The sequence below is a fragment of the Lepidochelys kempii genome, chromosome 7 (genome assembly GCF_965140285.1).
Source record: "Lepidochelys kempii isolate rLepKem1 chromosome 7, rLepKem1.hap1, whole genome shotgun sequence".
NCBI classification, from domain to species: Eukaryota; Metazoa; Chordata; order Testudines; family Cheloniidae; genus Lepidochelys; species Lepidochelys kempii.
In genome coordinates, this window is record NC_136386.1 from 78131672 (window position 1) to 78203760 (window position 72089).

The 72089-nt window shown below is 42.8% G+C and overlaps 2 protein-coding genes and 2 long non-coding RNA genes across 10 annotated transcripts in view; 1 reads left to right on the top strand and 3 right to left on the bottom strand.

The window, feature by feature from the left end:
• Positions 1-2492, bottom strand: part of LOC140914780 (uncharacterized) — a 5926-nt gene extending 3434 nt beyond the window's left edge. The window contains exon 1 of the long non-coding RNA XR_012159990.1: positions 2422-2492. This is a non-coding gene — a long non-coding RNA (uncharacterized LOC140914780). The remainder of the gene's footprint in view (positions 1-2421) is intronic.
• A 23441-nt stretch (positions 2493-25933) lies between these two features.
• LOC140914779 (uncharacterized) lies at positions 25934-50201 on the bottom strand. 7 transcript variants are annotated; one of them, XR_012159987.2, is made up of 7 exons: positions 49188-50200; positions 47325-47469; positions 46236-46368; positions 45820-45955; positions 37395-37531; positions 29605-29714; positions 25934-26596 (listed from the first exon to the last, which is right to left on the bottom strand). It is a non-coding gene; the product is annotated as an uncharacterized LOC140914779 (long non-coding RNA). The 7 variants fall into 7 exon arrangements; XR_012159989.1 differs by having other exon boundaries at positions 45820-46364; positions 49188-50201; XR_012159988.2 differs by having other exon boundaries at positions 25934-26602; positions 45820-46368.
• ADO (2-aminoethanethiol dioxygenase) lies at positions 49373-53271 on the top strand. Its single transcript, XM_073353431.1, has 2 exons — positions 49373-51170; positions 52769-53271. The coding sequence occupies exon 1, from the start codon at positions 49457-49459 to the stop codon at positions 50177-50179; it is 723 nt and encodes a 240-aa protein (XP_073209532.1). The 5' UTR covers positions 49373-49456; the 3' UTR covers positions 50180-51170; positions 52769-53271.
• Positions 53272-56292: 3021 nt separating this feature from the next.
• Positions 56293-59624, bottom strand: EGR2 (early growth response 2). The gene is made up of 2 exons (XM_073354920.1): positions 59244-59624; positions 56293-58658 (listed from the first exon to the last, which is right to left on the bottom strand). Exons 1-2 carry the CDS (start codon positions 59419-59421, stop codon positions 57460-57462), a joined length of 1377 nt encoding a protein of 458 aa, XP_073211021.1. The 5' UTR covers positions 59422-59624; the 3' UTR covers positions 56293-57459.
• Positions 59625-72089: the final 12465 nt, after the last annotated feature.

Genomic DNA, 72089 nt, shown 5'->3' on the forward strand with positions numbered 1-72089 from the left:
TCTTTTTCCGTTCACCAATTGCCTATGAACAGAGCATGATTTTCTTGAATGCATTTGTTATTTAAAATTGTTTGCTAAATAATCTTCACAAATATAATTAACGACCTGTTTACAAACAGTTCATTGATAACAGAAATTTCAGCTGATTTCAGTAAAAACGTGTAGATCACATGGCCTGTTTCTGATTCCCCAGTTCATGAGCATAACTCTTAGAATCAGGTTTCTGCAAATAATTTTCACAAATATTCTGCCGTATTCACTTAAAATGAGTATATCTGTCTGATGTGTAACATTTTAGCCTTCCAAGGTGTGTCTCTCTGGAAATTATTAGAATAAAGTTCTATGTAGCTAAATGAAAAGTTCCCAAAAATTTTGTTTTACAGGCGTTGCATGTTTTGTTTCAACAGTTTCTGTCAAAATAAAATGTTTCAACATACCTAAATCCATATGTTTCATTCCAGGGTATTGAGCCAAATCAGTATGTTCTATCTGGAGTCAGTCCCACATTCTACCTATGGTGCCATCATGCCTCATGAGAATTGTAGTTCAGGTGTCACATGCCTTTATTTCTTCCTAAGGGTTGGGCTCCCTGGCCAGTCTTCATCTCCCATGATGCACTGTAGCCATGTGACTCCCATAATGCATTACATCGGTTGTTCAGAGGGGAAGCCGCACTGTATCATGGGAAATGGAGCCCAGAGAAGGAGCCTGGCTCGTAGGAGAGAACAAAAGCACGAAGTACCCGCACAGCAACTACCATGAAGCACTGTGGTAGCTCAGGCAGATGCAGTTTAATATCCAGCTAACTCAAAACAAAATATTTCAGTTCAGTTCAACAAACCAAAATGTTTCAATTTGGGTCAAACTAACCTGAAACTAAATATTTTAGATTTTTCTGATGAATAATAATAATAAAAATATTCAGCAAGATTGAAACTTTCCTTTGGAAAATTTTGATTTTGTGGAAACTTACTTACTTACTTTTTTGTAGGAACAGAAAATTCCCAAACAACTCTAGTACATATGACCATTATGACAGAATAATTCAGTGTTCTACCTTTTTGCTATGAATGCAAAAACATGGGTGCAGAAGAAATAGAAAATATATCTTAGTATTACAATGAGTTCTAGAAAGAACGGATGTCACAAAACTTGATAGTTTTCAGTAAACCATCTGCTACAAGCATCTTACTTTTTTAAAAAGCCTATATAATATAGTTAATTTAACAAAATAAATCTGTTGTCCTAACATATTACAGAGAGAGATCAAAATACTGATATGAACTTCACACATATTGCTTAAGCGATCCAGTAGCTTTATGCCTACTTCATAGAACATAACGGAAGGAAACCTAATGTAAAATCATCATATGCAAGCAAATACTTTGCTGATAATTTCATGATTTGCACATGATGGGAAGTGAGAACTAATCATGAGAACTAGAAGAATGCTCTGCTGAGCCAATTGGATGGCACCAAGTCACACTGACATTAGTCAACTGCTACAGCATTTGAGGAGAAGGAAGCAAGACTACTGGGCATCCATTCGTGAGGCTGTAACAGGAATGAGTGGTGTGTACCATTTCCCACTTCTCACTAAAATCATCATCCCACGAAGTAACTCAAGCTCCTATTTTTTGCTCTGGTTACAAGAGAAGTGTGGTTAATATTCTTGTGCATTCTGTGAAAGACAAAGTTCTATAGTTTGCTTGCTTGATCCTCCCTCTTCACAGGGTCAATTAAGAGGAAGAAAAGGAGTGACCAGGAAATGATATTCAGAGAGCTAAAAAGTTTAATAATATAGCATGATCTCACTATCTACCACAGTTTACAGTGGGCAGAGTAACTATGATATTTCTTTCAAGTGAGAAAGATTGCAACAAGAAAACGATCATAAAATATGACCCATATTCATGACAGTGATAGTGAGAAGGGCGGGAAACATCTGAAATGCCATCTATTTAAAGCTGTCTCCTTGTACGTCTCCCTAAATGCCATAAACTACCTTTTTTAACTTGACATAACCATGCAAACCTTTCAATTCTGGATCTCTAGCTGCCTATTTAGACACCAAATTAGAAACCATCTGATTTTCTATTTGCTGAGCATCCATAGCTCCCACTGAATTCATTAGGGGGGAGATTTCCAGACCTAACTGTAAGTTAAGTGCCTAGTTCCCATTAAGAGCCTGTTAGCCCTACCCACATAGCAGGATAACAAAGTGGAAGGGAGAATGCTAATGGAGGACCACTACTTTTTCCATGAACAGAGGATATCCTCCATAGTTTGAGCCTCTGAGGCCACCTTCTCCATGAAAGACTCCTCCCCCAATTTTCATACAAATAGCAGCACCCCAAAATTTGAAACAGAGACATTCTTGCAAAAAATAATTCTCTATACTATTGCCACCCTTTCACCCACCTGCACATATGCTTGGCCAGATTCATTGAAGCTGGTGAGGTAAAGTGAGAATCCGGCTCAAAGAGCAGATCTCTTCAACCCAAAATACCGCTCCCATGAAGAACAGTTCCCTGCCAATTCTGAGACCCTAAATGAAATCAATGGAGTTATGACACATCTTATATCAACCAAGGATCTACACCTCTGAGTTCTCCCAGAAAGAGAAGTTCCATTTGTTTAAAGAACCAAATTTTACACACCCCCAAAAATAGTTTCCCTATATCTGACAGAAAAGTATCTCCCTTTTGAGACACCCAGCCTCCCATTTCCTCTACTAGTCATCAGCCTCCTGCTGCAGTCTTTGGGTACAGAACAAGTTAGCACTCCTTAGTTCACTGTGCTGATGGAGTCTCCCTCTCCTGCATTAAGAGTCTCATCCTCCTCTTCAAAGGAAAGAATTTAGATTTAACAAAAAATTTATTTTGAATGAATAAGAAAACAATTTGGATTCCATTTCCCAACTACAGCATTAAGATTGTAAGAAAGAAAATATCCTGTGACCAAATTATTGCCTTCTGTGGAAAATCCCACAGAATCAGAAGGAGTTAATCAAAAGGTGTGTGTTCAACCACTGATAGATCTTACATGGTTAGGAGCCCCAAATGTGGGCTCTGTATGGTCACTCCCCTCCCTTTCTTCCACAAATTTGGTATCATTTCTATGTCATTACTGCACCCTTTCTCTCCTCCACACCATGGAGGAAGCATAGCGCTCATGGTTTTTATTTTTTAAAAGGATTTTCTTGAGTCTCAGTAGAAGAACACAAAGAAAGGAATGCTGAAGATCAAATAAATGTACCCAAGAGCATAATGATCACTCGATCTGACTTATCACACAGCACAGCTAACATGTTCTGTGGGCAGGGTTTATTCATAGCAAGAAAATCAGAAATAGCAAAGAAGTTTGAAACAAATTTTATCACTATTCAGATGAACGGGAGGGTACAAAATCCATTTGTCACAAAGATTAATGTTGTTTCTTTACATTTGCCATCTTGCCTCTGGTTGTGCTTGTGCCCCGCAGAAACAGCTTTGACCAAAGTTCCGAATATGTGGAGCTAATTAAATTATAATGAAATATATAAAGTGAGCACAGTGGATGTTAACTTTTTGTACCTGAAAATGAGCTTCAGATGCATTCATATATCTGGAAGGATTATAATGTAAAACAGGCCCCTTTAAAAACTGAGAGGTCTTCTGAGCATTTTGTGTAATTATACAGCATTGCAGTTAGCCTTAAATCATCCGTAGAGCAGGAATCAGATTATTAATTTGAAGGACAGCTATATAAACTAGTTAAAGTGTGCTTGAATTTTGATAAATCAGATAATTTAAAGACGATAACATTTTGATAGAAGTACAAGGAGCAGACCCACATAGAATAATAATTAGGTAATAATAATAATTGCAGCCAACGGGGAGTTGATAAACCCTACCCTTCAGTCTACAGCTGAGTTGAAGATCCTTTCATTCTTTTCAAAAGATGCCACCTTTAACTTCCTGAGGCTGCTTTCAAATCTCTGACTAGAAACTACTTGGCCTGAACAGGAGATGACACAGATCTTGAGAAAAAGCATCCCACACATGGCTCAAAGGGCAATGTTCACACTCTGCTACTGATGCTTATCTACACTAAGTCCACTTTACACCATTCTGGCTGACTTCCAAGCAGATGACCTGTGCCTCTAACAATCTCAGGGGAGCGGCTGGTTTCAGAGGTGGAACCTCCCGCAATTCCCTTCAGGGACACAAAGAGCCACCAGTGAAAGAATTCCAAGAAACTGTGCAAATCCAAATACCCCTGCCACTCTACAGAAGTAGCCCACTGAGGGGCACGAAAGGGCCTTTTATGTCCTTTATGGGATGAGTGGGTTACTTCATTGTTAGCCTTAACTACTAAAGCAGGTAACCACTAATGATGAGAGACAGAATAAACCTCAGCCAGCTACTGAAACTGTCCACTACTGCTGGCTCTGTGTGAGGTATGAAAGACATATTGTCCTTAAGTTATGGCCACATGCTTGACTCATCAATTATTCTCCTTCAGAAAGAATTCTAACTATTCTCTTAAAAATATGCTTTGACCAGATTAAACACAAACCTTTTAAATATTGATTCCTCTTAGTAAAGTGAAATAAAGATCTGATTAGGCTTGTAACTGTACTGTGACTTGTGCCAAAATAGGCCATGAGTGAAGGTTTTTAGTTCCAGTCACAGCTGAGTGCATCAGACAGTTAGGGTTTGGAATTTACCCTTCAACTTCACTCCAGCTATCTAAGTTCAGGAAAATATCACTATCTGTACAGAGTGAAAAAGGGAATCAATTACTTTTAAAATTGTGTCACATATGTGAGATATGCTGATCGTTTATTATTAGTATAGGTGGAGCTGGTTAGAGGCACCTATAGTTAAGACTGCCTGACACTTCCCATTATATGATCCTGTTTTCAGTTGCTTACAGATTTGCTAAACTTTAACTGCTTGGCCTGAATTTTATGTGTGTAGTGCACTAGCATACACAGGCTTCAGCCAGGAGAAGGACCCCATCATGCCAGTCGCTGCACAATCTCACACCAGTAGGAGGACTCAGTTTCTACCCTAAAAATATTACAATCAAAGACAAAAAGTACCATAGGAGAAGTGAATAAAATATGTTTATTACAATTCTATTACCAACTTATTTTTTAACATGGCCCAAATTTTACCTGACACCTTTTAAGTAGCAGGAAATGTAACAAAGAAGTAAGGCTTTGAATCTGATGTCATCTTTCCAGTGGAACACTTCTTTTGAAAATATACCCCCATATTTTAAAGTGAACCAAACCATAGTACTGAACCCCAGCTATTTCATATCCTGTACATGTAATATTAGGAGGGCAGGGAAGCAAAAACATTAGTATATTTGATGCCTATATATATATATATGGTTATGGATAGAATAAGTCAAAGTTTAACCACACAGCCTGGACAGTGAAACTAGCTAAGTGGATGTTGATTCCTTTTTGTATTTTATTTGTTTCTAAACTTAGTAAACAGGGGATTTTTTGATTGCATTAAAAAGGAAATCAAGCAAATACAATACTACATTTTCTGTAGAACAGGGAAGCATAAGAATTGCTCAAGATACCATAGAACAGTGTTTTTCAAAGTTCGGGTCATGAGCCAGTACTGGGTTGTGGCATGTAAGGCACTGGGTCACCTTGCTCAGCACCCAGAAACCCTCGCGGCTCTGGTCAGCACCGCCGACTGGGACATTAAAAGTCCCGTCAGCGGTGCTGCCCAGCTAAGGCAGGCTAGAGCCTACCCGTTCCAACAAAGCGCTGTGCCCTGGAAGTGGCCAGCAGGGAGCCTGGCTTCTAGGCAGGGGGGCCGAGGGTCTCCGTGCGCTGCCCCCACCCTGAGCCCTGACCCCCTCCCATACCCTAACTCCCTGCCCCAGCCCTGAGCTCTCCAAACCCACAGCCCCTCCTGCACCCCAAATTCCTCATCCCAGGCCCCACCCCAGAGCCTGCACCCCCAACCCAGAGCCCAGACCCCCTCCCGCACCCCACCCCCTGCTCCAGCCCAGGGCCCCCTTCCACACCCTGAACCCTCATTCCCAGCCCCACCCCACAGCCCTCACCCCCCGCACCCTAACCCTCTGCCCCAGCCCTGAGCCCCTCCCACACCCAAAACCCCTCATCCCCAGCTCCATTGGGTCGCGGACATCAACAATTTTCTTCAATTGGGTCCCCAGAAAAAAAGTTTGAAAGCCACTGCCATAGAACATGCTAAAGCAACCTTGTGCCCACAAATCAGGTAACTAGGGTTTCAGCCTCTTTAAAAATCAGGATCTATATTATTGTATTCAAGATAATAATTTTACAGTAAGAGAATAGAAATGAGTTTATCATTTATAACATAACTTTATAATTTTACAACTCCTTCTCTTTCAGCAACTTAAATCTGCATTTTACTAATGCCCTGCTAATAAAGAATAGCCCAACTAAACAAAAGCAATGTACAGTAGCAATAGTGTATTCCATTTGTCCTTCTCCTCAGAAATATATGTGGACATTTTATATACCAAGTTCTAAATACATGAGGAATCTTGCTATATCAAAGTACACAGTGTCTCAGCATAGTTTGTACATTTAGTAATTATGTCTGTCTGGTTGGCCTGCACTAATCTAATAAAAGAGAATCAAACTGCAAATTGATGGGCAAGGACCGTGGTTTTTACACTTAAGCCAGAGTTCATGAAAGGAGATTTCCTTATCACTGAAATGCAGGGATGGCTGGTTACAATTTTGGTGCTTCCAGTCAGATAGTAAATAAAATATTATTTAAATGGCACAATCCAGACAATTCTCACTGTACAACTCTCTAAAAACTGTATCACTGCCACAAAGTTTCCATGTTTGCTATTTAGACTGAACTTCAATATTAATGCTGTGTATAGAATTCTATGGTTACTTAATAGAACCATAGAAACACAGCCACAGACTAAATAACATTCCTCATCTTACAACAAGTTCATTAAACATGTAACAAGTATTAGCACTATCTTGGCACATTCAGATGAGAATACAATCCTTCATATGCTTCTTAGTCATATAAAGTATTGTCATTTCTGTATACAACATTACTCTAATGAATAGAAAGAGATACTAATAGGACCTCTATTATGTCATTCATAACAACTTCAGTAAATAATAAAAGATGAACACATGCAAGTCAGCAGGGCTCATATGGGATATTTTAGATATTAGATCTGTGTACCGGTCAAGACTGTGGTCTCAGAAGCACATGCATTTCTCACCAAGTTCTAAGAAAGGGGAAGAAGTTTTATAAATACAAGCATAGATACACTAGTTTACTGTTAAGAGCCAGGGGACTAGGCAGTGCAATACATTAACACAGTACTTACTGTAGAATAATTAAGTGCAATAGAACCTGCCTTAGGGTACAGGTGACATGAGTTTTGTGATCTCACTGTAAACCTTCCTGGACATTTACCCAATTTAAAAAAAAAACTCATGGTCCTGAAGTAAAGCCCTTTGGGCTGAATTCCCTCAATTAAAGCAAAAGGCCAAATTCAAACCTGGTACAAGTGGGCGCATCTCCATTTCAGTCAAGATGAATTGACCGACAACAGAACTGAATTTCCCAGTGAGAAGTGTATGTGTGTAGTATTTGAATTCAGACTGACTACGCTAAAGGAACATACTTGCTTAATACACTATCCTACTTAGTTGCCTTATTTAGGATTTGAGGGGTGGAGAGTTATTCAGTTTTTTTGTAATCTTTAATGTAGAGATTCTGGTGACTCTTGTCAGTTTCCATTGATTAATTACATGATTGTAACTTTGTTAAAAGATGAATACATATTAATCACACACACTAAATTAAGAAAAAATTTCTTCCTCTTTTTTTCTGCAGAGAATATTACAAAACCTTTTATATTTTTAGAATGAGACTGGTCCAGAACATAATTACTGAAACCTCAGGCGAAGAGTTCATTTCCTTCTCCTTCTCATGCTGGAAAGGAAACTTTCTATGAGTTTACTGTAATGGTGCATGTTTGTCTGTATCAGAAGCAGATTGACCTTCTGCAGCCACAAGATGAAATACAAGCAGCCCACTCAGTCACTAGTTCACTATTAGGAAATTACATGGGAGGAAAGACACAACAAAAAATTCACAGGGGAAAAAAAAACATCAGAAGTGGTGGGAGTGAGTGTGCATGCTTTATTGTGAAGTTAGAAAGGAAGGAAATGCACCCGTACCAATAGATTAAACAAAATTTATTTTCAGACTATGTGCCAGAACCTCAGCTAGTGTAAATCAGAATAGTTCTTCTGACTTCTCTCTATATATGCATATATACAAACAGAAGTTAAGACTCACATTTCCAGAAGCAACCGCTCATTTTGAGTGCCCAGTCTGAGATACAGACTGAATCTGGCATCAAACCATGGAGGCACCCAAAATGAGCGGACGCTTTCAAAAAGATAGAGCCAAAGGTTATTTTAACACGGTCTCTTGAGGAAAAAACCTTGCATGTATGTGTGGGAGGAACAGATACCTGGGAAGGAGTGGTAGAGGGTGGTTACGCACGTCATAGCTTCTATAAGCAGAGTTCATTGCACACACCAGGAGCTCCTTGAATTCCTTGAAGCTCCCTGTGTATCAGCTTCCTCTATTTCAGGAACTCCCTGTAACTCCCCAACCACCTCTCCCACACATGCCAGGGTCTCTGTGTCCCCCATGTCCTCCTCCCCCATACCAATATTCTCCATTCTCCCCCTTTCAGGGCCAGGACTCTGTGTTTCCCTCCATTCCTCTTATAGTCACCCCATGCCAGGGGCTCTGTGTGTTCCCCCATTTCCTCCTCTGTCACATGCTAAGGGTCTCTGTGTCCGCCATGTCTACCTTCCCCACACCATTCCTTTCCAATCTCCTCCCCCAAGCCAGGGGCTCTCTATGCCTCCGCATTTTCCCCTTACCTCGTTCCCCCATTCTCCCCCAATACCAGGGCCTCTGTGTGCCACCCTCCCCCCACCATTCCTCTATGCTTCTCTCACAGTTATTATTTCTTTTCTTTCTGCCTGGAAGATAAGTCATTCAGTGTGTCCATATGTTAAACTCAACTAGGAAGATGGGCAAGCTCAGATGGGGGATATTATTGTGCTGGAAGGTGTTAATGGCTGCCATCAACTGGTGCTTTGATCTATGGACAATTCCATACCTGGCTGAAGTTGCTGGATCTGCTAACCAGTTACCATGATCTCCGTGTGTTCTAACTTCCTGCTGGCTCTTGGCTTTCCAGTTTTCACCAACATTAGGTGGGGCCTGGCCATTGATACCTAGAACATTACTGGAAATTTTGGAATTGGTTGGATGAAGTGTTCAAAAGTTACCGCGTGACATCCAAACAGAGAAATGCCACCAAGCTGAGGGTGGCTCCTCAGTACATGTGGGTGGGATACCAGCCTATCATGCCCTTTGGTAGCAGGCTGAGGAAGCAGCTACAGTGAATAGATGCCTCCATGGCCCCCAAGTGTGCATAGCCTCCAGCATGTATGCTGCAAGTATGCTGCAATCGTCAGCTTGCACTTTGGAAGGGGCATGCTATTCCTATTTGCAGCAGCACCAAGGAGGATTCAATTCAGCAAAGCACTTCTGCACATGCCTAACTTTGATGAGAACTCCCATTTATTTCAGTGGAACTTACGTGCCTAAAGTTAAGCACATGCTTACGTGCTTTGCTAAATTGGGCCTTAACGCCTATAGAGGAAGTCCCTCAGCCACCTGAGACATCCTGCTGTGTAAAGCAGGCTGCCTCTGAGGCTCACTGTACTATCCTCAGCACCACCACCTGCTTCCCCTACATTTGTGCCCCTCCAACTCATAAGGACCAGTATTTTGCCATTAATATTTTGATTACAGGTAGTATTCTTTTCAGGCAGTCAGTACAATAATATCTCATGTGTAACTGATTTGGGCTCACCTCAACAATCATGAACTAAAGCAGCCTGGAGTGGCTCTTTGAAGAAATCCTTGACTTTGCAAGATGGGAAGAGAAACACAGTTAGTCTTAGAAATTTAAACCTGGCTCAGTGAGGGAAGTAGAGAAGTGTGAAAACGTTTATCCTAGGGTACAAACAGGTGGGGACCAGCCACAATGAATAATTATCAAATACAAACAGTATTCTACTCTCTCCTTATCTGCTCCAGCAGGTAAAAGAACTGTAAATGGCAGGAAATAGTTTGCTAGCAATACAGGGTGGAAGAAATTATTCAAATTTCAGACCAGAGATCCTGGCATCAACCATATAAGGCTATTTTATCCTCTATCTTTCTGTACTATTCTTATTGACATCAATGAGAGTTCCGATCACAGAATGAAGATAGAGCATGGCCGAGTATTTAAGAACATAAGAATGGCCATACTAGGTCAGACCAATGGTCCATCTAGGCCAGTATCCTGTCTGCCGACAGTGGCCAGTGCCAGATGCTTCCAAGGGAATGAACAGAATAGAGCAAGTGATCCATCCCCAGCCATCCAGTCCCAGCATCTGGCAGTCGGAAGCTTCAGAACACCCAAAGCATGGGGTTGGCATCCCTGATCATCCTGGCTAAGAGCCATTGATGGACCTATCCTCCATGAACTTATCCAATGATTTTTTTAACCCAGTTATACTTTTGACCTTCACAACATCCTCTGGCAAGAAGTTCCACAGGTTGGTTGTGCATTGTGTGAAGGACTTTCTTTTGTTTTAAATCTACTGCCTATTAATTTCAGTGACCCCTGATTCTTGTGTTATGTGATAAGGTAAATAACACTTCCTTATTCACTTTCTCCATGCCAATCATGATTTTATAGACCTCTAAAATGTCCCCCTTTCGTTTTCTCTTTTCCAAGCTGAACAGTCCCAATCTTTTTAATCGCTCCTCATATGGAAGCTGTTCCTTAATTATTTTTGTTGCCTTTCTCTGTACCTTTTCCATTTCTAATATATCTTTTTGGAGATGGGATGACCAGAACTGCATGCAGTATTCAAGGTGTGGGCGTACCAGGGATTTATATAGTGGTATTATGATACTTATTGTCTTATTATGTATCCTTTTCCTAATGGGTCTTAAAGTTCTGTTAGCTTATTTGACTGCTGTTGCACGTTGAGTGGATGTTTTCAGAGAACCATCCATGATGACCCCCAGTAACTTTAAAAGCTAAGCAAAAAAACTATAAACAATTTTCTACATTCCATTTTTAATGAATTAGCTTACCCCATCTTGTTTCCCTTTTCATTTACACTATCTATAAACATTTGTGCAATTTAGATGAAGCAGCATGAATGTTTGCAGAAAGCAAATTTCAAAGTTACACACTTGAGTTTTCAGGAAACTGTAGATTTGCTCATAAGTATTTGTTCTGGAAGTGACTGCGCTTTCATACAATCAGGAAACAGAAACAATACCATATTACTTATATGACCATTCAAAACTAACCAAACACAGTGTGAGTACTGATTGCTTGCAGCAAATAGTTCACAATCAATCCACAGAATTTAAAAAAAATAGTTGATTACTTTTGAGTAAGTAAATGTTGGGAAATTGTGATCTGTTCACAGATATTCTACTAGCAGAAAGAGAGGCTAGATTCAATGGATAAATTATTCATGTAATGTGAATTATTCACTCAGCTCAAATAATTACTCTTTTCTTTTCGTCTCACCCTATCAGCAAGGACAGAGAGGCTATATATGAAGGAATAAATCTTGTAGAATTCTGAGGAAGCAGTTTGCTAAGGGTGTAGGTTTTGGAGAAAATAAACAATTGATTATTGTTTGTTTAGTCTGAGATAACTGAAAAGTCCCTTAGAAGCTGCTTGTAAAAAGTAAGCTGATCCCATGTAATCTGGCACAGTAGTGAGAATCATATGCTACTATTAAGTGGATTTTTCAGAGAAACTAAATAGATACCAGTGTTTTATAACTAGTCAAGTTGGGACAAGAGAATGAGAGTGAAGTGTGTACATTTTACAGGAATCTGGATTAAGCTGAACAACTAGGGCCTGATTCTCATGTATAGCAAAACACCTTTACACCACTCAGACAGTGCAAATGGAAACTTAAAGTGGGTGTAAAAGTAATTTCTCCTGCTATGTAAACTCTCAAATCCAATATAATGCACAGTATTTAGTTTACTGAGATGTTGTGACAGTTTGGGGAATATGTCTATGTAAATTGACCATTTCTTTTTTGCTTTATGAATACTATTTATGTTTGCAGCTTTCAGTGTGGATTAGACGTTCCATATTATGGCAGGAACAGACCATGTCTGTGAATCTGAAACAGCTCCATCATCTTTCAGTGAATCCCCTGTGAGAACAATGGGTTTGCTAAAAAGAAGGATCAGGCTAAAGGAGCTGGTTCTACCAGTTTCCTTCCGGGGGACTGGGACTTTAGCCATTTGACAAGAGCTTTGAAGCCAGTTAGTAAGTCACCTGACAGAGGGGTCTGAAACCAGGGTCTGCTCCAGTCTCGCTTTCTCACTGGCTGAACATTGCCAGGAAGCAGAAGAACTGCAGGAAGAAGAGGGATGGAAGGCCTACCCACTTCACACACAAAATTGGGCCTAAGGACTCAGAGAAGAGGTAAGCATAGGCTCAAGAGGAGACCAAATAGGTGTTTGTTGGTTTTATATAGATCTGCGTATCTCTACTGTCTAAGAATAACATGTGTGTGAGTGAGAGAGAGAGAGAGTGTGTGTTCCTTACTTTATCTGCTACATGTCTCTGAAGAGTTATGCTATACACAGGGGTGCTCATGAGAACAGCTCTTGAGTAGTGTGCATAAGCTATAGGGGGAGACTTGGGAGATCAGCACTGATCTTGGGGCCTAGGCAGCTAGAGCCTGGGATACTCCATTGAAAGAAGGGGTTGCCAGACAAGGAGAGTGCACCGCAGGAGTGTACCTAATAGGCCAGACTCAGAGACAGTGTCTGGAAGCTGCTCAGACCCAGTGGGCTTGCACTTGTATGTGGGATCCAAAGGTTGGGTCCAATACAGCAGGCTGGCGACCATCCACAAGGGGGACTCAGCCAAGGCTGGAACAAACATAATTTTAACTCTTCTTGTCTTCAGTGCTGTAGTTCTTGTGTGGGTTTCTGGACTTTTTGATTTCTTATCAAGACTTATTCAGATTCTTATTTCATTTTTGTAACAAAGAAACAACAAATCCCACCAAACAGTGGGGCATTACAAATTATTAAGCCAACTACAGTGCCCCAATCTACCAAAAGAACATCCAGTCCTGGGTAACCAAGGGATACACAGAATTACTTTTTGATGACCAGCAAACCAGGAATAAACAAAAAGTTGATTCTCTAATGACTAAAAAGTCAATATCATTATAACCATTTTCACAGAAGGACTGAATCTCCAATAGATATGATTCAACACTCAGCTATGAAAGGAATAATAGGAATAATTGTCAGCATGGAGAGAGCCCATCTTGAAGAATTCAAGTGCCAAATAAAAAGCGCAGCAAGGCAAATGACAAAAGACAAAAAATGTCTTCCTCTGAAATCATACCCTATCTATTATCTATAGTCAAGTAACTTGAAATAAATCTAAACAAGCTACTTATGCAGTCACAGGTATGTTGTCCCACAGAACATTTCAGACAGGGTATATTTCTCAAACAGAAATCAGACTACTCATTAAACCTCAAAGTAAATTCCACATAAATATACAACTACAGTCTGAAAGCATGCAAACATTCTTTCTTAGCTTCAGTCAAAAATCTGTAATTTGTCCAGCAAGATTCCTCTAACAGCTCTATTTCATTTTTTAAGAATGTAAGAATGGCCATACTGGGTCAGACCAATTGTCCATGTAGCCCAGTATCCTGTCTTCCAATAGTGACTGCTGCCAGATGCTTCAGAAGGAATAAACAGAACAGGGAAATTTAATGAGTGATCCACCTCCTGTCTTTCAGCCCCAGCTTCTAGCAATCAGAAGTTTAGGGACATCCGGAGCATGGGTTTGCATCCCTGACTATTGATGGACCTACCCTCCATGAATTATCAAATTCTTTTTTTAACCCAGTTATACTTTTGGCTTTCACATCCCCTGCCAACGAGTTAACAGGTTGACCATGCATTGTGTGAACAAGTACTTTCTTATGTTTGTTTAAAACATGATGCCTATTAATATCATTGGTTGACCCCTCGTTCTTGTGCTCTGTGAAGCGGTAAATAACACTTCCTTATTCATTTTCTCCACACCATTCATAAATTTATAGACTTCCGTCATATCTCTCCTCAGTCACCTCTTTTCCAAGCTGAACAGTCCCAATCTTTTTAATCTCTTCTCATCTGGATGCCCTTCCATACACCTAATCATTTTTGTTGCCCTACTCTGTACTTTTTCCTATTCTAATTTTTTTTTTTTTAGATGAGATGACCAGAACTGCACCCAGGATTCAAGTTGGTAGGCATACTGTAGATTTATGTAATGGCATTATGATATTTTCTGTCTTATTATCTATCCCTTTCCTAATGGTTCCTAATAGCTTTTTTTGACTGCTGCTGCACATTGAGTGGAAGTTTTCAGAGAACTGTCTCTTTCTTGAGTGGTAACAGCTAAATTAGACCCCCATCGTTTTGTATGTATAGTTGGGATTATGTTTTTCAATGTGCATTACTTTGCATTTATCAACACTGAATTTAATTTTGTTGCCCAGTCACCTAGTTTTGTAAGATCCCTTTGTAGCTCTTTGCAGTCTACTTTGGACTTACCTATCTTGAGTAATTTTGTATCATCTGCAGACTTTGCCACCTCACTGTTTACCCTGTTTTCCAGATCATGTATGAATATGTTGAACAGCACCGGGCCCTTTACTGAGCCTTGGGGGAACCTACTCTGTCTACTGTGAAAACTGACCATTTATTCCCACCCTTTGTTTTCTGTCTTTTAACCAGTCATTGATCCATGAAAGGACCTTCCCTCTTACCCCATGACTCCTTACTTTGCTTAAGGTGCGGGACCCTATCAAAGGCTTACTGAAAGTCCAAATACACTATACCCATTGGATCACCCTTCTCCACATTTGTTGATTCCCCCTCAAAGAATTCTAATCGATTGGTGAGGCATGATTTCCCTTTACAAAAGCCATGTTGATTCTTCCCCAACATCTCATGTTCACCTACGTGTCTGATCATTTTTTTCTTTACTATATTTTCAACCAATTTGCCTACATACTGGAATTAGGCTTCCAGGCTTGTAATTGCCAGGATCACCTCTGGAGCTTTTTTTAAAAATCAGCATCACAATAACTATTCACCAGTCATCTGATACAGAGGCTGATTTAAACAATAGGTTACATACCACAGTAGTAGTTCTGCAATTTCATATTTGAGTTCCTTCAGAACTCTTGGGTGAATATCATCAGGTCCTGGTGACTTGCTACTGTTTAATCTATCAGTTTGTTCCAAAACCTCCTCTACTGACATCTCAATCAGAAAGTTCCTTAGATTTGTCACCTAAAAAGAATGGCTCAGGTGTGGGAATCTGTGATATTCCCAGAAATGAGAATGTGAGGGAATTTAAGAAACATGGAATATTGTTCTTTGAGACAACTAACCAGTAAAAACGGCACAATTATATTCCTTAAGCTTCTACACATCAAGAAGGCCTATAAACATTTTTTTTAAATAATTAAAAAACAAAACCAGAAAACAAGCTTGGATATGATCCACACAGTCCACGCTGGCTGAATCATCATGAGGTAAAACCACCAGGTCTACAGATGAAGAGCCCAGAACTATCTGGTGTCTAAAAGAAAAATTATATACCACTAATTTGGTTTTGACTTTTGCTGGTAAATTCCCCAACACATGAAACATGGGCAATATCTACGTATTAATTTTGTGCATCAACTTTTTTCTCCTGATCTATCTCGAAGCACATCTAGTCTATTTCACTTTCATCATGGCATTTTCCTTCTGGAGGGTGTAATAAGAGATCTTTTGACGTTCTAGTCAAGAATCAGTGTGTTGAGAAAGGTGAGGAGCAGTGATGCTGGCACCTCCCTTCACAAACCTGCACCTTCTCTTACCCCCTCCAGACCATGTACATTAGTTATTCAGCATGCCCAGTTTCCATCAAGAGCTTCCTTCAGTAGTCTCCGAGTTGCTTTTTGCTGTGTGATTACTTCAGGGGAGCTATACCAGCTGAGAATATAGCCCACTGTTCTTGTATAAACAAGTACAACAAGCAGATCATCCAGCAGTGGCACACAGTCATTTCAAAAGAGGCTGGGAATTTCTTTGATATGATTGTTAAGATTTATCTGAACAAATGGTAATGAAATTTAGTAAAATACATTTGTATTCTGCTTATGAACCGTAGCAAGCTTCAGAAGCCAAACTTTTTCGTATGCTCGTGGCTTGTAGGAAAGGTAATAACTGCTATTGGCAAGATCTGGTTTTGCATAATTTTTTGCCATGATAATTTTCAAACTATGGTACACTCACCCAAGCAAACAATCTTCTAGGAATGTAATCCTTTCTTTTACTAAATTAATCATTATATATACACCAATTATTTGCTATATTACTGTCAACTATCATAGGAAGATTTTCTGCTGACCCTTGCACTCAGCAGATCTCTATGTCTGCTACGGTTCATACTAATGCTTGACGATACAACTGAGAGCCTTAATAAATGGAGTGTAACTCTTTTGCAGATAAACTGTAAAGTAAAACTACCGGAGGAAAGGCCGGATGGTCCCATGATTAGAGTGCTAGGATGGGACTCAGGACACCCAGGTTCAGTTCCCTGCTCTGCCACAGATTTCCTGTGTGACCCTAGGCAAGTCATTTAGTCTCTCTATGCCTCAGTTTCCTATCTCTAAAATGAAACTTCCTTACCTCACAGGGGCATTCTGAGATTAAAGAATAAGTTAGCCAGACACTATGGTGATAGGGGCCATATAAGGACTGTAGATTCTCCCAGCTCCATTGTAATTACCTATTATAGACAACAAATTGTTAGTGTTCAATAAATATATCTATTCCATATGGGGTGGGGGGAGAACGGATGACGCAGATCATAGGACAACACTCTTTCCATTCCACTAGTAGCTCAGGAGAATGTTAAACAGCAGCTTCTAAAGTTCGACATTTTAAAATCAGCAAGTCCAGATAACTTGCATCAAAGAATTTTAGAATAGCTGGCTGAGAAGCTCACTGGACTGTTAATGTTGATTTTCAATAAGCCTTGGAACACAAGGGAAGTTCCAGAAGACTGGAAGAAAGCTAATGTTATGCCAATATTTTAAAAGAGTAAACAAAATAACCCGGGTAATTACAGGCCTCCCAGTCTGACATCAATACTCAGCAAGATAATGGAGCAGCTGATAAGGGTTTCGATTAATAAAGAATTAAAGAAGGGTAATATAATTAATGCCAATCAACATGGGTTAGTGGAAAACAGATCCTGTCATACTAACTTTTTTCCCATGAGATTATACGTTTGGTTGATAATGGTAAAAGTGTTTCTGCAGTATACTTAGATTTCTGACAGGCATTTGACTTGGTAGCCGCATGACATTTTGATTTAAAGAATTTGCAAGATATAAAATTAACAAAGCAAATATTAAATGGATTAAAAGACGGCTAATAGGTCTCAAAAAGTAACTGTAAACAGGAATTCACCGTTGAATGAGTGTGCTTCTAATGAGATCCCACAGGGACCAGTTCTTGGCCCTACATCATTTGACATTTTTATCAATGTCCTGGAAATCATCTCTGATAAAGTTTGCGGATGACACAAAGATCAGGAGAGTGATACATAAAAAAGAGGACAGAGCAACCTAGTACAGCGCAACCTGGATCGCCTGTTAAGCTGGTGCAAGCGAACAATATGCATTTTAATACATCAGTGTAAATGTGTACATATAGGAACACAGAATACAGGTCATACTTACACAGTGGGGACGCTGTCCTGGGAAGTAGTGACTCTGAAAAAGATTTGGGGGTCAGGGTGGATAATCAGCCGAGCATGACCTCCCAGTCCGACACTGTGACCAAAAGGGCTAATGTCATCCTTGAATGTGTAAACAGAGGAATCTCAAGTAGGAGTAGAGGGGTTATTTTATCTCTGTATTTGGCACCGGTGCAACTCCTGCTGAAATACTGTGTCCAGTTCTGGTGCCCACTATTCAAGAAGGATATTGATAAATTGGAGAGAGTTCAGAGAACAGCATGAGAATGATTAAAGGATCAGAAAACGTGATTTACAGATAAACTCTAGAAGTTAATCTATTTATCTTAACAAAGAGAAGATTAAGAGTCTATAAATCACAGTCTGTACATACCTACATGGAGAACAAATATTTAATAATGAGCTCTTCAATCTAGCAGAGAAAGATATAACGTGCTCCAACGGCTGGAAGATGAATCTAGACAAATTCAGGCTGGAAATAAGACATAGACTTTTAACAGTGAAAGTAATTAACCATTGGAACAACTTACCAAGCGTGGTGGTGGATTCTTCATCACTGACAAATTTTTAAATCACAATTGGCTGTTTTTTCTAAAAAATAAGGTCAAAGAATTATTTTGGGGAAATTCTTTGGCCTGTGTTATGCAGAAGGTCAAACTAGATGACCACAATGGTTCTTTGGGCCTTGGACTCCATAAAACTCAACATGTTTGACTCCTAAGGTGGATGTCACATTGAAGACTACTCACAAATACAATTTCTTCATAAATCATCTATCTGAATTAAGTTCAGCTTTATAAACACGAACTTTAAAGGCCTCATTTATTATGGAAACCTAATTTTCAGGATATTCTTTCAAAACCCTAATCAGTTATCTATTGCATTAGCTGACAATGGGGCAATAGTGTTTTATCTTAACACTGAGCAGTACAAACTGAGCAGGCCTTTTAAAGCACTGTAACATGTGCCAGTGTTGCCTGCTCCAAGAAAAGGCTAGGAAATCACACAGGTCTGTCTTGTGCACTTCTCAAGAACTCGGAGCCTTTGGGCTGTCATAGAATCATAGAATCTCAGGGTTGGAAGGGACCCCTGAAGGTCATCTAGTCCAACCCCCTGCTCAAAGCAGGACCAATTCCCAGTTAAATCATCCCAGCCAGGGCTTTGTCAAGCCTGACCTTAAAAACCTCTAAGGAAGGAGATTCTACCACCTCCCTAGGTAACGCGTTCCAGTGTTTCACCACCCTCATAGTGAAAAAGTTTTTCCTAATATCCAACCTGAACCTCCCCCACTGCAACTTGAGACCATTACTCCTTGTTCTGTCATCTGCTACCATTGAGAACAGTCTAGAGCCATCCTCTTTGGAACCCCCTTTCAGGTAGTTGAAAGCAGCTATCAAATCCCCCCTCATTCTTCTCTTCTGCAGGCTAAACAATCCCAGCTCCCTCAGCCTCTCCTCATAAGTCATGTGTTCTAGACCCCTAATCATTTTTCAGAGTAACAGCCATGTTAGTCTGTATTCGCAAAAAGAAAAGGAGTACTTGTGGCACCTTAGAGACTAACCAATTTATTTGAGCATGAGCTTTCGTGAGCTACAGCTCACTTCATCGGATGCATACCGTGGAAACTGCAGCAGACTTTATATACACACAGAGAATATGAAACAATACCTCCTCCCAGCCCACTGTCCTGCTGGTAATAGCTTATCTACAGTGATCATCAGGTTGGGCCATTTCCAGTACAAATCCAGGTTTTCTCACCCTCCACCCCCCCACACAAATTCACTCTCCTGCTGGTGATAGCCCATCCAAAGTGACAACTCTTTACACAATGTGCATGATAATCAAGTTGGGCCATTTCCTGCACAAATCCAGGTTCTCTCACCCCCTCCCAAAAACCACACACACAGGAGAGTGAGTTTGTGTGTGTGGTTTTTGGGAGGGGGGTGAGGGGGTGAGAGAACCTGGATTTGTACTGGAAATGGCCCAACCAAATGCCATTGGCCTTCTTGGCAACAAGGGCACACTGCTGACTCATATCCAGCTTCTCGTCCACTGTCACCCCTAGGTCCTTTTCCGCAGAACTGCTGCCTAGCCATTCGGTCCCTAGTCTGTAGCGGTGCATTGGATTCTTCCATCCTAAGTGCAGGACCCTGCACTTATCCTTATTGAACCTCATCAGATTTCTTTTGGCCCAATCCTCCAATTTGTCTAGGTCATCAGATTTCTTTTGGCCCTGTCAGCTTCAATGGGATTGCCTGAACTGCATATCAGGACAGAATCTGGCCTTAACTGTTTAGTTACATTTATCTTTAGCCAGGAACCAACTTTTCGTAGGGGTTTTAATCCTTAGGAGGATGCAGACACTGCATGTCTCTAACTAGCTGAACTGTCATTGTCTCCGTTTAAAAAAGTATAAAAATCACATCCCCTTTATGTTCCCTATTAAGCTCACCTATGTCAACTATTCTGTAAGACAGAGGTGGGCAAACTACGACCCGTGGGCCACGTCCGGCCCGCGGGACCGTCCTGCCCGGCCCCTGAGGCAGGGGAGGCTGTCCCCTGGGAGACTGTCCCCACTCCCCCGCAGCCACTCCGCTGCACAGCACAGTGCTCTGGGCAGCGGGGCTGCAGAGCCTGGCCTGACCCATGCTCTGTGCTGCAGGGGGCAGCTGCCTGTCCTGGTGCAGCCGCGCTGCCAGCCACTGGCGCTCCAGGCAGCGCAATAAGGGGGCAGGGAGCAGTGGGGGGTTGGATAGAGGGCAGGGGAGTTTGGGGGATGGTCAGCGGCGTGTATAGGGGTTGGGGCAGTCAGAGGGCAGGGAACGGGGGTTGAATGGTGGCCTGGGGGGGCAGTCAGGAAGGAAAGGAAGGGTTGGATGGGATGGCGGGGGTGGTCAGGGGACAGGGAGCGGGGGGAGTGGATGGGGCAGAGGGTTCCAGGGGGCGCAGTCAGGAAGGAGAGGGGGGGCTGAATGGATTGGTGGGGGGCAGTTAGGGGCAGGGGCAGTTAGGGGCTAGGGGTCAGTCAGGGAGAATCATAGAATATCAGAGTTGGAAGGGACCTCAGGAGGTCATCTAGTCCAACCCCCTGCTCAAAGCAGGACCGATCCCCAATTAAATCATCCCAGCCAGAGCTTTGTCAAGTCTGACCTTAAAAACTTCTAAGGAAGGAGATTCCACCACCTCCCTAGGTAACGCATTCCAGTGTTTCACCACCCTCCTAGTGAAAAAGGTTTTCCTAACATCCAACCAAAATCTCCCCCTCTGCAACTTGAGACCATTACTCCTCGTTCTGTCATCAGCTACCACTGAGAACAGTCTAGAGCCATCCTCTTTGGAACCCCCTTTCAGGTAGTTGAAAGCAGCCATCAAATCCCCCCTCATTCTTCTCTTCCGTAGACTAAATATCCCCAGTTTCCTCAGCCTCTCCTCCTAAGTCATGTGTTCCACTCCCCTAATCATTTTTGTTGCCCTCCGCTGGACTCTTTCCAATTTTTCCACATCCTTCTTGTAGTGTGGGGCCCAAAACTGGACACAGAACTCCAGATGAGGCCTCACCAGTGTCGAATAGAGGGGAATGATCACGTCCCTCGATCTGCTGGCAATGCCCCTACTTATACATCCCAAAATGCCATTGGCCTTCTTGGCAACAAGGGCACACTGTTGACTCATATCCAGCTTCTCGTCCACTGTAACCCCTAGGTCCTTTTCTGCAGAACTGCTGCCGAGCCATTCGGTCCCTAGTCTGTAGCGGTGCATGGGATTCTTCTGTCCTAAGTGCAGGACTCTGCACTTGTCCTTGTTGAACCTCATCAGATTTCTTTTGGCCCAATCCTCCAAATTGTCTAGGTCCCTCTGTATCCTATCTGGTCAACTTTCTATCCACCTTATAGTCCATTCATCCAGCCCATACTTCTTTAACTTGCTGGCAAGAATACTGTGGGAGACTGTGTCAAAAGCTTTGCTAAAGTCAAGGAACAACACGTCCACTGCTTTTCCTTCATCCACAGAGCCAGTTATCTCGTCATAGAAGGCAATTAGAAGGGGTGGTTGGATGGGACAGGAGTACCGGGTGGGCAGTCAGGAAGGAGGGGGGAGTTAGATGGGGCGGTGGGGGACAGTTAGGAGCAAGGGCTCCGGGGGTGGTCAGAGGACCGAGAGCGGGGGGGGATGGGGCAGTGGTCCCCGGGGGGCTTTCAGGGAACAGGGGGGGGTTGGATGGGGCAGGAGTCCTGGGGGGTGCTGTCAGAGGGCAAGAAGTGGGAGGGGGTCAGATAGGGGGCAGGGGCCACGTCATGCCTGGCTGTTTGCTGGCCACAGCCAGCAAGTTAAAGAAGTATGGGCTGGATGAATGGACTATAAGGTGGATAGAAAGTTGGCTAGATTGTCGGGTTCAATGGGTAGTGATCAATGGCTCCAGGTCTAGTTGGCAGCCGGTGTCAAGTGGAGTGCCCCAAGGGTCGGTTTTGTTCAATATCTTCATAAATGATCTGGAGGATGGTGTGGATTGCACCCTCAGCAAGTTTGCAGATGACACTAAACTGGGAGGAGAGGTAAATACGCTGGAGGGTAGGGATAGGATACAGAGGGACCTAGCAAATTAGAGGATTGGGCCAAAAGAAATCTGATGAGGTTCAACAAGGACAAGTGCAGAGTCCTGCACTTAGGACAGAAGAATCCCATGCACTGCTACAGACTAGGGGCCGAATGGCTTGGCAGCAGTTCTGCAGAGAAGGGGTTACAGTGGACGAGAAGTTGGATATGAGTCAACAGTGTGCCGTTGTTGCCAAGAAGGCCAAGAGCATTTTGGGATGTATAAGTAGGGGCACTGCCAGCAGATCGAGGGATGTGATCGTTCCCCTCTATTCCACATTGGTGAGGCCTCATCTGGAGTTCTGTGTCCAGTTTTGGGCCCCACACTACAAGAAGGATGTGGAAAAATTGGAAAGAGTCCAGCGGAGGGCAACAAAAATGATTAGGGGACTGGAACACACAACTTATGAGGAGAGGCTGAGGGAACAGGGATTGTTTAGTCTGTGGAGGAGAAGAATGAGGGGGGATTTGATAGCTGCTTTCAACTACCTGAAAGGGGGTTCCAAAGAGGATGGCTCTAGACTGTTCTCAGTGGTAGCTGATGACAGGACAAGGAGTAATGGTCTCAAATTGCAGTGGGGGAGGTTTAGGTTGGATGTTAGGAAAACCTAGGAGGGTGGTGAAACACTGGAATGCGTTACCTAGGGAGGTGGTGGAATCTCCTTCCTTAAAAGTTTTAGTTGGGGATTGGTCCTGCTATGAGCAGGGGGTTGGACTAGATGACCTCCTGAAGTCCCTTCGAACCCTGATATTCTATGATTCTAACCAGCCCTCCATACAATTTCAGAAACCCGATGTGACCCTCAGGCCAAAATGTTTGCCCACCCCCGCTGTAAGACAAAATCATCCCTTAATTGTCCCTATGAAGCTTCCTCCACCCAATGTTCTAAATCAGTCCTTGCTACCTCCCCCTCTTTTGTACTCCGTCTAGGCAAGGTGGCCCTGACACAACCTCCTAAAAAATCCCTGACCAACCATGTTGATTTCTCTCCTTCCACATATGAGAAAAACAAAGTTACTATATTGTCAGCTCTACGTGACCTAACTTCACTTCTTGTAAGTATTACTTCAACTATTTGCAGACCAGTTAGCTCCCAACAGCTGTTTGTTCCGCTGCCACTTCTCAAAACCTCACCCTAAACCTGCCTTTGCTGCTAGATAGGAGGCAGCCAATATGCCAAAGCTATCATCAGCTCAGTATTAACACGCACTGCTGCTTTATCTGATTTGTAAAGTATAGGGACAGCGTCTGGTTACAAATCAGAAATTCTTCTTTTAAAAAACAATTCCCTTACACGGCCTTGCAGCAACAACATTTGTTATTCTCCTTCAGCCACAGACTATGTGATGCTTTCTCTGCACCACTTCTCCTTATGACCTCTTTGCCCATCGTATTCCTTTTGGTTTCCACTTCTCTCAATTCTAAGGCCAAAAATTAAGTCAGTTTGACTACGTTGCTGCGGGAGTGAAAAATCCACACCCAAGAGCAGTGTAGTTAACCCAACCTAACCCTAGTGCAGGCAGCAGTAGGTCAAGACTGAAGGGCTACAATAGGGCAGCTGTGATGCTGTAGCAGTGTAAGTGTAGACATACCCTAAGTGCTGCTTGCATCTCTAGTAGGACTGAGTAAGACAATCTAGGTGAACTCCTGCATTCTAACCACTTCCCACCCAGGCTTCTTAGAGTCCCAGATGTTTGCTCTTTAGAAGAAAGTTTACTGAACCCATCTTACTCAGCACTAGAGATTGAAACCCTGTCTAGGGAGAAGCATTTTACAGGCTGTAAATTGTATATCTGAGATGAAAAAGTCTGTTCTGAGCCTCCTGCTGTCAGTTACCAATCCTGCCAAAGAGACATGTATGATGTGAGCAGTATGGGACCCCAGCAAACCTATCATCACCTTCTTTATGTTTAACAGACATACAAAGAACTTTCACGAAGTTAAACCTTTCCTTCTAAAGCACCTTGAGAACCGATTTTAAGACTTATTTGGGGCACTCATACTGCCAGTGTCACAAACATAACTTTCCAGTCCAAGTTCCAGATGCACACTTGTAATTAAACTTTTGTTTCAAACACAACATAGTATGTTCATGATAAGAAACACATTTTAAAATGTCAGACAATTATTTATTGAGCCTGTCAATAATCATTCAGATCCCTGCCTGCATTCTCACATTCTATTTAATTACACACTTCTTCCCTTTATTACTGCCCTTCTCCTCTCTCTATTCTCTTCCTTCTGTTCTTTTAAAGATTTTTGCTTTTGTTTTATTTTGTGATTTAAATTACTACTAAACTTTGGGGACACAGTTATACCAAAATAAAACTGGAGTAACTCCACTGACTTCAGTGTATCTGACAACAGACTTTGGCATTTAACATTGAAATAAAAGAGAAAATTTTATAATAAGCGTCCAGTTGCAATTTTATAATAAGCGTACAGCTTGCCTTATTCTCTGTGAGCCCAATCCAATATCCAGTGAAGTCAATGGAAGGACTCCCATTGACTTCAATGGGTATTGATTTTGGTGCTAAATTTGTTAATGAAATTGTTCGAACAGTGATACTATTCACAGGCTACATTTTAATGTTAAACTTTGTGACTGTATTGCATTCACTATTAACTATGTAAGCACTGTATCTTTTGTGATTACATGTTTTTCAGTTATGCAACATGGAAAAATACTGGTTTTGGTTTCATGTAATCCAAAGAATCAAATTTAAATATGAAACCTTTTAGAAAACTGAGACCCACCTCTAAATGCAAAGAACAAACATTTGCATTACCTATTTGTATTAAAATATGCAGAAATTTCCAAAGTACTCAGCCAACTTATAAATTTTTATAACTTCTTAAAATTGTTAACATTTTTTAACACACAGCATTATTTCAGCTCTGTGAAGAGCTCAATAACAATCTTTCTGGTCTGGAAAAAAGGAAAGAACATTAAAATAAAGAATGCAGAATAAATAAAAACAAAACAGTACTAGCCGTACATCCACACATACAAAGACAACTTTCATGGTGAGCTCTAAGCAATTATAATAACACAATGTGCTGCATGTTGATTTCACCAGTGAAAAGAATTTCTCTAGTTATTGAAGACTTTCCTGGCAGAGTTTCAGAAAAAAAATTCTGACATTCTCCAAATCTGACTTCTGTGCAATGCAAGTCATGCACATTTTAAACACTGACGAATAATGCTGCCATTCTTCTGTGAACTGTTAACAGCTGTAGAAACTATTATAGCCTGCTTAAAAACATGTCTCTGTAGTCAATAGTCTCCAGACACTTAGCAATACTAAAGCTATTCCTGGGGCTAAACTAGATTTGAAATGTGAATACAAAGTTTGATTTATGTTGGAAATGAAACAACAAACATCTGATCTTTCCCTTTTTTAATAGCTATTCATACAAACATGAGCATCAGCTGCATAACTAGAAAGTGATGTACCAAATGTACTGCAATTAGAAAAAAGGGAGACCACCCACAGGTTCTTTCAAGAAGAAAAGATTTGTCAGGGATTAAAGGTCTCTGGAGACGATGGCTGGTACTGTCATGACTGCCTAGTATTCCACTCTGCCCCATGGAGAGCATGCGTCTCTGTAATGCAAGGTTGCCCAAATCAAATTTTCCAGTAGTGTGAAGAACAGAAAAGTGATCATCAGTTCTACACCATATCATGGAGCTGTGGATTTCTGACTGATCACAGATTCAATGGATAAATCAGACTCATCCAAGGGGAATGCATGAATCTTGTGTAGTGGTGCTGTTCCCCCACACATTGAAGCAAAAGTGGGAGCAAAAGGGATGCTTGGGCTTTCTCTGATGATTCTTGGATAATGACTTGGAAAAGGTGGGAAGAGACCTGGATGGGGCGGCAGGAAGAAGTAAGACGTCTGAAGTTTCTAACACATTCTATCAATTCCCATACTTCATTAAACTAGTACAGAAACAGCATGCAGAGAGTCCAGGCTTGACTCTTCACTCAGGTAAACTCCCGCTGAAGTTCTTTCCTTTCTTCCTGTGTCCATGGCTGACTTCTGAAACTCAAGAAATTAAAATAAAATAATAATAATAATCTTGAATTTCTGAAAGATCTGGGGAAAAAATAATTAGATCTTTACAAGAGTAGTGACATAGCTAACAAATCACAGCTACCATGCTTCCTACAGCAAAAATGCACACAACCCAAAAACCAGTTGGGGCTACAAGGAAAATGAGCACCTGAAGCTCATGGTGACTTTATTATGGGTGCTTAGTAGTTCTGAGTAAACAGGAAGGATGGTCTCATTGATGAGTCACTGAACTGGGATTCTGAGATCTGGGTTAAATTCCCAGCGCTGCTTCAGATTCCCTTCTCAGCCTCTCTATGTCTCATCTCTAAACTGTGGATGATAGTTCCTTTCTTCCACCTATTGTCCCTCTATCTTTTCTGTTTAAATTGGAAGCTCTTCGGAGAAAGAACTCTTACTCTGTGTTTGTGCAGTGCCTACACAATGGGGTCCTGACCTCAGCTGGGGCCTCCAGGTGCTACTATATTGTAAACAAACATTAAGAATGATGAGGCAAATCAGTCCCTTAGAACTGGTGAGCCAAACATAGAGCCCATTCCTGAAGTTGTGCTCACTCAGACAAAACACCTAGCACATTATGACACTAGTAACTGTTAAGTCCAAATCCCTCTGAGGAGGTGGTCCAGCCCAGCCATCCTCCTGTCACATATGAGGTAGCTGTATTTAGCAGAGAGATCTGTCTTAGGCCCTAATTCAGGAAAGTAGTTAATCATGTGCTTAAATCTAACACTAATCAGGAATCTCTTAAGTACATGCTCAGCTGTTTTCCTGACTAGTGATTCTTTCCTGAATCCAGGACATAGCGAGTCCCTATTTTGGAACATCACTTGAGTATTTTAGTTTTAATGTTTTTATCAGCTAATGAACTATGTGTTTTTTAATCTTTCAGGGCTGAAAGACTGATCCTCAAAATGCTCCCAAACAATTATATTGGAAAGTGGCTTCTTCCTACACATTTTTATTCCTCAGCAGCTAATTCTAATTAATTTCTGGAGCTGTGAATCTCTTTTTAACCAGCAGCTGTTAGAGTGATTGTAAGGTCATGTCTAATTTCTGTCTGATTTTGGGAGGCCGCCATGGCTAGGAGAAGTGAGCTGTAGCTCACGAAAGCTTATGCTCAAATAAATTGGTTAGTGTCTAAGGTGCCACAAGTACTCCTTTTCTTTTTGCGAATACAGACTAATACGGCTGTTACTCTGAAAGAATTTATTGTTATTGCTACTGCCAGTCCTAGGTTTTGTTTTGTAAATTAATTTTTTTAAAGCATCACGCTGGAGTTTTCTTAGCAGGTGCAATTTGATTAGTGAATTTCCAATGTGTCTCTTTTTCCCCATATGTGCAAGACACTCCTCAAATTTATCCAGCAGAGCTGCAAGCAGCTGAGTAATCGGTTTGTCTGCCTTCAGGACTGCTTAAATGTTGTCAGGCAGAGCTCTCGATACACATTCCAAGTGCTTGTCTGGGGAAAAAGCTGTGACCTCGTCCCACCCATAGCAAAGTCTGGGCAGGTCCACTGGGAGCCATCAAAATTAACCTTATGCTGCCCCCAGTGAAAGGTTAGGACGGGGATAAACTCTAGCAGAAGGACTGAATATTTATTGAGTGCACCAGCTGACCTCAGGGAAAATCTTGCTCCCTTGATTGCCCCCCATTAAAACTGTGCAGGACCTGCAGTTGTCCAGTGTCGGGAGCTCTGGCTAACACTAACATTGCCGACAGCTGCTCTCATGTGATCAGTAGCTCCCTCAGAACACTGATGACCCATGGATTTGGTGGAACTTCAGGACCCTGAGACAAGACAAGGCAACTATTTCATATATGGCCCCAATTGTAGCACAGACATATTGTAGCTCCTACTCTTTAGAGCAGGGGTGGCCAACCTGGGGCTCCGGAGCCACATGCGGTTCTTCAGAGGTTAATATGCGGCTCCTTGTACAGGCACCGACTCCAGGGCTGGAGCTACAGGTGCCAACTTTCCAGTGTACCGGGGGGCGCTCACTGCTCAACCCCTGGCTCTGCCACAGGCCCTGCCCCCACTCCACCCCTTCCTGCCCCCTCCTCTGAGCCTGCCGTGCCCTCGCTTCTCCCACTTCCCTCCCTCAGAGAGCCTCCTGCACACCACAAAACAGCTGATTGGGAGGTGTGGGGAGGGAGGGGGAGACACTGATCGGCGGGGCTGCCAGTGGGCGGGAGGCGCTGGGAGCGGTGTGGGAGAGCTGACGGGGGGCTGCTGACATATTACTGTGGCTCTTTGGTAATGTACATTGCTAAATTCTGGCTCCTTCTCAGGCTCAGGTTAGCCACCCCTACTTTATAGCATCAAATTCAAGCTCTTACAGCCTGATACAGAGCCCGCTGTGTCAGTGGGAAAAGTTCCACTGACTTCAACAGGCTTTGGATCAGTCATCTACAAGACCATACATAATCCTGCTCTTACCTACATCTTTGCTTTCATTTCCCCCTACTCACACTCCAGCTCCCTCTGCTCTTCCTTTTTACCAGCTGCTCCTTTTGTCTCTGTTTCCCATCCTCAGCTATGTGCCATATATATGACGCTGCCCTCTATGCCCAGAACACTATTCCTGGACCTTATTCAGATCTCACATCACTGAAAATCTGGGATAACATCTCTGTCAATGAAGCTATTTGGATGTAAAATTGAATCTGGTCCTGGTCTTATTTGCCAAGCATCCTCTCTCTCCTCCTATCTCTTCAGGCAACCTCTCCCTGCCTTTTGCTCATAATTAGTAACCACCAGACCCCCAACTCCTTAGCCATTACTGGCTATTTTGTCTTGTGTTTGTCATTCTTGCCTTATCTAGACTGTACATTTTTCAGAGTATGGGGCTTTTTTGTGTTTGTAAATGCTGTGATAAACTACTGTGCTATATAAACTATTGTTGGTAATAACAGAAAGAGATGATTAGATGGAGATTAAAGCACTGACAGCAGAAAAAAAAAAGAACAATATTAACCTGCAGGTTTCTCCCCCAGGATGGTAGGAGTTGTGGCAGACAGAGAGCGAGAGTGAGTGTTTTTTGGGGCGTGGGGGTCACACACTGGTTCTTGCAGCTTTAATGGACACCTGAAAAATAGTGTAGATATTCAGAAACCATAACTACCTTCACATTAGAGATAGATTAAATTACAGAAAAGGCAAGGGAAAAAAAACACAGCAAGCTTAATAGAAGCCTGTTCTGGGGGTTATTTAGTCAATTTCAGTTATGCTTCTGAGTACAACACAAACATAATGCAACATTGCTATTAAAATTCTCAGAGTGTTTGCAAGTGAAAAAGAAACAATCAACTCAACACATTTCCACAGTCATTCATTTGCAATTGGGATGTGGGGTACCAAATAGTCCTAGAGTAATTACAAAATAAAGGCCGACAGTTCCAAACAGTAAACTCTCACAGGTGTTTGGTCCCTTAACACCAACCTGATTTGAAGCTTGAGTGCATGTACAGAATCTGAGCTGTAGTGTGTCAAGTTAAACTAAGTGAGAAAAAAGATCAGTTTGGAGACTTGCAGAGTTTATACCAGGAGGCTGACCTTGGACCAAGTGAATTATTAGCAGTTAAGGACTGAATGTAATACTTATGGTTAAAAAGGGAATATCAGGAAGAGCAAGAGGGGTCCTATGTAAAATAAATAATATGGGATCATATAATTAATGCTGTTATCATAATGCATACGCACCAGGGGCACTGGCATGGGCAATATTCATTCAGTCATTTCCTAATTTGAGAGTGTTTGACTATGCAACCTTTTAATCCTTTTAAATCCTTAACTTTGTATTTCCTAATTTTTCATTGTTTAATTTATAGATGAGAGAAACCTTAACTAGTGTTAAATGTAGCTTTTTGTTTGTGGATTTCCTTAGTTTTTAAAAGAAAGAAAATCTTTTAATATAATAAAACACTTATACATTTGTTGTCTTCAGTGTGTAATTTGTTGCTATTGTTATCTTTGTGAAGTTTCATATTTCACCACTGAGTACCATTTTGACTAATCTATTGAAAGCAATGAAACTATATTCAAACAAAACATGTTGTTCAAAAATGTAACGTCAGTTTTACTGCAACTTCTAAATGACATTTTGTTTTAACTGTGTAAGAGAAAGTGGAGTAGGGACTCACAACTATGATACCTACCTTTAAAAATGGGTATTTAGACAGCTGGAGCCCCCAATTTGTAAGAAGCAGATAAACTATATCCATGAAAAGGAGCTGGAATTTTGTATCTTATTTTTCATATAATCCTTTTGAGGAAAGTAACACACAATGACCCTTTGTACGGTGTTTCTTACCCAGTACAAACCCAGAGGAGCACAGCAGGCGCTTAGCCAAACTCAGCCTGCTTTCCTTATAGTCCCTCCTGTAATCATGTTCTGGGAAGTCAGAGGTAAATCAATTATCAAAGGCAGCCATTGCCAGGGCAACCAGGCCAATAGTGACTCTCCCCAGGTGGGCAAATGAAGTGATGGGAGAGAGTGCGGAGTGGCTGATTATCTCTGATGTCACAATAATACTGCTCAGACAACAGCAGAGGCAGCAAATGTGCACTGTGTAGAAAAATCAGGCTTTTTCAGTGTTCCAGTTTTCCCAAATGTCCTAAAAAACCAACACCACAAAATACACAGTGGAGATCATTCCATACACATATTAATTAGTGACTGAAATTTGGTTCAAATTCCCCATGGCGTGTGTACAAAAATGGGTTCTAAAATAAAGGTGCAACACTGAGTTACAGACCCAGTTAAAAAAAATTGGATGCAATCTGAACTATGGTTTCGCTATACGAGACCATAATGTATCTGTGTAGGTATTCCTACTGTATTCATCACTGTATTAAAGAGTTATGCATATGCACATAAGGTTTATAACACGATCAACACTTCCCAGTCTGACTAACAATATCATATTATTACAGCCCTCTGTCTTCCATGAGCAGACACTACTATTTGTGACAAACTGTCCAATAATTCTGGGAGCAATAATCTCTGAAATCTTATATTGACAATGTTATACATGGTACATCACTCTCAGGAAACAGTCTTTATAAGAAACTTAATTCTAAAATATCTACTTTCCAATGATAAATCTATTAACTAATAATATTTCACATTTTACTGTAAGCCTTAAAAAGAAAATATTAGTTACTAAAATCAAGATACACAAATTATAGCTTAAAACACACTCCACATATCAGAATTAAGGGCTGTTGTGTTTGATGAAATATGTGTTTCTTTATGGTTGATAACAGTAGTGGCCTGGATCCACAGCTGAGGAAGCAGATGGGCAAAGGCTATTCTAAGCCTCCTTTGTATCTCCTTGACTGGCTAAAGGCTGGTGATGGTGGAAAGCAACCTTGGGTTTTCTCTAAGTTACACCCTGCTGCCCACAAGAGATCAGTCCAGCTCTGGTCATCATCAGGGCATAGAGGTGCCTTGGCCACACAATACCCTCTTACCCCAAAAATGCCCCTTGTACTGGATTTCAATGAGTCATTACACCGGCTCCACGCCACTTGAAGACTTCCCTTTACACCATGGAAATCCTCCGGGAGCCAGTTAATCCAACTTTCTGGCTGCTGCGCACTATTGGAATGCACAAGGCAGCTGGAGGAGAATTGAGCTCTGAGTATTTATGTTCATGTTTATTATGTGGATAGTGTAAGATGTCCTTAACTATTCACTTGCCTGCTTACTTGGTGCTTGGATTTAGTAAATTGTATGACAGATGATCGCATCGTTGTCTCTTAGCAACATTAACAAGTTTCTGAAATTATGATTTTGGGTTTTAGAATTTGTACTAAGACCTCTACAGTAATTAGTACCAAAGAGGCAATTCATGAACAGCAAAGAGGTGATTCATCCCCCTCTTTCTCCCTCCACCCCAGTTATGAAGTGATATCATCAGTTTGCATTTCCATAAAAACAGCAGAGGAAAACCACTGTTTCACTGAACAGTATAATTTTGTATGCCACTTCCATGTCCAAACGAAAGTATTAGATCTACAGGGGGTCATTACAAGCTAAAGGGGCAAATTTCCAGTGCTATGGGTAGTACATTGGATCTGCAGCATTCACAGACACTCCAGCTCGGAGAGTATAAAGATATTCTCAAGTATTAATAAGCAGTGGTGGAGAAATCTCAAACATTTCAGCTCTGATTTAGGGGTAAACCCCAAAGTCTGAATACTTACTACAACTGTCTCCACCCAATCAGATTCTCCCTCCCTCACCCCCATCTGTCTAGCCCAATATGATCCACAATTGCTTTTCTCTTTCCCTCCAACTCAGGGGCTGTGGGACACGATTTAAAGTGGGTGGACTGTGGGGTGACTCACCAGAGGCCAGGTCCTGCCCAGATGGGAGACCCTGGAGGAGGAGGGGTTGGAGAGTGAGCCCGCACTGCACTTATCCCACAGCAGTTCCTGTCCCTTATGGCTGGCCTGCTCCAGCCCATTCGCTCTCACCGCCACATGCAGACAGGGCCCTTCCCACATAACATCCTGCTCCTTTCCTGGCCCTGGTGCCACTGGATTGGTTGCCCTGACTGGGCTGTGGCAGGTCAAAAAGTGGTTGGGCCATGCCCTGGGTGACCCCTTCTCGCCCTGGCTCTGCAGCCTACTCTCCCAACTACAATCAGTCGATTATCCCACCATCCTAAGATCAGCTGGACCCATTGCTCAGTGTTGCCCCACTGACACACACCATTTTCCTAGGTCAGCCCTCTCATCTCCCGGATCCACAATAGTGTCCCCTCAGCCCAAAACAAGCCCCCAATCTTCCCCGAAATTGTTGATCACCAGGTTCTCTGGCAGTCTCAACTAGACTCACAGCTGTTACTGTATTCACACTATGTGCGCTCCAGGGCTTCCCTAAGGCAGAAGTGCACAGGATTGTCTTGCATCCCGCTGACATGGGAAATCCCCACAGCACTTAAGATTTGAAAACAGCATTTAATTTAATACCGGAAATTAAATTACCCAAAAGCTAAATAATTATGAGAGACAGACAAAGAGAGAGAAAATTATTAGGTTTCCATGTACACATCAACTGCTCTCTTTGAGGCTGACATTTTGGGTAACAGTTCTTATCAGTTTTTAAAGCTGTATGTAGGTACCCTGTAGTCATTCTGGGTGATGTCAGCCTGTCATCACCCGTGAGCCCTAAGTATACTGCAGTTTGCCATGCCTTGTAATTAATGATCTTCCCTCTGCAAAGCAGACAGCAATATATGTACTGCTGAATAGCTACTGTATCAATGATGACAGGCAGACATTGCCCAGAGTGACTGCGATTTTCTTTCAGTAAAACTTCTTATTCCTTCTTTGTAGCTTTTCCTTGGGTGCCTATTTATCTCTCTGATCCCATGTGCAGAGATGCTAAGGTAATGACATATAATCCTATAGGTTCATCTATTTGCACAACTCATGCCTAGTTCACACACTTTCCCTACCAGCCCTCATGCCGACACAATATCTTATGTCAGCATTGTTAGTGTTAAAACACACAAGGGAAAATAACCCTGCCCTTCCCCATGGCTGCCAGTGCCTGGTCTGTCACCAGAGGTGGCGAGGGGCAGGATTTGGGGAAACCTCACAAGAACGTCTGCTCCGCCCGTGCTCCACCAACTTCTGCAAGGACACCCTGCATAACTCTGAGCACCAGGGCCTGGGAGATAGACAGAGCCAAGGCAGGGGTGGGCCAGGAGAGGAACGGAAGCAGGGGCTGATGGATCTGCTGCTACACAAATCCAGTGGCCACTATCCCAAAACTCATGAAGCACAAGAGCAGGTGGTGTAAAGGTAGGTTTAATCTACCTCTTCACCCATTGCTCCTGAGCTGAGCTAAGATCTGGCCCATTTAGTGAAACTATTAATTTTATATTTGGCATCTAGATTTCTTGATGATCGGTGCTTTAGAAATACACAGATCAGATTGACGAACAATGGATCTAGAACTGGTGTTTTAGATGTTTCTGATATCTCAGTGTGTGTCATCTGGTGCCAGACACAGGGAATTAGAACTTCTCATGAGAACTGTCCATGTTATCAATTTCACCTACTGAAGCAAGTTTAGCCACTAAGCTATCCTTTCAGTTCAATACCTGACTACAGACCCAAAGAAAAGTCAGTAATTATTATTTGTATTACAGTAGCTCCCAGTGACCTGGTTGTGCTAGGTGCTGTACAAACACATGGTAAGAGACAGAGCCCGTGACCCAAAAAGCTTATAATCTAAAAAGACAAGACTACCAAAGGGTAGGAAACTATTCTCCTCAAACACTCATTTGGGGAACTGAGACACAGGCTGATTAAGTGACTTGCAAAAGTCACACAGGAAGTCTCTGTAGCAGAACCAGGAACTGAAGCCAGATCTCCTGAATTCCAGTGCAGTATCTTAACCACAAGATCATCCTTCCCCCTCATCCTGGTCATAACTACCTCTATATATTGTATGTGATCAAAAAGGAACTCAGTCACAAGTGTAAAGTGAAACTGAACCTTACTCTGGCTACAATATATATGTTCTCTCAATAAAAAGCTAAGAGCCTGAATTGTCACAAAAAGCAAAGGAGGACTTGTGGCACCTTAGAGACTAACACATTTTTTAGTCTCTAAGGTGCCCCAAGTTCTCCTTTTCTTTTTGTGGATACAGACTAACACGGCTGCTACTATGAAACCTGAATTGTCACACACTCACGTCCATTTAATACCAGTGTAACTCGGTTGACTTCAACAGAGTTATTCCTGATGTACACTTTGAGAGGGTGCTGTTAGTATCTATAAATTGAGCCCTTTGGAAGCCAGCAGCCTGGTCACTTAGAACACTCAGGGCACTGGGTTTTGTTAGAGCAGGAGGGACTCAGGTAGTTTGGGTTTGGAAGAGGTGAAGGGATAACTTGTACCTCCAGGGAGCCTGATGAGCTAATGGAGGTAATTAGCTCACCAGCTGGATAGCCCTGAGAAGACAGCAAGCAGTATAAAAGGCCACATAACTGCTCCTATGTGGTGACGTACCTAGAGCATAAATCACAATGACACTTGATGAAGGTTCTACTGTGTATACTGATTAACTCACTCGGACGGCTTATCCGGGTTTCCAGAAGCTGAAGGGGGAACCCGTTCACATACACAAATATACATGAGAGGAAAATCAGATCCATAGCTTGGTTTAGAAAAAAGATAGTTATGTCTCAAGTTGATAAACATAGGTCTTGCAAGTAGGCAAAATTCACAGAGAATATTTCATCCTGATGAAACAACTGTCCAGTACTTTTGCTCAAGTTATTTCTATTATCTAATGCTGATAATGCTAGTTAGGCCTGGGTAGTATCAACCATAACACCTGTTTTTAAAAGAAAATTGTAAAAGTTTTTGTTCAGATATTATTGCCTTATATTTTCTTCCCAAATCCTTCCCTCTTGTTGAACACCCGATGCTTTCCTGTTACATACAGTAATAGATGACTGTTCCAGTTTGTACAAATTATATTCTATGGAGGATACTATAATGTCAATTACACAGAAAAGTGCATTGTTCAGTTATTCCACATAACCTGAAACCTCAGCTCACACAGAAGCAGAACCCTAAAAGCCACAGACTACTGTTTTATATGTGCACTTTCCAATGGGGCCACTAGGATTGGTGCTTCTGGCTCAAGGACAGAACATGCTCTGCACATTTTCAAACATACCCTGTCAGTTTGGACTTGCATATCTGTGCAGGCAAAAATCTGGATCTGTCTGCACTAACATCATTTTGTCTAACTACTAGTTTTGCATGTAAAAATTCTGTTTGCAAAAGTAGAAAATATCTTTGTCAAACTGTGGAAAGAAGTTTTAGAGGTTGAAAGCATTTTGAAAATTTGACCTTAAGTGCCAAATTCACTCTTGTGTAACTTCCCTGTCCCCAAATTATTTAAGCCAGGGATGAATAAATTTCTAATGTCCTCCAAACGGATCATCCATTTTCTTCTGTGGTGATGGTCAAAATATGTTATGGGAAAAGATGGTCATAAAGGAATAGAGTTATGAAGGAATTATGGAATAGAAACTCTATTATGAAGGAATAGAGTTTAATATAGCTAGGCTTCCAATGAAATTTTCAGCTTCTTCCCATAAATACTAAAGAATTCTATAATTTTTGTTACATTAAAATATGTTTGTGACATAAATGAGCAATTTTTTCTTTTAGTCAACTCCCTTTTCCCTTTCTGGTTACAACTCATCCCCGTTGCAGTTAAACATCACTAGAATTCACACAAATTCAGACTGATATTAGATAATGGATACAAAAGCAAAATAATTAATCAAACATTTTTATATGAAAAAATAAAAAATCCAGATTACAAAGTAGGTAACAATCTGAGGCTGCTCTAACTCACAACTGGACCCTGGCCAGACTAGAGAATATGTACCAAACGACCTGTATTAACACCAATAAAACATTAAATTCACCTTTTATAAATCACACATATATATAAAAGCTGATTTCAGTCCCAATACACACAGGCCAAGAAGGAACTATTATCAATGGATTGGATTCTGATCTCATTTGCCCTGGTTTAAATAAAGAGCAATCCCACTGAAGTCAACAAAGATACTTTGGATCTACACCAGAGCAATGAGAGCAAAATCTGGTCCAGTAATTTTTTCACCAAAATAAATAGTGTTGGCAGTTACTGGTTCTGTGAGTAACAAGTGTGGACTGAAGGGTTTGCTTGCTGATTTATATGCTGCCAGCTCCACTCACTTTTGTTATAACTCTTGCAAACAGAGTTCCACTGTATCCCTCCAAGGCCTTCATTTAAAATGGATCCTGTTTCAGCAGCAGACCAAAACAGGTTACTTATCCCCATTAGTTCATTTTTCTAACAAGCAGCACTCCGACTAGGGAAGACAGAACAAAAGAGAAATGTGTTCAAACCAGTATTTACACACAACAAAATGAAAAGAATCCAATAGCAGACAAACATAATGTACCAAATATGTCCTAGTATTAAAAACAAAGAAGAGAATCCCTTTCTTCAGTCCTCCCAGTGCTAATAGATAGAGGCTTGTGTAATAAATAACCTGGTCTCTCCAGCAATTACTCTGTCCTCAAAACTTCAAGCCACGTTTTCTCCAAGATATTTACCTCAGTAGCGCTCATAGGATCTGGGGGATTCACAGATCTCTAATACTTTCTTCAGAGCTCACTCTCTGAGCTAAAAGCAAAATCCACCTTTAGCTCTAGCAACTGGCCAATTTAACCTGCCACCCACCAGCTCCCAATTCTAGAACTCAAAGGCATATATGAATGCAAGCGAAGAGTTTCCATGGCAACTCCCAATGTCACCTCTGTATATATTACTGTCAGTGGACACGGACCCCAGTCATATGACAGGAATATTAACCTCTGTGATATTGGCCCAAGTCAAGTGATTGATGACAGAAAATAAAGATGAGTCTCTAACCAGCACTCCTGTGTGTCACTCATTTATTACAAATGTAATGACCTAGTGAGTGTAGCATTCATTACTGGGCACTGTGTTACCCTCCATATCAACATCCAGCCAGTAGAGGGTTCCTCTAATCCTCAGTGTCCAGGAAAAGAAAAGGTGTCCCGAGAGAGCTGACAGCTAGGTGAGAGCAAGAACAGCAGACTGCAGGTTGCCGCAGCAGCATGAGAGCTAAAGGGCTAAGAAAGCACAGCAGGAGAATCCAGGTCAGTGGCCTGCAGGCAGGAGGCCAGCATGAGACAGGTTCCAAGAGACAAAACTCTTGCCTTGAGACCCCAGGATTGAGCTGCCCACAGGGGCTGGGTTAGGAACAATTGTTTTGGTCATTGATTGTAACTGCGCATAGGGTATGTGTGCCTTTTATTTCTGGCAGCCCTAAGAGAGCAACCCCCTTACAGAAAAAAAAATGGTGCAACTGTTTAAGGGAACCCAGCGAGAGCTACGGCAGGTAGAGCTGAGTACTTGAAGTACCTACAGTGCTGGCCTCCACACTCATGATGCACCCAGTGTGCTGGCAGACTAACGGCCCACAACGCTCACAGCAATCCCCTGCAGTGGGATCAGTTGCAGAACTTCCAGTGTCACATTCTGTATTGCCTTGCACCTTATGTAGTTGTATTTACACCTGCACAAAAGGAGGGTAAAATTTGACCGTTCTGATTTAGCAGCATTTTACACTGTATAACGTCAACTAGGCAAATGACTCTACACAGCGCAAGGCAGTAGAGAATCCAGACCCTTGAATGCTGTAGAGTACCAGCTCTCCTACAAAGGGCCCAATTGTACCATTCTTACACCAAGTAATAACTGATTTTCAGAGAAAAACTTGCCACCTTGCAATGCAGTGCTTCCTGAAGAGAATTCATACATCTTTCTACTAGAATTTGTGCCGTTATTTTCCCTAAACAGGAGATTCTGGTTCCTAAGAGGCATATTTTCAAAGCTTTAAGTGAGAGATGTATGTACCAACTACAGTACAAATGTGGTCATGATACTCTGGGACATGGGATAAATGAGGCCCAGGGCCTGATTCGCTTCTACTGTCAATCACAAGTACCTCAAATGAAGTCCGTGGAGTTTCACTAGTGTGACTCTGGTGTGAGTAAGGAGAATCTGATCACTATTTTTAAAGCAGGGAATTCTCACTTGAATAAAGGAATAGGATAATACCTTTATTTAAATCCTACAACTACTAGGTGACACAGCAGAAGCAATGGTAGCCCTGCACTTAAACTTTTCATAAACCAAGAATAAATGTAAAAACCTACAGGCCTGATCCTATGCCATTGAAATCCATTGCAAAACTCCCGTTGACGTCAACGGGAGTAGAATCATGACCTACAGTAACACAAATGTATTTCTATATTGCAGGTCTCTGAAAGCAAGCAAAGTACTGTATACGCTCTCTTCCTGACATGAGTGTTAATGGGAGTAACATACATGGACTGTGAGACAAATATAAAAGTCAGACTGTAAATGTTGGCAGTTGATGACAATTAAGAAGCAAATCCCAGTGAGTGAACAATGGCTCCTTTCCTTGGACACTGAGAGCAAAATCTTGTCCAGTCATTTGAAGGTGAGATGTGGGGGAGAGGGCAGAGAGCTGCTTTTCCCCCAGCTCACTCACGGAGCAATGCTTTCTTATTAGCATCTGATTCTGCACCATCAAAGCCAACTGGAGTTTGCCCATTGATTTTAATGGGTGCAAGATTGGGAAGTAGGTGAGGGACCCACCAAATAAAGCTGCTGAATGAAATTGTCAGATCTAAGGAGGCCTGGCTTAGAAACCTGCAGATGTGGCCAGCCTCTCAGCCCATTTGTAGGTCTGCTGTTCACAGATCTCATGCTGCTTCTTCCTTTTCGAAGCAGCGGTTAGCACCACTGCGGAACACATTGTACTCAGACAGCCTCACCGACCCATCCTACCTCCACAGCCTGAATAAACCCCGATGCTAAAAAGGTGTCATTACTGTACATATATCACCAGGATTTGCGTTAAGAGCTTTTGTACATAAAATCTATTTATGTAAATGACTCCTCTACATTACATTACTTTTGAATGCATCTATGTAAACTCAGTATCATCTGGTTTAAACGCAGCCAGCGATAAAGAGACACAAGGGAAAAATCAAAAGCCGACATAGTACTTTTTTTTTTTTATTATTAATTGTGTCTTTACTACTGGCAATTAAAAGACTAAAAAAGTGTGTCTCATTATTATGGTGTGCAGTACATTGCAAGACGATCCAACTTAATTAGATGAATTCCCATTTGTTTCTGATTACATTCTTCAAAAACGAGTATCTGGACACATTCCTGTTGATATTTTTTTATTTAGATGATTATGCAGTAGTAAGGAAAGAGGAGAATATAGCTTTTTATGGCCTCAAGATTCATGCAAGTTTCTCTAATTTTGATAGTTTCCGAACTCCCTGACTGTATCTGAACACCCAGTAAAATGAATGTCAACTAAAGGAACACTTTACTAACTCCATGGATGCATGCCACAGGTTTAGGCTGCAAGATTCAAAATGAAACTTACTCAATGTTCACAGATCTTGGAAGAACTAATATATCCTTAACTAAGCATCCAAACCTCTGACTAGATACATATCTGCTCCCGGCTGTATCTTCGGGGCCGTGTACGTTTCATAGCAAATTTCTTTCCATATTTTCCTAGCATTTGTTATTATGGCTTTCCCAGGTCACAGGACTTTTAGTGTTTGCCAGAGAAAACCTCTGCATTAGTTCTGTTCTGCTCTGATTTCAACAGAACATGGATTCCTCATCAGGGTGATATATTGATATTAACTGTGTGAGATTAAAATCCACTAAATATCGAGTTTCTGGATGTGCAGACATCCATTTCACACAAAATAGAAGCATTTCTTTAACTTCATTTTAGATTTTTACTGTGCTGTAACAAGCTAACCATGTTGGGCCTGATTTTCAAAAGAAATCAGCTCCCATACAGGCACCGAAGTAAGGGCCAGATTTTCAAGGATGCTCAGCTCTCAGCAGCTCCCACTGTGACACTTGCAGACAAATTTTCAAAAGAAATAAGGACCCAATGCGCTGAGCACTCTTGAAAACATGGTTTATTTTGGTGCCTAAATGCGATCTGAGCTCTTTTGAAAATATAGCCCACGGGGACTGACCCTGCAACCTTTACTCATGAAAGCAGCCCTTACTCATGTGAGAAGTCCTGTTGAAATAAAGGTCCACTAAGTTACAGGGATACTCACGTGAGTAAAGATTAGACAGTCTTTTCCCAGGAAGTAGTTCTTGGGCATATAATGGCAGTGCTGTGAAAGATTGTTGAACTACAGAGTTGAGTTCATCTTTACAGCAGTGATGGGGGCAAAGCGACTCCTATTTCTAGAAGTCCTCTGAAATATCTTGTTGAACAATGCAACAATATTCTCCAGGCCCCAAGTTTTATATCTAAACACCTCATATTTATGATCACCTATGTAATCTGCCCATCTTTAACTAAAAAAGGACACTGAGCAACCCTTTGAAAGTGACAGCACTTCAACTAAAAGTTCTTTCCCTAAAGAAAGAGGGGTATTTCCCCCCCTTTCTCTCACATGTTTTCTCTATTCATTGTCTCATTCAGATAAGGCATTACCTCGTAAAGCTTAGGCATCAAATTGTGTCAGCACTGGTGGACAGACACCACACCCGCTGTTATGGCTGGAGACCTTCTTCCTGCAAGCAGAACACCTCCAGGACCTATGAGGCAGGTGCAGCAATGGCTAAATACTTTCCAAGGAGCATGCCCTTCCCTGGACAGTCACAGTGCAGAAGGTGGGGCAGGACCTCAATTGCCTTATTGTATATCACAGGAATCGAACACTGTTCTCTGATGTAATCAGAGATACTACTCCTGATTCTGATCTGACTTTCTCCAGTGAAATCAATGGATCCAAGCTTATCTGAGATCACAATGGGACCCATTCTCTCTCTTAACTCATGCACTGAGGACCATCCAGCTGCACTCACCTTCCTCCTCTCAATCATAACTCCTGCTGTAGGCTGTTCAGTAACAAGCTGTCAACATAGCTCTCACTACTGATGTGTTTTATATAGAAGTTAGTTGCGCCTTTAATTCAGAGGTCACAACAAATGATGAGCATAACAAAGTGTGAATGATGTGGCTAATGATATGCAGGATGTATATCAGTGAGGCAGTGGAAGAGGCGTGTGGGAATCTTGATATATATGTAAAATCTGTCTGAAGTCTGATTTATGAACCAAATTCATGTCTTTTGATTTCAGTGCAGTTAGATCAGGGATAAATATGTCCCCTGGTTAATTTTCTCTGTGTTTCCAGTGTGATGTACATTTTCCTAAAAATAACTGATTCATAGATTCATAGATATTAAGGTCAGAAGGGACCATTATGATCATCTAGTCTGACCTCCTGCACAACGCAGGCCACAGAATCTCACCCACCCACTCCTGCGAAAAACCTCTCACCTATGTCTGAGCTATTGAAGTCCTCAAATCATGATTTAAAGACTTCAAGGAGCAGAGAATCCTCCAGCAAGTGACCTGTGCCCCATGCTACAGAGGAAGGCGAAAAACCTCCAGGGCCTCTGCCAATCTGCCCTGGAGGAAAACTCCTTCCCGACCTCAAATATGGCGATCAGCTAAACCCTGAGAATATGGGCAAGATTCAGCAGCCAGATAACTGACTTTCTTTTATTCTGATATACAGATTGGGTGAGGTAATATCTTTTATTGGACCAACTTCTGTTGGTGAGCGAGACAAGCTTTCCAGCTACAAAGAGCTGTTTTTCTTCTCTGTAAGCTGCTACTGGAGAGACAGCAAATATTATGGAAATGTTGTTGGCTCTCTCTCTTTTTAGTCTTGATCTCCTAATCTGAAGCATAGTTGGCTAGTGTTCATAGTAATCCATTCAACTGGTGGTTGCTATTTTTAAAAAGTTGTGTTGCCTTACAAATTCATTGACAGTAATATTGCTAAAAAAGCTCAGCTTTCTAAACAGATATCACTTTGCTGTGTATAAACACAGATCTGCAATCCTCAACAATGTGAAAAATTGTCTAATTTAAATTATTTATCCAATGATTTAATATCTTGTGAGATGATCCAATGTTGCTGACATTTCATTAACCATAGCTAACAACTGATATTATTCATGGTCATTAATCTACCTGACCATTACCCATATCTATAACTTCTATGACCTGATTACACCCTTAGCAGTTAATCAGTGTCAGAACAAGTTAACAGGAACTGGGAAGGTGGTCCTAGAAAACAGTAGCAGTCAGTGAGTGATGCTTTAGGAACACAGGGGAAGTTCTAGAAGAAGGTGGCAGTTTGGAAAAGAGAATTTGAGAGAGAAAAACTGGCCGTCTTTGGGACGGCCTTTTTGAAGAAATAGAGGAGGAATGGCAGAAAGAGGATGGGAAAATGCAGAAAAAGGACGATGACAGCCATAAAAGCATGCACTGCACGTCTAAGCACGATCTAGGTCTCATGGAGGAAGAACAGAGCAGGAAACCAAGACTGGTGCCTGAGTCTGACGTGACCCACACTGGTTTTACAGATCCTGGCCATCACACTGACAATGCAAAGCAGCCTTAAGTGCCCTGGGCATTCCATAAAAGTAGGCTTCAAAGTCTCTCTTTTCCCCCCACATTCAAGGTGGGTGAGGACAGGTGAAGAAATCAGCTTTGAAGCAGAAAGTGGGATTTGTTTATTCCATTGGTTTAGCTGAATGGCTTGATTTTGTTATGGGTTTGACGTTTATATTAATGTTCTGAAAATGTGTATGTGATATATTTTATTTGATGTACATGCACATTCCAATAAACTATTGGAAAGGCACTGCATGGCTTTGTTAGAAACTGAAATAAATATATAAATAAAAATATTAAGCATCAAAAGGTGGTCAATTGTAGAAAGTAAAATTTATCATCAATATGGCCTGGGAATCCAATACAACTGCTGCTACAAAGATGAGGCATTATAAAATGGTAACAATAATAAACTAATATTAAATAATAATAATAATAATATACACTTCTATAGCGTCTTTCATCCAAAGAGCTCACAGAAATTTACAAACATCACTTAAGGTTCACAACCTCTCTGTAAAGTAGGTGTGACCCAATGACCACTTGATGCCAAATTAATTTGGCAGAGGACACAGAAGGTGCATAGGGTTTTACAAGGATTCCATGGGTTGGATATTTGCACAATAGTTCACGAAAAGGGGGCATGCCAGGTCTCTACCAAGAGCCAAGATCCCATTGGTCATCATAAACATTATGAAATGTAGGCATAGATAATATTTAAGAAGTAATGTATCTATATTGAAAATTATGGTCTTAAGGTCTTGGAGTTAAGGCAGGTCACCAGGAGGTGACATACCTCTGAAATGTTCCTTTCAGGCAGAAGGTAACTGACACCCATCTCCCTGTCTGGCCATTTGTGTACTGTGTGCCTCACACTACATGCCTATTTGTATACGCAGCCAGGTGTGGACTGAGTGAATGTGAAATCTACAAGAAGAAATCTACAGGAACAAACAAACAACCAGGGGGTGTCCTGTATATGAATAAAGACAAAGGACATGTCTGCTGTTTCTTGGAGTGCAATAAGACACAATGAATTCTTCACTTAGAAGGCAAACCGACAGCGAGTTTGTCTCAGGAAAGGAGAATCACAGCCAGCCTGACCGAAAAGCGCTGCAAGAATTTTGGGTGAGCAACTTTCTACAAGCCATGAGAGTACCTGGTTAATTAAGTATAGGCTCCACAATGCATACTTCTACTTGCTACACTTGATTCTCTATGCTCTGTTAAATAAACTGAGGCTTGATTTCACTATAAATAGATCTAAGTGCTGTGTGTAAAGCAGAGCAGTGATCTGAGGCGCAAGTGGTAAGCTGAGGTGTATTGTTTCATTGGAAGAAGTGAATCTGTGAATACTGTGAGCATCCAGTGGACCAGGGGCTGGACACTCCAGACGTTCAAAGGGCTTGAGGGTTGGAATGTGCCCATCACTAACCTGTGGAGTGACAGCAGGGCCTGCGAGACCTAGAGGGAAGTGCTTGTGTTGCCTGTGGACAGTGGAGTTGCGGAGCTGACCTATGGCAGACACAGGACAAGGCTTCCTTGATTTAAGGGCAGGGGTAGCAAGGTGCCTCACAGCCTTAGGTACCCCTGAGAAGCATCACAGTAGGCAAGTATTATACACAGGTTTACAGACTGATAAAGTGAGGTACAGAAAAGTTAAATCAGTAGCAGAGCTGAGATTAGAACCCAGGGGTCCTGGATGTCTGTGCTAACCAATTCCTTCCTTATACCAGACACATTACGCAGACTTCTAAAATGACCCTACGAACTTGGCATCTCTACTCCAGTGAAACTGTTTCACCTGGCCACACACAATAGGAACTGGTGGGTAGAAGAATAAGCATTCAAGCAATTATCTATGAGCATAACATGTGATCGCTGAGAGCGTAAATGTCCAAACAAATGTTTGTCCTGAGTTAGCATGTCTATGACTGAAAGGATCTGTCATTAATACTGTGCTCTTGGTTGGAGTAACTTCTAATAATAATTGCTTTTACACCTCCATAATTGTTTGGTCCTGCAGAATAGAGCTGAGTAGGAGGGGGGCTTCAGTATGGCACGTACCGACCCTTTTGGCTTCTAGCAGAGTTCCATATGCCAACCAACTTTCTGATGAATGGATTGTCTGCTTGCTAAACCACATACTATGAATACAGACAGAAAGGATCCAGCGCCTCTAATGCCTGCCATCACGCATCTCCTAAACACAAAGAAAGAAAGATGACTGTTCATGGGCTGTAGGCACTCTGGCGGATATTTAAACTCACCATCCATAACAGCAATTCAAGCACCAACAAACTAGTGACCACTTTTCCCCCTCCCCAACAACAAAACAACCTATCAGTAAATTCATAAGTAAAACATCCCATCTCGATTCCCACGAAGCACTCAACTTCAGTTGAAATCCCAAAGCCCACCAAACTCAGATTCCTCAGCCCACCCCAGAGCCTAATTCAGAAAAAAGGGCTTTGCAACATGACCTGTAAGACATGAGCAAACTCCAAAGTCGAGCAGCCTTCTGCAGAATATCCTGTCAGCAGCTCCTTCTCTTCTAAATGGAAAGATGTGGAATATGCCCACCTGATCTCCATCCAGTGCCTCAAACAGCACTTACTTGACATTGGAGAGAAGAGGAACATGTTCAAAACTCACTCACATTATCTGGTTAAGAAACACCTTGGAATCAGAGTACTTCTAAACTTTAGGTGAGATACTGTGAATAAAAAAATACACTTTAAAATCTCTCACACCCTAGACGTGAAGGACAGACGAGAAAGGAGAGGGGAGGGCAAATGCTGCTAGTTACGAAAAAGGAAGCTGTCAGAACATTAACTAAGAAAGTAAAGGATTTAATATCTCATTAACTTTGGGCAAGTATTTTTAGCTATATAATAAACTGAATTACTCAAGGAAAAATAAAATTGTGGTTTTGATGGAATTTTTTAACACAATGATTTGTGTGCACACAACAGTATCTTACCTTTCTTGGTCATTGCAAGCCTGCAATACTTGGCCTTCAGACTTGTACCTAACTTTACACCATGCACAATGCAATACCCCAGGCAGGACAGATATCATATAACTTATTGCTAAAATCATATCTCATTGTGTAAGTGTATCATTCCCCCACAAAACATGTTGTTCATTTTTAAATTAAATAGTTGAATTTGACAAGCTGTATCCACTGGGTTCTTATTCAATGTAATAATGACTCTTAAAAACAAACTTCGTATTTGTGGATAATCTAAGCACCATACCGAGATCTACAGACACTCTTTCCCCAACCTATATATTATATAATTTTTTTAACATTAACTTTCATAAAATTTTTACCATTCAGCCAATCTTTGCAGCAAATCAAAATCAGCTTGTCTTCTTTATTATATTCTAAACATAAAAATAATCTTTTTTTTTTAAGTTCAAAAGCATTCAAAGAACTTTACAATATTCTCTAGGCAGAAGATATATTCTCCTGTGCACGTGTAATGCTAAGAAGGTAATAAAACAAATATTAGTGTAAATGTGTTCACTGAAAACACATATACTTTCTGCCTGTTATCAAGTTGTACCTGTTTTACAACAGTTTGTGAGACTGTCCCACTTCTGTACCACCATGCCATGACTGGGTAAAAGGATTGCCACTCATCCCCATTCGACAATATTCAGAATCTTCAAAGGTCATCATTTGGAATCGATGCTCTTGATGATTAGCTTCTGTTAATGACAGGCAAACAATTTAACCAATCAGACATAAAAAAGAGGGTAGCGACACCCATGAAGAGAAAAGAAAGAAAAAATGTTGCAGTTGCCAGCTAGCTGTACTAAGCAGACAATCAGATTCTCTAAAAGAAGACAAACTGTGTTAGATTTTTTAAAAAGCAACAAACCTGAAGTTCTTAGCAATAAAGCTTATAGAATAAAATAGTTTAGTTATAACAAAGGAATAGGGACTAATAATAATATCTGCTTAGTGGTTTGCAGAATCACAGCAATTTGCAAACATTAAATGACATATCAACTTTAAGTCATTAAATTTCAAAAATGAAATAAAAAGTAGTTTCAGGGACTGCACCCTCTCCTAAGCCCTTTGCCAATTTTTTCTAGATTTACAATTACATTTTCTTATGTTTAAAAAGAATACTCTCCCCCATTGTTTTGAGAAAGAACGACATAAACAAAAGGGGGAAGTAACTAAGGGACCAGTCCTGCAAAAACTTATTCACCTGAATAATTGTTTTAAAATGTATCAAGTTTTCATCTGCATATTTGTTTGGACTCTTGATCCTACATTGTGATCCACAAAGGGAGTCTGCTATTAGAAAAACTGATCACAATGCAGGACTGGTGACAGACTATGCAGAGGAAACAGTGCAAGTGACTGTACATAAAGTGTTGTGCATTGCACAGAGTACATAAACTGAAAAGAGAGAATATTTGTTCTGTTGTATCTTTTATTTGTAGTCAATTTAGGTGTTACCTATAACAACATCAGGTAAAAAAAAGTTCAGACATATGTGATTTTTAAGTTGTTGTCGTCTCTTTAATGAAGTAGGCCCTGATCTTATAAGTAACTGCACAAGAAGATCTCTGACTTGAAGTCAATAGGACTCTGCACAGGTACAGTTGCACACAAGAATTTGCAAGATTGAGAATTTAAGCCTCATAACACCACTGTGAAATAGATAGATAAATACTGTTTCCCCATTTTATAGATAGTAAAACTGAGAAAAACAGTTTACTGCCAAAAGTTTTAAATAAAGATCCCTAATTTTGGGTGCCTATCTTGAGATATTTAGGGCCTGAACAATAAAAATCAGGCCTTTGGGTGTCTCAAATATTAAGCATTTGAAAAAAATGCCGAATTCCTAACTGGGAGAACAGAGAGCTGCTCACAGAAAAACACAGCTTTAGTAAGAGCATGTATATGTATATACAGTATTGTAAATATTTATGCATGTCCAATAATCCCTGACTTTGCCATCACCTGACTGAAAGAACAGGTCCAGGCATTGCAACTGTAGGATTGTAGAGCTCCCGGGGCTATTGAAAAAAATTGAACCACGTCTCTCCTCCTGAGTTTTTGAAGTTATTTATGTCTGCATATGTTTCAGGCTGCAACACATCAAGAGAAAGGGCGTACCGCGCACGCAGCCAGCTTTAGAGCTTTTCTTCACGGTGGAACCTTTGCTGTGCTGTGCAGCACGTGTCCTGCTCTGCACCCCCAGCCCTGCCGTGTCCCGATTGCAACAGCAGGGAACACAGGCGGCCGCACCCCCGGCTAAGCGCTTGCATCGCCCGTTCTTTCAGCGCTTCAGTGCCTTCTAGGCCCTTGAGGACCATGAGCGCCACAGCCCTCTTTCCGCAGCAGGAAACGCACCGCCCCAGTCCCCTGGGAGATGTAGTTTTCTCTTCCACCCTGAAAGCCTCCATACCTGGCAGTGCCTATGTCTGCGAACGCGGGCAGCTCAGCAGGGCCAGGCAGTTCCCAGCCTCCAGCCCCCGGCCTAGCCCAGCGTTGCCCCTCCGGCAGGGACAGGATTGGGTACTGGGCAGAGCCTACTGGGCGGGGGGAGACTACAAGCCCCAGGATGCAAGGGGCCGTGCGCGCCGGCGCAGAGGGGCGCGCCCTGCCCTGCCCTGGAGCGCGGCGGAGAGCAGTGGCCGGGCGGGCAGTGCCGAGCGTGATTACCTAGGCGGGACCATGCCTCGGGACAACATGGCCTCCTTGATCCAGCGGGTAGCCAAACAGGCCCGCATCACCTTCCGGGGCCCGGCGCCGGGGCCCGGCTTCGGCGAGAACCTGCACCGGCTGCAGCAGCTGCTGAATGAGGTGCAGGCCGAGGACCTGCACCTCGCCCCGCGGGGCCCGGCGGCCGTGCCGGGGGCGGGCTGCTCGCGGGCCGGGGCCGGGGCCGGGGCGGTGCCGCCGGTGAGCTACATGCACATCTGCGAGACGGAGAGCTTCAGCATGGGCGTGTTCCTGCTGCGGAGCGAGGCCTGCATCCCGCTGCACGACCACCCGGGCATGAACGGCATGCTCAAGGTGCTCTACGGCAGCCTGCGCATCGCCTGCCTGGACCCGCTGCCCCCCGCCGCGCCGCCCGGCGCCCGCCGCCGCGCCCTGCTCCGCTCGCGCCAGCTCTACACGCCCGCCTCGCCGCCCTGCCTGCTCTCGCCGCACGCCGACAACCTGCACCAGATCGACGCCGTGGACGGGCCCGCCGCCTTCCTCGACATCCTGGCGCCCCCCTACGACCCCGAGAACGGCCGGGACTGCCACTACTACCGCCTGCTGGAGGCGCCGGCCGGCCCCGCCGCCGATCCCCACGCCCTGCCCCGGGAGGTGTGGCTGCTGGAGACCCCGCAGGCGGCGGATTTCTGGTGCGGCGGAGAGCCCTACCCCGGGCCCAAGGTCTCCCCTTGAAGCCGGCGCGGCCCCCCTCGGGGCGAGGCTGCGCCAGAGCCCTCTGAGGGCGGACCGTCCCCCCCGTCCCCCTTCTTCCCCTGCAGGGATCGTGTGGGGCCCGCTGGAGTAGGGGGCCCGCCCTCCTCCTCCTCCTCCTCCTCCGCTAGCGGAAGGTCAAAGAGCCGCCAGCAGCGGGACTGGAGGATCTGGCTTGTGCCGTGGCTCACTCGAGATGTCGCAGCGGCTACATTCGCTGTACAAAAGCCATAGCTACGATTCCCTTCCCAGCCGCCTTTGAAGTAATGCTAGTCACTACAGCAGGCCCAGCTCCTAGTCTCGGGGTGCGGAAAGCCACTCCCCAGCCCTCCCCGGATGCTTTGGGAGAGTATTTGTGTGCACGTCTTGGGCTGTCCTTTTCTTGGTTCAGAGCATCAGTTCTGACAATGAAGCATCCATCTGCTGGTGCCATGGGCTGCACTCTTCTAGGGTACTGCTTCTCTACCAATGGATAATTGCAGTAGAAACAACTTTTTATACACACACTCTGCCCCAGAGGAGCTGATTGCTGCTAAACTAAGGGTGGAAAAATCTTTTGTGTGTTTCTGCCAATGATGCACACAGGAGAGCAGTTTCTGGGGCAGATTAGGTACCACTTCCCTGTCCAAATCATCAGAAAGACAGCAGCCAATTAACTCTCACACAGGGAACCCAAATCATAACCCTGAGTGATTTGGTGTGCTTGATCAGGGCAGTTATACAGACTTTATGGTGGCTGAGCATCTACTCCTCCTGGCTAACAAGAATAGCAATATCCAGCCAGAACTACTGCTGTTAATGACATAGACTGTATTTGCAGGAAAGCTACAAAACTAAGACCTCTCTGTGCTTACTGCCAAGCTTTTTGAGTTGAGGGCACTAAACAATCAAGTGGTTTTTTTTTCTCCTTTTGACTGATGTGAAGACATGGAAGAGTAGCGCTGTTTAAACTTCCACACAACTGAATGTTAAAGTAAATACCAGTATTCTGTCTAACCACTTAGGGCCACTGTTTAGTTTGACACCCCTCTTTTATCCCCCCTCCTTCCTAAAGTTAAGAGAATAAATGTAATAAGAAACACTTCACTCTTCAATAAGGCACGTTTGTAAGTGCTCTGAAAACTCATGAGGTGGTATTTCCAGCCTGTCTAGTCCCACTGACAGTGTCTCCTCAAACCCAGCTTGTGGGTAGGAATAGGGAGTCTGTCCCCACAACCCAAGGTAATAAACAAATGGGGAATCTTCCATGTTTGTTGGGGATTGTCCCTGAAATGAGCGTCAAGAAGATCTATATGGAACTAGCAAGACACGGAACAACTCTTGGGCCAGGAAATGCTCCTAGAGTTAACACTAGCCATTTCTAGGGTTACAGTTAATTATAAATTAAGGTTTGTCACATTATAAAGGGACACTGTCAGATAAACTACTTTAAACTTTTCTTAAGTTACATAAAACATAAAATTAAAACTGAAAACTTGGAAAATTCTTTGTTTATGTTTATACATTTCTTTAATTAATGAAAATAGAATAGTCAACTTCTAATCAATTTCACTTTAAAACGCTCAGCCAGCCATGTGTTAGGTGGAAACACTGCACAGAATTTGTTGTTGTTGTTTTAAAACTTCATTGCTATTTAAATGTTTTGTGGGAATTATTCTAGTAGTCTTAGAGCTGTATATAAATAAACATAATCCTCTAAATTTGGGACTAGATTTGACCTGAGGCCATCCCTTGAAAGTGAGGCCTACATTTTGATACATAACAGAACATTACAGGCTTTATAAGCCTTGTTTTCCCTCTTTATACTATTTATAAAAATTGCTTTTTCTTAAGGTTTTCATAAACATAGTGTAAAGAAAACAGTGAATTTTACTTTGCTTTGGTGTAAGCAATCTTGAGGTTTAATTTGCCTATGGTAGAGGGTATGACCCTTCTAACAATGGAGGTACTTTTTCTATTAGTGAAATATTCTGTTTATATGACAGGGAAAGATTTTATGTGCCTGCATATCTTAATACACACTTTATACCAGAGACCCAAACTTGGGTAGCCTTGACTCTCCTCGTCTTGTAGTAGTGACTTGAACAGAAAAAATATTGACTTAACCACTTCATAATTGATACACCAACCTGTTCTGGAAGTTTTCCCTTGACTATTTCTTCTTTGCTTTGTGCATTTTAAAAGCAGATTTGTTTTTCCTGCATAGTTGCTTGTGTGTGAGTTTTAAAATAATCATTTTGTGGCTCTGTGTTTAACAATACTTCAAGGAGCTTGTTCTTGCCTGCAGAAGATTGGATATAAAGTACACACACTACATTTTCAAATCTCAGTTTTCTGAAAAATGGAAGAAGTTATTTCATGCAGTTTGCATTTATTTTTTGGTACTTCAAAGTGCCTGATTTCTACAGCTGCCATACCTGCTTCTCCTGGAATTCCACTACAGCTCAGCTTTAAATAAATAATTATGCAGTGAGATCACATGTTCTCTATTATATTTAGTTGTAATGCAGTTCTTTAATATCTGAGTCTAATTCTCTGTCTGTAACACTAATGAAGACCTTTTTTTTTCAGAATTCCTTATGGAAAACAGCGTGTAGGATGCAAGCAGCTCTACTGGAAATACAAACTGCTCCAAAGAGAATTTTTATTTAACCTGTTTTAGTCTTTCTACTCTCTCTCTTTGCTGTCAGTTTTACACCATATGTAAAAACTAGTCAGGATGTTTAATGGGATGTGACTTTAATGCATCTTTAATGGTAGTGGTCCCTTACATTGCAGGATGTTCTGACAACAATTACAGAAGAATCTTTAATAAAGTGGAGCTAAAAGGACCAGTATCAAAACAAGTTCTACTACAAGGAGAAAACAAACTAAGATGCATTAAAGAAAAGCCTTTTTGTTTAACAGTTTTTGCTTGAACTTTCATATACTTAATCATTAGAATTTACTATCTTTAAACAAAAGGCTCAAGTCTGTATTGCTGTTCTTTCCCACTGCAGCCTGAGTATTGTGTTTTCATAACAGGAAAATTAGTGCTGTTGATGAACTATAGAATAAATACAGGATATTTCACAGTTGGCCTCTGATTATTTTCCCTTCTAAGTGTAAAAGTCTTATGAACCCAGTTGGGTGAAAAGAAATTTTTTTTTCTTTTGTAGTCACACAAAGGCCTCTTATGAATTATTTTTAAATTAATTCCTGTATAGTTTATATATAACAGGAAAGACTCCTCCTTATGTCAGTGAAAATGCCAGGCCACTGTGACATTAATCTAGCTGTATCTGTGGCTTCCTTTCATAAACCTTCTACGCTCCCCATATAGTCAAAGTGCTGTCCAATCTCAATATTTTGACATTTGAAGACAGATGTAAATCTAAGTCAAAGACATGGACTTAAGAATGTAGTGTCAGCTGTCTTAAAGTTTCTATTGTAGCCACATTGATTCATCTGTAATTTTCTTAAATCAACCTATTTATTATGCATCCTTTTTCTGTCAGGTCTATGCCTCTCTTCTCCTTTTAACTAGGAATGTAATTTTCTAACATGTTAAATTGTTCTTACTCAAGAGTTTATAATTTTACACTAATACATCTGCAGTTAGATCTGTGGTACGTTTTGGACAAACTAGCCATTGCTGAGCTGCAGTCATAGTAGGAGAGCTGCCCTGCCATGACCATGAATCAATGGGACTTTGGAACTTTAGCACATTGAAAGAACCAGATAACTGACCATTTCTAATACAGTGAGCTACTGATGCTAAACAAGAAAGCTTCGTTTCCCATACGGCGGCATTCAACATCCATACAGATCTTGGAGCTCCTATGTTAAATCAGTCACTAAACAGTCTTTTGGAAACCACCTGGATATGGTAAAAGATAGCAATGCTGAAGTATACTGAGAGCCATGGAGCAATGAAAAATGAATTCCCTCTTGTGTACCTATGATCTGGTACTTAATGGTGGCAGCTATGTTTTCTTACAGCTGTGTAGTTCTCAGTTATTAGCAAATAGAGAACTGATTGTAAATAGTCAAAGCTGAAAACTTGAACATGAAATAAGTTTGATTTTGTTAAGTCACACACAAAGAGGTCCTGGTCTTTCAGGTGCATGGTGTGAGCTGCTAAGGAAAAGACCAGTCTCAGGAGAAAAAGAAACATCTTTCAATGTTCAGCTCTGTTCTAGTGGAGATCGGCAGCCTTTTTATTCTGGGATATGCTGAGCAGTTTACAGTGTCAAAAAGCTGCATTGAGCTGAAAGTTGCATACATCTGTCTTGTGGTAGAGCCTTTTAAGCAAGGTTTTTTTAAAAAACCAATTATACAGTATCTATTCTGTTAACCACCTCTTGAAGTATTGGAGTGTAAAACAATTAGTGGTCCTGTTTCTTCCCACCCGCACTTTAAACTCTTAATATACTTCAAGCAAATAAGTGAAGTTGGTAGGCCTGGCTATAATGTATTCTGTTAACTTTTGCAGAATTACTGCATCTTTGGCAGCTTTTACAAATCTATATCTCCCTGAATCAGAGAAAATACATAGCAGCAACACATTTCATATAAAGATATGCTTTGTGTATTATGCATGTTACTTGATCACCTGAACCCAGTACACCCAGTTCAGCACTTCCCACTGTGGCTAACTCCCATATAAAATTGAAGGGTTTGCCAGCATAAAGAGCTGAATTAGGACCTCATAATGTATGCCAAAGGAACTCAGTTCCACCTAAGTATGTATCCAACATATGGAGGCAGTCACACACAACTTTGGGATAGGGAAATTAAAGATGGCTAAAGTAAATGGGAGATGTGGGTAGTCAGCATCTCTTAAGATCAGCCTCAACAAGCATATAGTATAACCTAACCTATCTGTATAACAGAAGAAAAACTACATAGTAGCCTTAAATGTTATGTGATTTTCTTTCTGCAAAGATCTACATCAAGATTTTCACTATCATACACATGAATATACATACAGCTAAGAGTTACTTTCAGGAGCAGTTTGCTGCCTCTGACAGCAAAAGGCTCAATTCTGATTGAACAATATCAGCTTGGTTTTGAAATTTGAGTCACCTGAATAAATTCAAATAAGTACTAGACATGCTTGCCTGGTGTATGAAGTTGTGTGAGTCTTTGGCAATTATTTGAGTAAATACTGGGGAGAACCATCACAGGTCTTTGATTCTGTAGCCACGCTCTACCCAGCAGTATGGCAAGAGAATTTAAGAAACACTTATGTGACCATTGGATAGGGACTTGCAGGTTGGCTGTGTTTGGTGAACGTAGCCCACAGATGGACTGTGCCAGTGATGGGTGCCACAAATCCACCGAAACAGGTGATCTCTAAGCCATCAGTATCTATAAGCTCTGCCCTGGTGCAATTTCACTTTCAATGACTTTACACACAGGGTGAACTTGGCAAGTGTTTAACAGTGGTACTTACAGCTAATCTTTTCAAGTTTGTTATTATTCAGGCCTGCCGTAGCTGATACCAGCGCACTTTGTTCTAAACAAATGCTACTCGGTTGCCGCACTTGTTTGTGGAAACTGAAAGCTCTTTACACCGTGACCGCTCTTGAGCACTTTCCACAAAGCCGCACGCATCTTGACTCGGATCTCAGCTCTGAGAGTAGCTTTCTCCGAGTGGGCACTGAGATGATGGTATTTATTTTCCAGAGCCCACTTTGGGAGTTTTAATTAGCCTGCTTTAAATCACGGAACAATAATGAGTCAAAATACAGCTCACCGGTTTAGATTAGCATTTCTATTTATTCCTAGGGGAAGTCCCCACCGCTCTACCAGTTGCTTGTTTGTACACTGGGGACGGGGGAGTGTTTGCATTTCCGTAAGGGACAGTTTGCACAGTGCAAAAAAAAAAAAGGGCGGGGGGGGGGGCGGTTTGTACTGGCGAGTCTCCCTAGTCGGAAATAGCGTCTATTATTTGAGCCGACTCCAGGAAACTCACAATCAGTACAAAGTGTACGTACCCAAACCACTCGTCCCGTGCTCTTTTGAAGAGGGAGAGCTACAGACATACAGGGTGAAATCCTGGCTTCATTGGAATCACGGGGGGGGGGGGGGGGAGAGCTGTCATTGGCTTCAACTGGGCCAGTATTTCACCCAAAATCTAAAATACAGATGAGTGGGTGATGTATTTTACAATAGGACTGTACTGTGGGTCACCTAAAATAAATGTTCTATACCTATTGGAGGTGACTAACCAGTGCTTTGGTCTAAAGAAACAGTTTTCAACTTAGCATAATTAAGATATTTCTCCTCTTCTTTTATAAACGATTTAAGCACCGAACCTATTGTTGGAAAAGTATTTATTTACAGAATACTCATAAAGAAACCATCTCTCCTTTGAGCTCTGGTTAGTGGTTGTGCATTATTAGACTATACCATTTCTATTTCAGCTGTTGTTCCGAACGGACAATTGATGTGCCAGCTCTAGCAAGACTATTTACATCCTCATCTGAAATCTGACTACAAATGTAACACTTTGAAGTCACATAAAACAGTGCGTACAAAAATATAGTTTCTAAAAAATCCAAATATTAATGGGCAGAAATGTACAGCCATACTAAGATCAGCGACTGAACACGTTTCTGTCGTAATTAATAAGGCAACCCATTTACATGCAGACTGAAACATTGTCTACATCACACAAGGCACCAAGGACACTTCAACACGTTTGCATGCATCCTAACAGCAGAGAATATACGTACATCCCACCTTCAATAAATTAACTTCTCTGACGCTCATTTTGATAGAGCACATAAACGCTTTGCCTCTCCCTCCCCAAAGGCTGAGAACTCAACAGTGCACATCAAAAAATACACAAAATCGGAGTGAGTAGACGCTGAAAAATAGCCATTTAAAACTCTGGAAACCACCTGTCCATTGGCCCGTCCCATCAGATTGCACTTCTGTGCTCCACGTTAGTTGCACTGATAGTGCTGAAAGGATTCAGCCTGACACACGACCGCTTGGACTATTAGTCAAGGGCCCCAGAGCGTGTGCCCGTCCCCGCTTCCTCCTCACGGCCTCGGAGCAGCCAACGAAGCCATAAAGTGCACAGCGGTTCAGCCAGCCGAGCACCCACGGCACCCGCCCTGCTGGCCAGGCCGCGCTCTGCAGAGCCAGTCCCTAGCCCCTCTTCGCCCCGCTCCGGCGGCAGGCTCCGGAGGTGTGAGGGCCGGGCCGCGCTCGGCGCTAGTCCGCGGCGCCAGGGGAGCAGGCGGCAGTGCGCGCGCAGGGGGGCTGCCTCAGGGCGTCCTGGTCCTGGAGGCGCAGGCAGCCAGGCCCCCGGCACCCGCGGCGCTGCTGCTGCTGCCGCCGCCGCACGCGGCGCCTGGCGGGGGCGCGGCCGGGGCGCTGGCCCCGCTGGAGGAGGAGGAGGGGGTGGCCGCGCCCTTCCTCTCCTTCTGGCGCAGGTGGATCTTGGTGTGGCGCTTCCTCTCGTCGCTGCGGGCGAACTTGCGGCCGCAGAAGTCGCAGGCGAAGGGCTTCTCGCCGGTGTGCGTGCGGATGTGGGTGGTGAGGTGGTCGCTGCGGCTGAAGTTGCGCATGCAGATGCGGCACTGGAAGGGCTTGTGGCCGGTGTGGATGCGGATGTGCCGCGTCAGCTCGTCCGAGCGGGAGAAGCGGCGGTCGCAGCCCTCGGCCGGGCACGGGTAGGGCCGCTCGTGCACCGGCGTCTTGCTGGGCCGGTTCGGGTACTTGCGGGGCCGCAGGATGGGCCGCAGGGGCAGGTTGTGCGGGCTGTAGGCGCTGGCGGGCAGCCGGCCGCCTTCCCCGCCTCCGCCCGCCGGCCCGGCCCCCGGCCCGCCCAGGGTGAAGTTGCGGATGGTGGAGAGCGGCGTGAGCGGCGGCGGGACCCTGAGGGAGTCCAGGGGGCACGGGAAGGGCTTGCGCTCGGGCGCGGCGTGCAGCTCCCGCTGGCACTGGGCGGGCGGGAAGAAGCCCGGGTAATCCGGGATCATGGAGAAGATCCCGCCGTCCGCGGCCGCTTTAGGGGAAGGGTAGGACGGGGGCGGGTGGTAGGGCAGAGAGCCCCCGGCCGAGGCGGGCAGGAAAGCAGAGGCGGGGTCCTGCTGGTAGAGCTCCCCGCAGCCCGAGTAGGGAGGCGGAGGTGAGTACAGGTGCTCCAGGTCCCCGGGCTGGTTCTGAGCCATGCTGCAGCTCAGGGCGCTGCTGGCCAGCGGGTTGGGGGAGGCACAAGATGCCGTGGAGGAAGAAGTGGCCGATGAAGAGGGGGTGCTGACCCCCTGCAAGATCCCAGCGCTCACGATGTTAATGATCCCCTCCGGATAGCAGCCGGCTCCTGGGTACTGAGGGTCGATGGAAAATTTGCCCATGTAGGTAAAAGTCTGATTGCGGGAAGCAGAAACTGCTGGGGCAAAACTGCTGGCATAAGGCAGATCCAGGGACCTCTTGTCACTCATGTCAACATTGATCATTCCATCTGGGAATTAAAGAAAGGCGATCGGTCAGTGCACGGCCACCCTCTACTCCCAAGGACACCTGGCTGCTTTCAGGACTATGGCTTCACCAAGTTCTTCGCCCTACTAAGAAGCATGTTATCAACATGGCCAAATACTGTCTTGTAGTTCACTTCCCAGTGTCCACCTGCCTATATGGGGCGGGGGTTCTCTCTCGCTCGCTCTCTGGACGCTTTAATTTACAAGTGACATATATTGCACTAATTTCAAGGCTCGCCAGTCCCAACTTTATCTTAGTTTAATGCACACACACAATGAATACAGGATGCCTTAGAGTGTCGTGCCCCGAACTAGCCTAACCACATTGCAGCGGACAACTTGCTGTAGTCCCTTTACACTGTTATCTCTCAGCATTCAGACATTAATCAAATTAGAAAGAAGCACTCAGATTTATGTATACATTAACACATGTTGCCATTGTCCAAATCAGAAAATTCCTTTCTAGTTTTCTTTCTGTTTCGCTGAAATGTGATCAGCAATGTGCAATCGGACCGCAAGTCAGACAAGTAAACACCCTGCACATGCACAGGTTAAAAAGTGATGCTTACCTCCTGTCACACTGCTCATCTGGTCATACGGTCCTCCTAAGTCAGCATTGGGGAAAATTGTGACCGAAGTTGGCAATGTGGTAGCGATGTCATCCACAGGATAAATGTTTTCAGATAGCTGGTGCACAAAACCACTGAGAGTTACTGGAATTTTGTCTACGGTCTTGGCAGTCATCATTTGGTCAACAAACAACCTTGAAAACAACTTTCGCTGCTTGTAGTGTTAATACTGTATAGGGTGAGGGTTATTTGTTTCTTCCACTCTAAAAAAAAATCAAGTAAGTTTATACTTAAACTCTGTCACTGCCTCTGTGTTGCTCTGTAAAAGCCCAGTAGTTGCTGTAGTGTTATTGTAACAGTCAGTGTCCCTTGCAGAGCTGTTAATCACTTGCAGCTCTCAGTAGATGGAAAGTGTTGCAGTAAGTATTTATGGGGAGGCCCTGAATGCCCAGGACGTCACTGCCCATATAAGGACTGAGGAACAGGGACGGGCGAGCCGGGCGGAATCATCACATGGAAGATTAGCATGCGGTCCCTCTGTAGTCGCATCCGCGCCCGCTGCAGCTGCTCCTCTCACAGGCAGGCTGGTGCTTGGCCGCGGATTTTCGGCAACAGACCGTAACTTTTTATAAAGATAGTAATAGATCCAGTGCACGCAAAGTGGGAAAGCCTGTGGGAGGTGCTTGTCTCACTTGCAGAGCACGAAGCACCGAACGAGGGATATTCCAGTTTCTCAGGCTCTTGCCTAAAAAGGCGAGGATCCGGTCCCTGAGGGTTCCGCCTCTCCATGCCTTTTTAGGAGTCGTTCCGGAAAATTAAACTTCGGAAAGAAAACGAGCGGAGCCGAGACAGTACAGTCAAACCCCTACTCACTTTCTTAGCAGCTTTTAACCGCAAGCGACGAATCAGAAAATAGCTACATTCACGGAATCTGACTTCTTTTTTTCTGAATTGCTGGTGGAAAGAGACACTGATAAGAGTGAATGTGGTATTGCTTTTTTGGAAAGTGTGTGATCTATTTATACGGTAGCGAAAACGGAACTTTTTCTTGTTGTTGTTGTGGCTGCCACTGAAGGAGAGTAACAGAATAACAACAAGGCTGAGCTTAATGTAGTTTTGTCCCAGCAGAAAGAGCGGAGGCCTCTTAACCAAACCGTGCAATTATAGGATCCCTGTATTTCCAATTAATCTGGCTCGTGTCCTAGATAGGGGTGCTCAGTTTCTTTAGGAGATGGACCACTCGGACTCTGGGTCATTCTCCGGAATGATCTCCTCCAAACGTCCTCTGAAGTAATAGATTTCTCTTAGTTGTAACTAGTTGAGAAGCCTTCGCACTGTTATAAATCTGTATACTTCTCTGGTAACTGCAGTTGGGAAACACATGCTACATAAAACACTTTTCCTGCACCTCTTGATGGAAAACCTAGTTTCTATCGTATTTTTAGAAATTAGTTATTGTATTTGAATTATTTTTTAAATAAAACTGCCGATGGGGATAACTTTTTCCTTAATGATGCATAACCAGTGATCGTTTTACAGGGTTACTTCGACCAATGCAGTTTATTTTCATTAGCTATAGATGATCAAGTTCTGCACTGCCTTACACAGCCCATTAATACCCATACAGGATGCAAAGTATCACAGATTTGGGCCTACGATTTGGATAGGGACCTGATAATGGCTGCTTCCTTAATCTAAACATAACTTGATACCGGGAAATTTGAAAGTAGAACATTCATCTGCAGAGGATTATTGTAGCACTCTTACTCCTAGAAAGAAATATAGCTAGTAGGGACAAAACAAAGGGACTTTTATGGTCCTGAAATCTATGTTTCCAATTATTTTATTTTGCCAAATAGTTTAGTACCTTCTATCTCCCCAACTTATTCTGAAGAGAAAACGTTTCTTTCCAATAACGGCATCTCAGAACACAGTTTAAAAGGACGAGCTGGGTTTTTATTGAAGAAGAAGAAAAAAACAGAAGAGAACAAGTTAGATATTTCAGTTTTCATCGTGCGGTAACTAGCGTGTAAAACTTGCAACCGCACCGCTGACATTCTCCACTGGAAAGATCTCCTATCCGTAAAACTTCCTGCTCAAGCGCCACGCTGTGGAAAAGGTGTCAACTGCAGGTTCAAGGCACTATCACCCGCCTTGATTGCACTACGGAAAGCTAAGCACACCACAAAACCACTTTCTGATAACGTGCATGCACATAGGGCTCCCCAGTTTTCCGGAGAGATTTCGTATCGGTTCTTTGCTTAGCTCGATGACTCCTTCTTAGATATTAAATAATTATCCACACAGTAGGGCTTTATTTGGTCCCTAGGTAAACGTTTATATAAAGAGTTATTGAATTGTGGAGTTAATTTTCAAAGGCACAGTGGGAATTTAGGCAGCCAACTCCCATTGACTTTCAGTCAGAGTTGAGCATCTGAAAATGTCCCCTTTTGGGTCTTGTAATCCCCTTAACATTTTGAATAGTATTTGTTAATCGTCTATACCTCTGTAAAAGGGGAGACGTCTTACCAAGCACGATCAGCTTCAGGTGATAAGGCATCGTGTCAAGAAAGCATAACCATCCTGTGCCGGCAGTTGAGGGAGACCACACACCCAGTAGACACCAAAGGCAAGCGTGAGAATGGAAGCAGATTCCTATTTCCCTCCTTGATGAACATTTAAAATTATGCAAACAGCCCCTAACAATGCTGGGCTGGCATTACTGCAGGGATATGGTGCAAACCCGGACTGGTTGGCTTCCACAGAACCATATTCACATGGTTCCCCGCCCCCTCCCACAGACTATTTAGACGGGTTTTAGACTACTGCAGCATCTGTTGTGGCTTTTCCTCAACGCAGATCTCTTCGGGATTGTTTATAAAGTCAAGAATGGTAGTAAGGGACTAACTTGCAAGATCTTCACTAACCATTTCAGGGTTACATTTAACGAGGACGTGACTATACAATAAAATGAAATCTGATCTTTTACCTTTCTTTCATCTCTGGGTAGTTCAAAGACACTATATTTCAGCTAACTAGAGTGGCAAGCAAGCTGAGACTGAGGCAAATCTATAAAGAGTAGGGCATGCCACAGCTAGATGTGTGTTTTAAGAGCCACGAGATTACCAAAAATGGGGGGGGGGGTTGAGAAAACCTGGATTTGTGCTGGAAATGGCCCACCTTGATTATCATACACATTGTAAAGAGAGTGGTCATTTTGGATGGGCTATTACCAGCAGGAGAGTGAGTTGGGGGGTGGGGGGCGCGGAGGGTGAGAAAACCTGGATTTGTGCTGGAAATGGCCCAACTTGATTATCATACACATTGTAAGGAGAGTGATCACTTTAGATAAGCTATTACCAGCAGGAGAGTGGGGTGGGAGGAGGTATTGTTTCATGGTCTCTGTGTATATAATGTCTTCTGCAGTTTCCACAGTATGCATCCGATGAAGTGAGCTGTAGCTCATGAAAGCTTATGCTCAAATAAATTGGTTAGTCTCTAAGGTGCCACAAGTACTTCTTTTCTTTTTGCGAATACAGACTAACACCGCTGTTACTCTGAAACCTGAGATTACCATTGGCACTCCCCTTCCCAGTAAATTAAACAATTCCTAAATGTGCCTCTTTCAACAAACACTGAGTGACCATGTAAATCCGGCTACACAAGAGCAGTTGCTTCATGATGTTTAATACATTACAATAACATTGGGAACACGCGTTGCTCATTTCCACTCGAATTGGAGGGCTTTCTGCGGCAGCCAGTGTTCACACACGTGGGCGGGCAGGTAGGTGCTTTGATTTTTGTTCTTTTAGTTGTATCTGCATCGTTCTTTCCACAGCCTGAGGGCAGGAGGGGAGATTAGGGTTGGAAGAACTAGACTGTAAAGCAAGCAGGAGCTTTCGGCTTGCTGATGAACTCCCAGCTCCCCCTACTTCAGTTGCAGGCACTGTGAGGTGCCCCCTACGGCCGGGGGGGACTCTGCGGATGAAATCCTGGCCCCAGCAACAGTCCGTGGCAAAATCCCCAGTGACTTCAGTGCGGCCAGGATGTCACCCTGCCTCCTGTAAAGATGCCCCGAGCCTGGGGCAGGGAGCTCAGCCTGTGCAGTGCCCCTCGGACTGGCACTCTCCAGCTAGCGGATGCTGCAGCAAGGCTAGTCCCCTCCAGGCTTTAGGGGAGGGATGGGGACCGCAGCTCTCCATAATCCCCCCGCCCCCAAGGGCTACTCGGAAAGCTCCCGTAAAAACACGGCTCCTTCAATCCCGCATCTCACCCAAGAGCGGGGGAAGTTAGTGCAGCTGCTGCCCGAGCTCACCGCTCCAGAGAGCAGCTGTGCCCCCTCAGAGCTCGAGTTCCCCTCGCCAGGTGACCCGAACTCGTGCCCGCCGCTGTGAACGCTAGCGGGGTTAGTGCCTGAAGCATGCGGCTGCAGCTGCACACAGACCCCCCAGAGTGGGGGAGAGGAGGAGGAGCCGCCCCACAGACCTTACGAAAGTGAAGCTTTAGGCACTGACTTGCTCTTTCACCATTAGCGTAGAAGTTTGCCGAGCTGGCTATGTGGGGAGGAAAAAGGAGGAGGAGGCCGGTGTCAAGATACTCAAGACCATCATCTAAACCTTTTAACCTATGTGTCCAGTCCCAGGCCTGTCCTCTGTAGGATACTCAGATCAGGCCTTGTGGGAGCTGAGCAGAAATGGGGGTGGGAGTCCTTTGCATAGTGTACAAAAGAGTGCCCCATAGCTTTTCGCTAGAAATTCTCTCACTTTTGAAAACAGAGAAATCCATAGTGCAGAAGAGTATGGGTGATAGAATCACAGACATATAGGCCTGGAATGGACCTTGAGAAATCATCCCATCAAGCCCCCTACTCTGAGGCAGGAACAAGTAAACCTAGATCATCACTGACAGGGGTTTAGCCAACCTGCTCTTTAAAACCTCCAATGATAGGGATTCCACAACCTCCCTTGGTATCCTATTCCAGTGCTTAACCACCCTTAATAGTTGGAAAGTTTTTCCTAGTATCTAACCTAAATAACCCTTGCTACGGATAAGGCCAATTATTTTTTATCTTACCATCAGTGAGCACAGAGAACAATTGATCACTGTCCTCTCTGTAACCACCCTTAACATAGTTGAAGACTATCAGATCTGACCTCAGTCTTCTTTTCTCAAGACTGAACGTGCCTAGGTTTTTTTTTGTTTTTTTTTTTAGGCCTCTAAACCATGTATTATTTTTGTTGCTCTCTTTGGGGCTCTCTCCAATTCGCCCACATCTTTCTTAAAGTGTGGCACCCAGAACTGGACACAGTACTCCAGCTGAGGCCTCACCTGTGTGAGTAGAACAAGACAATTACCTTTTACAGATGACACTCCTGTTAATAGACCAGAGAATGACATCAGCCTTTTTTGTATCTGCATTACTTTGTTGACTTATATTCAACTTGTGATCCTCTATAACCCTCAACAGTACTGCCACCTCGCCAGTTATCCCCCAATGTGTGATTGTACATTTGATTTTTTCTTCTCAATGTAGTACTTTGCACTTGTCTTTACTGAATTTCATCTTGTTAATTTCAAACCAATTTGCCAACGTCATTTTGAATTCTAATCCTGCCCTCCAAAGTACTAGTAAGATCTCCCACCTTGGTATCATCCACAAATTTTATAAGCATACGCTGCACTCCGTTATTAAAATCCTTAATGAAAATATTCCATAGTAGTGGGCCCAGGACAGGCCCCACTACAAACAACCTTCCAGTTTGACAGAAAACCATTGACATCTACTCTTTCAGTATGTGCAAAACTGGTTGAAAGACCACACCCCCCCATAATAACTTAATCTAGACCAAATTTCCCTAGTTTGCTTATGAGGAGGTCATGTGGGACTATGCCAAAAGCCTTACCAAAAATTAAGATATATCATATCTACCCCCTCCCCCCATCAACTAAGCCATGAATTCTGTCAAAGAAGGAAATTAGGTTGGTTTGGCATGATTGGTTCTTGACAAATCCATACTGGCTACTTCTAGGTGCTTACAATTGACTAAGTAATCATTTGTTCCAGTATCTTTCCCAGTATCTGCATTGGGCTGAGTGGTCTATAATTTCCTAGATCTTCTTTGTTCCCCTTTCTAAAGATAGGTACTGTGTTTGCCCTTCTCAGTCCTCTAGGACCTCACCCATCTTTCAGGAGTTCAGAGATCATTACTAACTGTTCATAGAATCATAGAATAGAATCATAGAATATCAGGGTTGGAAGGGACCTCAGGAGGTCATCTAGTCCAACCCCCTGCTCAAAGCAGGACCGATCCCCAATTAAATCATCCCAGCCAGGGCTTTGTCAAGCCTGACCTTAGAAACTTCTAAGGAAGGAGATTCCACCACCTCCCGAGGTAACGCATTCCAGTGTTTCACCACCCTCCTAGTGAAAAAGTTTTTCCTAATATCCAATCTAAATCTCCCCCACTGCAACTTGAAACCATTACTCCTTGTTCTGTCATCTGCTACCACTGAGAACAGTCTAGAGCCATCCTCTTTGGAACCCCCTTTCAGGAAGTTGAAAGCAGCTATCAAATCCCCCCTCCTTCTTCTCTTCCGTAGACTAAACATCCCCAGTTCCCCTCAGCCTCTCCTCATAAGTCATGTGTTCCAGTCCCCTAATCATTTTTGTTGCCCTCCGCTGGACTCTTTCCAATTTTTCCACATCCTTCTTGTAGTGTGGGGCCCAAAACTGGACACAGTACTCCAGATGAGGCCTCACCAGTGTCGAATAGAGGGGAACGATCACGTCCCTCGATCTGCTGGCAATGCCCCTATGTATACATCCCAAAATGCAATTGGCCTTCTTGGCAACAAAGGCACACTGTTGACTCATATCCAGCTTCTTGTCCACTGTAACCCCTAGGTCCTTTTCTGCAGAACTGCTGCCGAGCCATTCGGTCCCTAGTCTGTAGCAGTGCATTGGATTCTTCCGTCCTAAGTGCAGGACTCTGCACTTGTCCTTGTTGAACCTCATCAGATTTCTTTTGGCCCAATCCTCCAATTTGTCTAGGTCCTTCTGTATCCTATCCCTACCCTCCAGCATATTTACCTCTCCTCCCAGTTTAGTGTCATCTGCAAACTTGCTGAGGGTGCAATCCACACCATCCTCCAGATCATTTATGAAGATATTGAACAAAACTGGCCCCAGGACCGACCCTTGGAGCACTCCACTTGATACCGGCTGCCAACTAGACATGGAGCCATTGATCACTACCCGTTGAGCCCGACAATCTAGCCAGCTTTCTATCCACCTTATAGTCCATTCATCCAGCCCATACTTCTTTAACTTGCTGGCGAGAATACTGTGGGAGACCGTGTCAAAAGCTTTGCTAAAGTCCAGGAACAACACGTCCACCGCTTTCACCTCATCCACAGAGCCAGTTACCTCATCATAGAAGGCAATTAGATTAGTGAGGCATGACTTGCCCTTGGTGAATCCATGCTGACTGTTCCTGATCACTTTCCTCTCCTCTAAGTGCTTCAGAATTGATTCCTTGGGGACCTGCTCCATGATTTTTCCAGGGACTGAGGTGAGGCTGACTGGCCTGTAGTTCCCAGGATCCTCCTTCTTCCCTTTTTTAAAGATGGGCACTACATTAGCCTTTTTCCAGTCGTCCGGGACCTCCCCCGATCGCCATGAGTTTTCAAAGATAATGGCCAATGGCTCTGCAATCACATCCGCCAACTCCTTTAGCACTCTCGGATGCAACGCATCCGGCCCCATGGACTTGTGCCACAATTGTTCCACAATTCCTTCATGGAATTCCTTAAGTATTTTAGGATGATTTCATCAGGCCTTGTAGCACTGAATACATCTAATTTATCTAAATATTCTTTAATCTATTCTTTCCTAGTTTGCCTTGCATTTCTTCCCCCTTGTTTAATATTAATGTGATGTGCCTATTAAGGACAATATAGCAATCCGAGTTTTATGAAGATACCCCCTTATTATTTATTTGGGAATTTCTGTGGATAATTATAGGTCTCTTATTATGGTATCCATATATTTGTTTGTTTGCCCCGAATAAGAAACTAATAACAGTTAACTCCAGGTTTCTGTATAGCAGATTAAATCTATTGTATTGTTAAAGCCCAGCTGTTACCTGTTCGATTCAGCAGAGAAGTCACCTCGCTTCTCCACAAACTAAAGCCACTATCCAGCAGAAAGGAGGGTAATCAGAGGGACTGGAAAAGAGTCAGGCAACAGCAGTCTGACCACACATGTTGTCTTCTGAAAGGGCCCAGTGAAGTAAAGGAAGCCACTGTGCAGCCAGTGCTGGGTGAGGCTCCTACAGATACAGCTCTGTCTAAGGGTATGTCTACACTGCAATTTGACATCTGCAGCTGCCCTGTGCCAGCTGACTCGGCCTTGTGGGACTTGGCCTGCGGGGCTGTTGAATTGCAGTGTAGACCTTCAGGTTCGGCTGGATCCTGGGCTCAGAGATCCTATGAGATGGGAGGGTCTCAGAGCTTGGGCTGCAGCCTGAGCCCAAATGCCGCCACCAGAATTAAACAATAGCCTCACGAGCCTGAGTCAGCTGACACAGGCCAGCTAACAGTTTTTCATGGCAATTTAGACATACCCTCAGAGCCCTGATCTGTGGAGTTGAGCTCCTAGCTGTAACCCCTTGCCCTTTGGCATTAGAAATAGTCCTGTTCTGAGTAGGTGTGGATGTAATGCTGAAGGGGCTTCTCCAGTTATACAACAATATAGATTGATATTCCAAGTTCCATGGATTTTTACACTTAAAGGAGAAGAGGTAACAATTGGGTATAAAAAATAACATTCCTAGGTGACTGCTCCCTGTGGGGTGGAGCATCTAGTTCACTGTTCCATACATGTGAATTTGATAACCACTCTTAAGAAACCATGGACTGGCCTTCTGTTTACACAGAAGGATACATTGACATGTAAAGAGTCTTTCCAGCCCCTTCACCTCATCTCTCCATGGCTGAGACACTGTTTTCTCTTGCTTTCTAGCTGTAATCCCTAAACACCTTCTCCTCTTGGCTACTCACCTCACTGGCCCCTATTAAATAACTCCTCAGTCTTTCATTCCCCTTTGGCCTGTTCCCCTCAAAATACAGCCATGCCCTGACCTCCTCCATCCTCTGAAGACTCTTGAGCCCCCTTGCCTCCTTTCCATTCTTCCCTTCACCTCTAACAGGAACAGGCCCTGGACAGCCATTGCCTCCAATTGTATCTTTCCAACTCAACCCTGGATCTCTTCCAGTGCAGCTTTCACATAGCCCTACTGGACTGAATGCAATCAATCTAATCTGATCTCAGAAGCTAAACTATCCTGGGCTGGACTAGTACTTGGAGGCCACCTGGGAATCCCAGCTGCTGTAGGCAACTTTCACACTCACTACTCCCAGAAATTGCTCTCACTACAATTTATATCAACCTTTTCCTGCGCAAATCTCAGAGGCCATATTCCATCCTCATCTTCTCTGCTGCTTTTCATTGTCCATTACACACTCCTTGCAACTGTGTTCTTGGTTTTCACAACTTTGTTCTGTCCTGGTTCTCACCCTGCCTCATGGATCTTTTAATGTCTATTTTAGTAGGTCCTTCTTCTCTCCCTGCATCAAGCTTGGAGGGAGCTATTGGACTCCTTCCTTGGCCTTTCCCTTCATACCCAGTCTTTGGTGATCTCAGCTCCATGAATCTCTCCATTTGCCTTTCATTATACATTCTCTTTCTCATCATAAGGTAATCAAAAGTGAGCTCATTATTCAAGTGCCAGTCCTTTTTATAGTACTAAAAGTAACTTCACTTTACACTATAAATTGATCATTCATAAACTGCTCCTGCACACTGTGCCAAAGTTTACAGCTTCTGTGTCTTTCCATTGATGGAACTGTATTATTTCTGAGAGCATGTTTTCCCATACTATGTTTTTAGTACTAATCTTACTGCTTTATAATTTTTTGCCCCATGAACTGTTTAGTCAGGTTCTACAAAAGCAACTCTCAAACCGTGATTTGTAGTCCATGCAGCCTACTCTAGTGGTCTTCAGAATGAAATGCTGAAAACCAAGCAGCAGATGATTCATCTATGGGGCAGGGAAATGCTTCATAAGAGTATATTCCTCTCCCAAAGTAGTCCTAGAAGTAAAATTGTCAAATCACTGTCCTCCATCTAATTTCTCTTCCTGCCCATTTGACTGCAATCCAGTTTTTAACATACATTGTAAAGCAATAAAATTTGTATCTTGTCTCAGGTCACTGATTTTAAGAAGTAAACAAAAGTGAAACCACCAGCAATCCCTGTGGTACTCCTTGTTAGCTCTAGTCATCCAGAAATGATTGTCCTCACTAGCATTATTCAGATAGTCTCCAAGCCAGTTCTTTATCATAGAACTTTAAACAGTCTGACTTAAAAAAAACCTCTCTCTCAATTGCTCAGCTTTCATTGTTCTTAGTTTTTGTGATGTCATAATTTCAATAGTTCTCCGGTCATCACAGAATCTTCTAGTCTAAATGGATTTTAATAATGGATGATTAAAAGACCCTCTCAAAAATTCCAGGCATTCTTTATACCTCATAAGGAAGCATAGCAAGACACAAGACTAAGTTTTTTTCTTTACTGACTGGTAGAATTACTATACAATAATTACATTTTCTGTAAAGATGTAGATCTTTGAAGTATGCTATGATATTATCAGTTTTGTAGAGTACATAATATATAGTCAATATTGCTTTACATAAGAGACTTAGTTAAGAAAATATAACATGTACAATTTTTAGTAGTGGTCTAGTTCTTTAGATTTTAAAAATTCAGTTTGGTTTAAAAGTTAGTAAGTTGTAACACTTGTAACGCTACAGAGAAAACATTGAGAAATTTGAATGAGAAGCAGCATTTTCAATTATATAAAAAGTATAACAAGATAAAGATAAAAGGAATGCTAATACTAATTATCACTTAAAGAAAAAAATGACAATGAGTTGTATGTTTTTAAATTTGTTGGGAAAAAATCATGTTATGGAAATTTGAGAAATTGCATGCGACTTTTTCTCTCTCATGCGTGATATCACCCATACAACAAGATGCCACTACTGAGTACCTTAGATTTTAGAGAAATACTGTACAAAATTGTGTTGTACTAGAGAAATAGTATGTGACCAGTAATAAAACACTGAGTAATGATGCATACACAAGAGGGTAAAATTAAAGGTTCACAATCAGTAGTAACGTCACTATTTCCTGCTTTGAGTGTTTCAATGACCTTTAATGTTCTTTTAATATAGTTTCTTGTAGGAAATATTAACAATACCAAATTAAACCTCTCTAGGTGACTAATATAACTTACAAAAATAGATGAAATCAGCTGAGTCCATAAGTTAATCTAAAGACTCTTCTTAAAGATGGGGTAAATTCTATCTACTGACATAGCTGGTAGACAGCAATCAAGTCACTCTTCTTTTCTCTGAGGGAGTTTTGCCTAAATAAGGGATGCAGGATCTAGCCCAGGGAAAGTTGTGGATAATTTACATTAGTCTTCAGGAAGATTTTGATAGATGCAACACAAAAAGCATTTAGTGTCATTATGGTTAATGCTGCTTCAGTGTTATGTTTGTGTTTCATGCCGTTAATTCCTCTTTTATTATATTAATTTGCAAGGGCTAGATTACACCTTTACTCACACGGATGAACCTTATACACTAATAGTTGCCTCCACTGACAAGAGCCACCTCTGGCATCATGAAAAGGAGTACTTGTGGCACTTTAGAGACTAACCAATTTATTTGAGCATGAGCTTTCGTGAGCTACAGCTCACTTCATCGGATGCATACCGTGGAAACTGCAGCAGACTTTATATACACACAGAGAATATGAAACAATACCTCCTCCCACCCCACTGTCCTGCTGGTAATAGCTTATCTAAAGTGATCATCAGGTTGGGCATCATGCACTTTGGCCCCACATCTCCAGAGGCCAGAGGCGCTGCCCAGACACCCCAGGGAGGCTGCATGGTGCAGGGTACCAATCCCTGCTGGCAGCGCCACCACAAACAAACACCAAGGCAGAGCACCTTGCTGCTTTTGGTAACAGCTATTCAGGAGCAACTGCTGGGTGCTGCAGGGAGGGGCTGCTGCTTTGTGACCCCCCCCCCCCCAAAAAACCTCTGTTATACCAATAAAATAAAAACCAGCAGGATCTTATTAAAGGGGATAAGACAAAATGTCACATTTATTGTGAATACAAAAAGAATCATAGTAGGCAGTCAGTTATAGCTATAACATTTCATTCAGTTTCACATTCATTCACACCTTCGTTCACACACACACACAGGTTCTGCAGCTGCTGTATAGTTACCAGTAGCTGAATACTGAATGTAGCTTGAGTTCGTGGCTTGGGTTCCTAGCTTGTGGCGGCTAACCAGCCAGGAAAGCCAGGCGCAAGGAAGAGCTGGGTCTCTGTTGGGCATGCACCGATGCCGTTCCATGTTGGCAGCAGAATGTTACCCTTCAAAGTCTTCCATCTCACCCATCCTTTTTGTAGACTTTAGTTTGAATCCAGAGAGTCTATAGGTCTTGCTGTGTCATGTTGCCTCTGGGTTCAGTGTGACTGATCACCCTTCAATTGCAGACATGACTTTCAGCCTAGGACCTGGCTTTGATGTTTCTTCAATTGTACTTTTGTTCTTTTCTTTTGAGGACTGGATATTCAGCCCTTGGGTGTTTACACTTTATTTCATCAGGACAGGCTGGGGCTGGAGGTTGATTCCGTCATCCATACATACCTCATTCACACATCTAAACTAATAAGATTACAGCAGGGTTTTGCAAAAATGAAGG

What these genes read in the sequence shown, in the direction of transcription:
- EGR2 (XM_073354920.1), bottom strand. Translation starts at nt 59,421, where the DNA reads ATGATGACTGCCAAGACCGTAGACAAAATTCCAGTAACTCTCAGTGGT. An exon ending in GATGAGCAGTGTGACAGGAG is followed by an intron (nt 58,659 to 59,243) that starts GTAAGCATCACT and finishes TTTAATTCCCAG; the next exon opens with ATGGAATGATCAATGTTGAC.
- ADO (XM_073353431.1), top strand. Translation starts at nt 49,457, where the DNA reads ATGCCTCGGGACAACATGGCCTCCTTGATCCAGCGGGTAGCCAAACAG.